This window comes from Spea bombifrons, chromosome 4, assembly GCF_027358695.1.
Source record: "Spea bombifrons isolate aSpeBom1 chromosome 4, aSpeBom1.2.pri, whole genome shotgun sequence".
In the NCBI taxonomy this organism is placed as follows: Eukaryota; Metazoa; Chordata; class Amphibia; order Anura; family Pelobatidae; genus Spea; species Spea bombifrons.
Genome location: NC_071090.1, coordinates 6,226,499 through 6,298,587, shown reverse-complemented (window position 1 = coordinate 6,298,587; position 72,089 = coordinate 6,226,499). Strand labels below are relative to the sequence as shown.

At 40.5% G+C, this 72,089-nt stretch overlaps 3 protein-coding genes across 5 annotated transcripts; 1 reads left to right on the top strand and 2 right to left on the bottom strand.

Moving 5' to 3' along the window:
- Positions 1-10,414: 10,414 nt before the first annotated feature.
- MTERF2 (mitochondrial transcription termination factor 2) lies at positions 10,415-13,168 on the bottom strand. Of its 2 annotated transcripts, none has more exons than XM_053465664.1 (2): positions 12,707-13,168; positions 10,415-12,351 (listed from the first exon to the last, which is right to left on the bottom strand). In XM_053465664.1, the coding sequence occupies exon 2, from the start codon at positions 12,277-12,279 to the stop codon at positions 11,089-11,091; it is 1,191 nt and encodes a 396-aa protein (XP_053321639.1). In that variant the 5' UTR covers positions 12,280-12,351; positions 12,707-13,168; the 3' UTR covers positions 10,415-11,088. The 2 variants fall into 2 exon arrangements, with proteins under 2 accessions (XP_053321639.1, XP_053321638.1); XM_053465663.1 differs by having other exon boundaries at positions 12,921-13,167.
- A 25,872-nt stretch (positions 13,169-39,040) lies between these two features.
- LOC128492905 (carbohydrate sulfotransferase 1-like) lies at positions 39,041-55,939 on the top strand. Its single transcript, XM_053465662.1, has 3 exons — positions 39,041-39,133; positions 53,885-54,073; positions 54,575-55,939. The coding sequence occupies exons 2-3, from the start codon at positions 53,923-53,925 to the stop codon at positions 55,681-55,683; spliced, it is 1,260 nt and encodes a 419-aa protein (XP_053321637.1). The 5' UTR covers positions 39,041-39,133; positions 53,885-53,922; the 3' UTR covers positions 55,684-55,939.
- Positions 55,940-58,453: 2,514 nt separating this feature from the next.
- Positions 58,454-67,083, bottom strand: TMEM263 (transmembrane protein 263). Of its 2 annotated transcripts, none has more exons than XM_053465691.1 (4): positions 66,961-67,083; positions 64,424-64,477; positions 63,251-63,319; positions 58,454-59,429 (listed from the first exon to the last, which is right to left on the bottom strand). In XM_053465691.1, exons 3-4 carry the CDS (start codon positions 63,312-63,314, stop codon positions 59,149-59,151), a joined length of 345 nt encoding a protein of 114 aa, XP_053321666.1. In that variant the 5' UTR covers positions 63,315-63,319; positions 64,424-64,477; positions 66,961-67,083; the 3' UTR covers positions 58,454-59,148. The 2 variants fall into 2 exon arrangements, with proteins under 2 accessions (XP_053321666.1, XP_053321664.1); XM_053465689.1 differs by having other exon boundaries at positions 64,424-64,480; positions 66,961-67,076.
- Positions 67,084-72,089: the final 5,006 nt, after the last annotated feature.

Genomic DNA, 72,089 nt, shown 5'->3' with positions numbered 1-72,089 from the left:
GGTTGTGATCAGGGATCTGCTCGTGGCAAGGGACTTGATGAAATGGCCCTAAAGTTCTGGGTATGGCTTATTCAGCTTACAGGGTAGTCGTTTCACATCTAAACTAGGGGGAAAGATGTTAAACTCCGTCTACTGTCCACCCAGTTCCAGCCCATTTGCTCTCACAATCATAGATAGTCATGCCCCCTAGGAACCTCAGAAACCGTACCTAGAAAGTTAGGTTTCCATGGAGATGACCTCTCCAATTCCATATGGTGCTGAGGTTGGAACCAGGTGGTATGTGTAGGCCTCAGGGGATTTGTTTAACCCCTTAATGACAAAGCCCGTACATGTACGTGCTCAAAATGCATTGTTTTCAAAGGGCTTAGGGACCGCCCATGGTCCTTAAGGGGTTAAAATGGCAGAAATGAAAAAGATAAGTGGGTAGAACTTCTAAGGTTAGCTCTTGCTTGGCCTACCTGTTGGAGACGGATCCACCACTGATTGGTACATCCACCCCATCTAACCAATCGATATTCAGGACTTAACCCTTTCATTGGCAGCAAAAATAATACCATTACGTCCATAGCTAGCCCACCCATTTTATCGGTATACCAACACATTCGATACGATGGCGGAAATGGTTTCCAATATGATACACAGGGGCCATTGCCAGAGAACAAATGTAGAAATATATTTATATTCGTATTTTTATTTCATTAATCGTACTTTTTTTTCCCTCTCTTTCAGTCCGGCGATTTTAGTTATATTTTTTTTGTCAGGTTAAATAAATGAACGGCTTTTGTTTGGATCCCCCGAGACTTTCTCTTGGTTTGCTAAACTTTAACTATGATTTCTTGTTTTCACTGCACTCTGCACTTTAGTTCTTCTGGGGCTTCCGAATGCCATTATTTTATCCGAGAGGAAGCAGAACACCTGAAGCAGATGATTAATGCAAAGGCAGGTTAGGGTTGCCTGTCTGCAGCTTCTCTTAGAAGATGTCACACGGCGGAGAGCGAGCAGCAGAAAATCTATTAGCCGGAATTTGTCAGGCTCTGAACATCCCGACGACGGGAGCTGAAAGTCAATTATACATTTTCAGAAGTTCAGGGTTTATTTGCTTTCACCGCTTGATACGCGCTAATTAGGCGAGTTGAAAAGTAAAAAAAAAAAACTGCAATTATAAAAAAAGATGAATTGCTTAATCTTAATATGTTTTATTATTAATGGAATGGCTGACAGCAGCTGAGCGGGGCTCTTCCGGAAGGAGATTCTGCTAAAGCCTTATGTGTAAGGTATAGCTATACGGCACCAGGTAAGGGTTAAACTGCGCTGCTTAATGTTTCACGTACTTATTGTTATCTCACTCATGGTGTGGATCTGTCACTTTTCCCAAATCCTACATTTCAACAGTTCTATACACTAGACACATGTATTGGGGTTTACAGATTAACCCCTTCATGACAAAGCACATACATGTCAGGGGCTCACAATGCATTGTTCTTAAAGGGTTTAAGGACAGCCCATTGTCTTTAAGGGGTTAAAACAAGCACTATTTATGTGATTCTCATGGGAGCAGCTATTTGTACTCCCTGTTCATGTGATTTGTATGCTTTTTCCTTCCCAATGAGTTATTTCTCCCCTATTTTAAAGCTGCTGGTTGTTGTTGATTGGGTCAGGCAGGCTTTGGGAAGAGTAGGGAGAGAACTTCTGGGCAGACATCTAGAATTTGACGGCGGATAAGGATCATCCGCATACATGGGGACTTTTAAATGTTTGTAAAACGGGATGGAGGAAAGGCAATGTATTGGTTAATTAACTACATTCTGAAGAGGGGGTGTTGAGGGGGGGTGCAGATGATGAAGCCTTGGGCAGGCGAAACGCGTCGACGGCCTCCATTCCGCTTGATGACTTTCTGCTACTTGTGAGAAGTTAAGGCTGATCTTTTGTGGGCTGCGTTGGTTGTGGCAAGACAGCATTCTTGAGTCTCTTTGTCGATTTCTAGGACTTAAGAGGGACTTCCGCTTCCCTGAGGGACGGCCAAGCACTTTTAGTGAGAATCGTGGTAGATCTCACATACATACTAAGTGAGCCTATGCACTATTGCCTATGCGTTTCGCATTTTAACGTCCTATGGCTGTAAGTCATATTAGTTGCAAAAAGTCACATTCATTTATAAATAATTTATAAATGAATGTTCCACACAGGTATTTACCTACGTATGATCCCTCTGTTATTTGAGAGGTTAATTCTCTCAACCTGGACGACTCTTGGCGATCAGAACATGGAGATCAAGTGAGTTTTCTTGCTTTTTCTGCTTCAAGTAACAAAAACTTACTTAGCCCCTAACTGCTAGGTGCCGTTCTGACAATATAAATATGCCAGCATAAAGAAAAAAAAAAAGCAGTGGGAGTTCACCTTTAAAAATGCAGTCTTCTGCGGGGTACGTCACGGCGGTGGCCATTTACAGTCTATGATTATTGAAACCTTTTAAAAGTGCTGTGATGCTGACGGCTGAAATACCACATGAAAGAATATGTCACAGGAAAAAAAAAGCAAAAGCATAAAGAAAGACTTAAAGTGGTCCCATGAAAGCAAAATTTACATTAAAAATGCCAACGTTGGCTTCAAAGCCATTTATTTTTTTGCCTTTCTAAATGTTTTTTTCTGAATATGCATGTAAGCACTGACGTACTTCAACTTGATTTTACACAACCTTTGTATTTTTATATCTTAACCCCTTAATGACAAAGCCCGTACATGTACGGGCTCAAAATTCATTCTTTTCAATGGGTTTAGGGACCGCCCATTGTCCTTAAGGGGTTAAATAAATAAGAAAATAGTTTTTTTTTGACATTTTCAAGTAGGAAAGTTGTTAAATAAGGCCAGCGTAATAAATAAATGTTCCTACTAACCTTTCGATTGAACCTTAAACTAGACAACCGCATGGAAAAACAAGGCATTTTGCAAGCTGTACTCTTATAAGTTCTCAAGGTCAAGTATGTTATAGTTATTTTGTCTTCTTCTATACTTTCTAACCTTAAATGTTACACATTGTGACTTTTAGGGCTGTAGAACCCTCATACCCAGCAAACATTCTGAGTCCCTAGAAAAGAGGGGCATCAGGGGAGAAAAGAGGGACAGAGGGGGTTTGGGTCATATTAAGAGACTACACCTTCTTAAGAAGGACACTTAGAGGGTGTGATCATACCTGGGAACTCTCCGGGTTTGACCCGGAGATTGCCGGGTGAGCAATGCTCCTCCGGTTCTCCGGGTCAAGACCCGAATCCTCTGGGTCGCGGAAGCGGGGTCTTGACACGCCCCGCTCCCCGCCCATTTTTTCCATTAAATGGGGGTGTTTCCCGCTGCCGACATCAGGAACGCCCCCCAACATCAGTTCCTAGGTATGGGTATGATGATCAAGAACCATTGATGATCAAGAACCATTGGCACAACAGATTTGTCTTCTATACTTGGCCACTACTATGGGACAATAGTCTACACCAGGTAATGGTCAGTCATCACTGGACCATAGACAATGTTCTTCCTGAAGACCTCAAGCACGTGTTAGGACCTGGAGATTTTTAATCTCTTGAATTTTTATTTGCCGTCCATCCCGCCATTTTCATGTTTGGTTATATTTAAATCCCCTATTTTAGTCCGGTATAGATGGATCTGTCTGATACACGGCACGCTCATTCTTCTCTCCAAGGAACTTGTTAAGGATCGCTGTTTCTTGGTGTTCTCCCAGCTGAGCTGTTCCGCTTTGCGTACTAAGGCTAGGGATGTACGCACGGAAAGCTACCTACCATCTGCAGAGGAAATAAATAAAATAGCGTGAATTATATTATCTCTTCTTCCTAGCCAGTTTAAACTGTTGGATGGTGGATAGAACAGTAATAAAATCAAGTTAAGGCGGTCGAGGTGTACAAAATCAAATAAAGTGATTCAAAAGCTTTCAGTTCCCCCCTTTTTTTTGAGATATTAAAGTGGAAATTAAAGCCGAATTAAAATCAATGAGGAGGGAAAGAAACAAAGATGGAACTAGTCAGTGTGCCGATTGTGGTTAATCTCATCGGCTTATGGAGTCCCGTATTGGCAAAAAAAGGTGAATATACTAAATAACAAATGCATGGTTTTTTTTAGAATTCAACATTTTTATAGCCCAGCTCTGTAATCCAGCAGGGTTTTACTGCATGGAAGTCGGTACAGAGACAACAATAAAAGGTGCGGTGTAAATGCTAATATATGTGCAAACTTTTATGCGCACACAACAACGTGATGAAATATTGAAGAAAATAAAAAATTAAAATGATGCTAATAACAAATACAAAGAGGTCTTCTGTCCACACCAACTTAGCTTTGAGCAAGCTATATGTAGCTCTGAGCAAAGCGAGTGAGTTTTAAGGGGGGGGCATATAAAGTTTATATTGGGCAGACTAGATGGGCCAAATGGTTCTTATCTGCTGTCTCTTGTTATGTTTATATATATATGCAGAAAAACTATGAATTATATTTTTTTAAGGCTGCATCTGTTTAAGATTTTATTAAGCGCTTATTTAACTTTTGTATTGTTTTTATTATTCTTTAGTTATTAGCGTTATAATTATGTATGTAACTCCTCCCCCAGCTGCCTCTACTAAATGCAGGAAGCATACCTCAGTATGCAGTGAAAGCGTGAAATCAACAGGAGCGGAAGCAGCCAATCACATGCAAGCTATCTGAACACTGAGATTTTGCCAGCGTACATGTGATTAGCTGTCGCTTCAATTAATTGTAATTAATTAGTATGTTCGCATATTAATGGTTCCTGGGTGGGGACTAGACTGTTCCGGTAAGGGTCATCTTAGCCATCATGCAAATTTTTTTCAATAAAGGTAAAAAAACAATATGCTTTTCTGCCTAGAAGAAACATTATGGAGGCCCCTAACGTGTACAATATATAAAAATAATTAGACATCTCTTTTTATATCACAGAGAAACAACAGGAAACTTTTCGGAAGCTTTTTTTTGGTGCTATGGCAACAGAACATACTAACCTATCAGTGCATTCTCCTTGTGTCATCGGTCTATGAAGGTGAAGAATCACATTTAAGGCCTGTGAAAATAACTATTTTTTTGAAACACACATTCCAGCTCGTAAGAGTTAATATTTCCAGTAAATAGAAGCGACTACAATGATATCCCCGTTGGATAGTAGAAAAAAAATCCAGATTACATTTAATTTATCTGTTTTTCAGAGTATTCCGGCGAACTTTTCAAATAAAGGATAAATAACTACAACACCCCCCCCCCCGAGTAACTAAATAAAATGATAAAGAAGTGTCACTTCAGAGGTGAGTGACATTCACTGATTACTGTATAACGGAACGCACCGAGGGGACTCGAAAACGCAGCAAAAAAAAAAAAAAAAAGGGAATGCGTTTTTGTGTCAAATTAATTAGATTCCGCACACAGTGCTCATATCCATATTTTGCCTGAAAAAAACTACAATAGCAGTGTGGTTAATCCCTTCACAATTAAAACAATATTATTATCACGCTCACCGCAGTGAGTTGGGGGTCTGACGCGGCGCTAACCGGTATCTTGAAAGCGTTTTGATCAAAATGATAATATATTGAATTCTTCAAATGAAAAAAGCGGTTAAAAATATAACTTTTTTTTTAACATTATTTAAAGCACTACTGGTTATAACCCTACCTAATGGAGCTGTCTCATCCTAGCCAGTTGATCCCAGTATAAAGTCTAGTAGCCCACAGTGAAACCATTTAATGGCTACAAATATAATATGTTTCGACAACAGTGTTAGGTAACCCTAATAGATCCCGATCTCAATATATTGCCTCTCTGAGGCTAAATGCTGTTCTCCAAACTAGAATAAAATAAAATTCGAGTAGCCTCGAGCGAGTGTGCGTGGCTTGTAGCGGTGGCCCCAGTGCACTCACGCTATGAGCTGTCAGCCTTCATACAGGGATCAACTGAATTTTTAGTAGTATTGTAAACAATATAATAAAAGTTAGATTTTTTATTTAGTTTATTAGGTTTTTTTCCCAGAGAAGAGAAAGACGTTGTTTCAGGGCTTTTTTTTGTTTTTATTGAGTAATTTAGCATTTTTAAAGATTACAGACTCACAGATTTGTATATTTTTGCACCATGAGGGGCGATCCGGTACTTTCTAACAATAAATATATGGACTTTGGGTCTATTCACCAAAGGGAGAGTTGGCAGTAGGGTTGTGTTTGAATTCCCTGACTTCAATATACATTATGAGGGGCCACCACTGACAGGTTTCACCTGCAAGATAGGCTGACCTGGCCCTGTATAATGCATGGGGGGATTTCACTTATTTAACTATGCATTATAGGGCAGCCAATCTCTTTCTGCAGAAGAGGTTCACTGGGGTTGGTCCTTCACAATGTAAGGTGAAGTCAAGAATTTGAAACCACAACTCTCCTGTCAACTCTCTCTTTAGTGAATAGACCCCAAAACCACATATTTATTGTTAGGAAGCACTACGAAGCCCTTCGTGGTCCTGGTTTAAAGAAACGGCCCTCAACTGTATTGCATACATTTTAGAGGTGGGTATAAGGCGGCTCATGACTGGTCCTAGACGGATTCCATGCTTGGCTCGTTCAGCTGTACCCTGGAAGAGCCAGAGCGATCCACCTCATAAGGAAAGTCCGCTATCATTTAACCCCTTAAAACAATGCATTTTGAAAACAATGCATTTTGAGCCCACCAGGTTCAATCCTGACAGAGGGTATATTTGGAGAAATAAAAGGCTGTATATATATATATATATATATATATATATATATATAAAGAAATATGTGTATTAAAATGATTGTTTTACAGAAGCACTCTCTCTCGCTCACACACACATATACACACCCGGAGTATTTCTTCCCTAGAACCCGACACTTACAAACAAATGTTCCCACGTAACGTTTTGTTATTCTAACGGAACAGTCCTTTTGTTATAAACAGTCGCAATGTAATAGCTTTTCCCCATTAATATTACATGTGTAAGTACGAGGGTGTCAATCATTCCCGAAAACGCTGACTTACATAGAACCCATTTTAATCAGGAGATCTTTTCCACGACCTGATATATTTTTTTTTTTTAACGTTGTGACTTACAACATAAGCGTTTGGAGACCATTTACCAATATTTCAACAAAGTTGGGCAAAACTCATTATAATAAATGAACTGTCACAATTTGTAATGGCAATAAACCGGAGATATCTGCTGACTGCGCGCTTCTTTCTTTCTTTTAAAACCACTGTACGGTTTTGTAGTAAACACTTAAACAGGCAATTTTTACTCATAGAAAACAAATAAAAATTGCATTCCCGTGGATTTCATTATATTTTACAAGTCAAGCCATTCATTTATTCCCCCCCCCCTATTTTTTATTGTTGGAAAGTCGTATAAATATAATATGACATCACAGTGATAAAACATATTTGGATCGTAATGGCGCTTGTGCATACAGTGTTTCATAATTAACCCCTTAATGACCAAGCCCGTACATGTACGGGCTCAAAATGCATGGTTTTCAATGGGTTTAGGGACCGCCCATTGTCCTTAAGGGGTTAAATGACTCCTCTTCAAGACGAGATGACAACAATGAAGATGAATAACAGGGACAGATGTGGAAGTGTGAATGGGACTTGTTTCTAATAAGATACTTTATCATGTGTTGAGTTCCTAATAAAGGCTTTGGGGACATTAGAACCGAAAAAGCACAGGACGAGATCCAGATACCAAAAACAGCGTGTACAAATTAATTAAAGAATTACTTTATTTAACGACTCGTGCTATACAAACTTTCGGGGATTTTAATTACGTTTTCTGGTAATGATAGCCATTACGGATGAAATAACACGAGCAGAGAGCAATATTATAAAGATTTTAATTATAATATAAAAAATATTGCAAAGTAGGGAGGTGGGGGCGTTAGTTCTAAAATGATCGATTGGGAATTCTAAAGAGTAATTGTCAATGGCGAAAAAAAAAAAATAAATTCTGTTTGTATAATTACTGTTATTTATTAAAACTCAAATGGGTCGTCTCTACTTTTAATTTCAGGATAATTACTTTTGGAAATATTTGGTTTAAAAATTAGGAAAACTTGTCCTCTCCCATACCAAAATGCCAGAATCTTAACAAAAATGGAGGCATAACTGAATGGGGAGGAATAAGATGGCTTCTCTCATGGTACACACACAAGGTGGTTTCTCATACACATATATTGCCTAATATATTATGTCAACATTTATTTAGTGTGCCAAATGATCAAATGAGTGTTTGATGGTTTGTGACATCACCGTATTTGCTCGATTGTAAGACAACCCTGATTATAAGATGACCCCCCCAAAATTTTAATATTGATTTAGGAAAAAAAAGAAAAAGCCTGAATATAAGGCTACCCTAGAAGAAAAAAAAGTTTTACTGGTAAATATTAATTCACATGTAAACATTTGCGGGATGTGTACAGACAACCACCTCTGCCGGGGCTTCTATGGTGGACCACGGAAGGTCACGTGATGCTAGAGAGGCTGCCAGAGAGGAGAATCCGGGTCCCCTGCAGCGCTGCGGGGGGATATGGATCTTAGTCTTGTAATCAGACCTCTATTTGAGGTCTGATTAGAGGACGACTTAGAATATAAGACGAGGGATATTTTTCAGAGCAAATAAAACTCGTCTTATAATCGAGCAAATACGGTAATTAACACAGCACTAGCAGATTCCGTCCTATTATTATAGGGGAGAGAAAATGAACAAAAGTCTTAAAATTGACAATAACATTAACACACATTGAGACTATTGGTTCAGAAGGACACGATGACCCTGTTCTTGTGAGCTTACAATCTATTGTAAGGAGGATGAGAAAAAAAAGAGACAGAAGGTGAGGATATGTTTGGACGATGATGATTTGTTTGGGAGATGTGGAGACTTAATTGTTTATTTTCAGAATTCAGGTGGTAAAATCATTTTTTATCATAAACTTATTTTAAGCAACACTATAAAACAATGAATATATTTAAAGAAGAGAGAAAAAAATAAATTAAAAAAACCGATAGATTGAAGAATGGGGGAGAGGTTTAAGTGCTAGAAAGGGACGGTTCCCTCTAGCAGAGGGGTCAAATTTAGGTAATTTGAAATTGATAATACAGAATTATCTAAATTGCACACCAAATTTTTACATTCAATTTCTTATCAAGAAAAAAGGAGATAAATACATGTCAGCTGGATTGTTTTTGCAAAGAGAGCCAGATCAGCATAGAAAATATTTTCTTGTTTAACCGACAAAATGAGTCATTTAAATTCTAATTGGTTCCGTTTATAAATTAGTTTACATCAATAAGCAAACAAGTGCACGATTAGTCATTATTACAGAGTAAAAGCTATAGAAGACAATAAGTATTAATGTACATTAGTATATTTCCTTAACGTGGAATTATACATATTTAATGATGGTGTCCTACCAATTCTCCTGGATATACCACTTTTGTAAGTAAACACATCTGAAACATCATTGCTAGGATTACAGAATGCAAGAACATATCTTTCATCATGTAACATTTTTCAGGGACTTCATTGTCATGTTAAGGTTTCTTAACCCCTTAAGGACAATGGGCGGTCCCTAAACTCATTGAAAGCAATGCATTTTGTCATTAAGGGGTTAAGAGTTTCTGCATTTTTATGTGATTAAATGGGGACAGAAGAAAATAACATGCTAGAGAACCCAATTCAAGATTTGTATAAGTGGAATAGCTATAACTTTGTGATATACACTTTAATACTAAAAGTATGTGGACACCTGACCATCAAACCTATGTGAGCTTGTTGGACATCCCATTCCAAAACCATGGGCAATAATATGGAGTTGCCCCCCCCACCACCCTTGCAGCTCCACTCTTCTGGGAAGACTTTCCCCAAGAATTTGGAGACTTTCTGTGGGAATTTCTGCCATTCAGCCAATAAAACTTTTGCGAGGTCAGGCATTGATGTTGGATGAGAAGGCCTGACTCGCAATCAGCGTTCTACATCATCCCAAAGGTGTTCAAAGGCAATAAGGTCAGGGCTCTGTGCAGGCCTTTCGAGTTTGCATCTCTGTATGGACCTTGGTTTGTGCACTGGGGAACAGTCATGTAGGAAAAGGAAAGGGCCTAGCCCAGTCTGACGCCACAAAGTTGGAAGCGTCCGACTGTCTTAAATGTGTTTGTAGGCTGTAGCATTAACCTTACCCTTCCCTGGAAGAAAGGGGCCCAAACCCTGAAAAACAGCCCCAGACCATTATCTCTCCACCAAACTTTTTAGTAGGCATAGGCATTCCGGTAGGTAAGCGTTGTCCTAGCATCTGAGTGGAGCACGGCTTTGTGGCTGAGCTGTTCTGAAGTGTTACAGGGCAGATATTTTACATATACATTTAGAAAGGTTACACTCCCGCAGGAAAAAGTTTTATTCTGAGAAAAGAAAGCAAGAAAATCACAGTTGAAATACAAAATGAGTTTTGGGTATTTCAATTGAAGAGACCGTGCAAATAGCTTTAAGCTACTTATATCGAATCAGCATGCATTATAATTAATTGAGATGTAAGTGTAAATCATAATAGTTTGCCTTCCGTGTCACATCTTAATCAATTATTTTTAAGGATGACTTCAGTGACCTAATAAGAGTCATGATTAATGGACGATGGCAACTGACAAAGAGTTAGCGTCTCCAATGTCATTGGATAAGGTTATTAAAAACTGTTACACAATGGCATAGGCTATACTATGAAATCCAAAGGCCTGCAAAATGTATACATTGCCTTCATCGCTAGGTGCGTCCTTAAAACTCCTCCCCCTTCCGCAACCATAGATTTACAAAAAATACACTTATTTTGGCAGATTTTGTAAACTCCAGAGTATTGTTCACTCTATACAGTTAGTAGGCTTTGATTATAGGCACTCCACAGTGTAAAGAACATAGCCATCACACCACTGGTCTAGCAGCGCGCCCCTTTTGACGTTGGGTATCTTAACGCGACCAGCTGATGTCATTTTTTGAATAAGTAACCAGATTGCTGAATTCAGCAATTAGAATCTGGACTTAACCAGTCATTCATCGACATGCAGTGGTGCAACCGGATTAAACAACGGACGCTCCTTTTTCACTTGCAGTCTCCCAAAGTTGACTTCAAAATCCTTTTTGGTCCCATTTAAAACATCCAAATGCTGGTTCTGTATTTCGTGACCCAATGACTTCATTTTTTTAATTCTAAATTCGATGATTTGAGTCGTAAGTTCCAGAACATTAGGACATTTTTTCACCTGGTCTACCGAAGCCCCTTCTCTAATCAGACACTTTAGGCGGTCTTCTAAAACAGATACGGAGTAATACAGAATACCGGGGCATTTTAGTATCATCTGCCGAAGTTCTTCATCGTCACAGTTGAAGACGCTTCGAGAAAACGTTGTACTTTCTTCCATGGTACTGCAGCTCAGATCAAATATCATTCCTTTTAGTTTGGACATCAGTTTCAAGATTTCCGTGTCGGAAAATCCTAAACTCTGGAGAAACTTAACGTTCTCTTTTATAGCGGAAGACGACTTAAACATGATAAACGGGTCCTGGCTTAACATTTTCATTAGCCAAGTTTTAAAGTTTGCTTCTGAACCACCCAGATTAAGGAAATTTTCTTTAACTCCATCAATAATTTGCTTATTATCTTCAATTGGATTACAAAAGATCTGTGGAGAGCTTGTTAGAAGTCTGCAGATAATTTTGTTGCTAAGTCCCAGATCTTTAAAGTAGGCGATATTGTCTCTTTGATTTTCTGGAGACTTATAAACAAAGAACGAATCTGGAAACTTTTCAATTATTTGGACTAGCTCGTCGTCGTTTGGACAAACCAAATGCCATATGTACCTTTGTTCTTTAACCTCGGCAGGGTCCTGAAGAAAAGCCTCAGGACAACGCTCGAGGATGTTGGCTACCAACGGCTCATTTGCCCCTAACCCTTTCAAGAAATCAGCAGTCTCTTGAACAAAGGCCACGTCTTTAGAAAGCACCCATCCTTTTAGCTGGCGAATCTTCTTAATATTAACAGACAAATTGTAAAGATTGCTAATTGTCCTTTTATTCTCTTCAGAAGAATTCTTCGTATCCGATCCTAAATTTGGAGATACATATTGCCTAGACCCAAAAATAGGATAATTTGGGGATAAAGCCTTTTGCTTGCAGGCGTAATATTTGATTCCTGGGCCACTTCGTATTCTCAGAACTCGAAGAACAATCTTGCTCATCATTTTTACTTTGTAGGACGTGATATATTTCAACGAAACAGCCCTGTAATATCCGCTTCAGTATGATGTAGACATCTAGAAAAAAACCACAATAGATTAGCACCTGTTCAATGTCAAAATACAACATTTTCAGGGAGTCATATCTTAAGAACTGTAATATACTGTCGACATTATGCTCTCCTTGCTGGTTATTCGCAGTAGCCTGAAACGCACACAAATCGTATAATTTTTTATTTTGAACCAGTCTTGGGACTTTCCAATTAAAGTCTCAGCAATGACACTGTATTGCGACAGTAGAGACATCCATTATTTTACAGTTCCGAGATCAGAGGCTCTCCCCACAGCCTGCCGAAGCAGGACAGGAGAACAGTACCTCAAAATGAGGACTGTCCCAGAAAGACCAGGACTGTTGGAATGTATGTAGACCTACCGAACGCCGATTATCTCCTCCAGCTGTTCTCATCGACCTTCATGTCCTGGAGGACCTTGGCTACTCACTGTGAAAACATATTACCTCTAATCTACTGGCAATTCTATGAGCAGATCCCATTGTCCCAAGGTCTTTTAAAGTGTATGGATGAAATACACACTAATAGTAACACTTTCCAAGACATAATGCCCACAATGACAGCTTAATAACTTACTGAGGTACAGGGTGTGTGACCAGGTACAGACATATATCACAGGAAACCCGCTCTGATTTTACGTGCAGCGCTTTTATAGAGCAGCCATACTTCTTTCTGGCAATGTCTATGCTGTTTGCCCTAAGCAAAGATGGCCGCCGAGAAGCTTAAATTTCCACCTGGGTCTAGCTTCCGGCTCCACCCCCTTCTCTGTGGAAAGCTAGAGCCTGCGACATTTAGCTCTGTCAACGCCAGGCTGTATTTTCAGTCTTTTCGCTTATATATTCATGGCAAACTAGTAATTAAAACGGTTACTGCAGAAAGCATTTTAATTATACACTTATATATGTGTGCATTTGCATAAGAATATAATTCTAAACAAAACAATTTAATATAGAAAAATCCATAAATACACAGCGTTAAAGTAAAATTGAATACAAACCTCGAATGGTTGAAATAATTAGCATAGAAAATTCTCCAGATGTAACAAAGAGGGAAATTAAGCTTCTGTCATATCAAATATACAAAAAAGCAATAGGCAGCACTAATAACTATATATCACATACTATATGTTTATATATATATGTATATAAATATTTACATTTATATATATATATATAAATATTTACATATATATATATATATAAATATTTATAAATAGATACATATAATAGATACAGTAATAGCATCATGAAAAGGAAGTAAAAACAATATATTTAATGCTAGCAAATTATATTCTTAATGCATAAGCCCCTATATAGATATATCTGTTTACAGTGCTTTATATATTGTAAACATGATCAAAAATAGCCACAGAAAAATAAAATATATCCTCTATATAATAAAAAAAATAGCTGCAAACGGGGACCAACCAATATTAATGTCTATGTATTTAGAACGGAAAGTCATAAAAGTCCCTGTGGGTGTAATGGTCAGGTGTCCCAATACTTTTGTCCATATGGCGTACATATATATACATATATATATAAATATATATATATAGTGACATTGAGACATTTTAGCGCTGTGTATTCCTTTTTTGTTTCAAATATGTTATAAATAATAATATAGTAAATATATATATATTAATTATATCTATCTAAATATGTATATATATATATATATATATATATATATATATATATATATATATATATTACACTGGCTGTTCTGCAGTTAATTTATCCACAAGACAAAAAAAAATTTTTGGATCATGGTGCAGTGGGTCTGCTGAAGCTGTGAGATCATGAATTATACATAGCAACATAATGGCCGTTAACAGCATTGCCTGAATGGTAAAATAGCAGTTGAGTCTTTGCATACAGGGACAGCGGTCCCAGTCGTGTAATATATTACTCTCATGGATCATGAATTATGCACAGCGGCAAAGCAGTGACAGCAGGAGTTATAAGTTGGTGTTGGGAAAGCAGTAGAACTTTACCATACTGGCCTTAATTACAATTTGGTAGGGGAGAGTCGCGAAAGTAAGGCAACAGAGAGAGACCATAAGGTCCTGACACCTCTATGTACTTCCAAAGATGTTAAATGGCCAAAAGGGGACACTTTTGTTTTAGGGGGTCTTGTTAAAAGTGTGATACTTTTTATGTGACTTAATTTTACACAATATGTATTATGAATAACTGTTTCTGTACACATAATTGTGACCCTTAAGGCTGCAGAACCCTGACGTAAAGTAGAGCTTAGCAGGTCTGTCATGTTATTATCTACTTTGAAAGGTAGCTATCATACCTGGGATCTTCTAGGCTCTGGCTCCTATGGGCAGCCTTCCAACTATCAGCTGCTGACTGGCATTGTGCACTGTTAGTTGTCTTCAATTATTCCAAAATCCTTCTCCTTGGTAGATACCATTTAAAGAATAAGTTGCATTATTATTATGTTACCCACAATGCATAACTTTCCATGCCATGTGTCGCGTGACAAGTTATTCTGTTAAAGTAAATGAACCATGTAAAGTTTGTTATGATTAAACATATTTACAGTGATGATTTAGGCATTCAGGAGTACTATAAATGGTATTTCTAGACTGCACTCAGTTATAAAAGTGTTAAAGTTAGCAGAGTAGGTGGAACTGCACCTTTAAAGAGAGACTAATATGGGGGGCACATGAAAGCTGATCCCATGGTACTTACCAGGGAATGTCTCATGGTAGGCCACCAGGAAATCTCCATCTTCTGGGGGCCATCGTTTCATGTAGGGATGGAATTAGCTGCATGCAGTCCCAGCCAGCCTTTAGTGGGAGGGAATTGGGTGCGTAATCCGGGAATGTTGGCATGGACTGGAATATGGGTCAGAAGTGGGTGTGGCCTGGAGAAACAAGAAACTGACCCAGAGACCTGGGATGGCAGAGCTTCACCCGGAGACTCCAGAGCAACCCCAGAAAGTTCCCAGGCATGATTATGCACCGCAGCCAGCGAAAGAAAAATGTTCTTGTAAATAAATGCACTTTAAACCATCCTAAAGGCCAATCGCAACCTTTCAGGTTTTATTTCAACATTGAAACCTCTGTGCCCCGTAGTTAAAGTATCAGGTCAGAGACTTCGCAGTAATTTATCACGCATTACCAAGAGCCAAGCTAGTAATTCAATATTGGAAACAAAATGATCAGCTACAAAGACAATTCATATGGTAAAGCCCTCAAGTGTAAGTCCAAATTAAAAGATTAGTTTGCTTCAAAGACAGCCTCTGATTTTATTTCAATTTTTCATTAAAGAGAAATCACACAAAAAAATAACAAAACTATTTCAAATAGAAGGTTTTGGAGCAAATTGGTTTGAAGAATTAGATCAAACTGGTCCGCAAAAGCAAAACGAGATTTAGTTTTTTAAGCGTACATATAGAGAAGAGTATGATACAGTATACACTGATGTCTTTATTATTATTTATTGATTTTTATAGTAAAAATGCTGCATGCCTTTAACCCCTTAAGGACAATGGGTGGTCCCTAAACCCATTGAAAACAATGCATTTTGAGCCTGTACATGTAAAGGGTTAATGAGAAAAAAATATGTTTTGTACAACATTTCTGCCAAATCGACAGTATTAATTTAGGGCACAGGTCCCAAAACCCGTCATGGCCCATCATAGATGCATTACCTGTGAAGAAAACACAGGGAGGCCTCCATCTTACCTTTAAAGCATTGATTTTTGGGATAGGCATGCCCTGCACTTAATGATAAGGGCTGGTTGGTCTCTAACATTGAGCAGGTTACGTTGTCGCTTGGGTTGCCCAAGTGTGAAGTGTTTGGCCCGTTACTATAGGCTTTTTTTCCACCAAGGTTTCTAGAGAAACGAATACTTTAGGCAGCCGTTTTGCCATGACTGGATCCTTTCTCTGTTCTTTTACATTTTTTCTATAGTGGTCCTTTTGGTGAATATGAGTTCTGCTTAGTATGTTGTCTACCAAATGTGTTTTGGAGCTGGGCTTTACCTGTCAGTTTAATCTTGCGTATTATAGGAATGTCTCTTGATCCTGGACAGTGATTGTCTCTAGGATTACTTTGGATAATCATTTGGATCCAAATAACATTTGGCACAGTGTGTGTCTCTCTAAAAAATCTCCACCATTGTCTATCCATTGAGAGATCTTCTTTCATTCTAAAACATGCGATGCTTGGTACGTATTATTACATTTCAATATGGGTCTCTTAACCCTGTAGAGAAGATGAACATTTACCTAGGAGCCACCATAGACCTACTTAGAGATGGAACATGCTACCCAATGGTTGTATTCATAACCCCTCATCCATGGTTATCCATACTACTTGGGTTAGACATGAAAGAGCACATTTAGCACCAGGGAGATTTTGGGACTTAAATCCAAAATTGCGATTCTTGATCCTTGATCTCATTTTTGGATTCAGGATAGCCATATGCCGACCCCATGCATGGTTACATTCCGTCACTGTATTAGCCTCTACCACGTCTGCTGGTACATCTTCCACTTGTCCGACCACCATTCCAGTAAAGTAAAGAAAATATATTATGGTAACTGCTATTTTTCAGAAGCTTCTTTTTCTGGGTCTAAACCGGGACTTACATCAATTCCAGAGTCCTTATTTTCTTCCAAACATTTCAAGACAAATAGCTACTGGGTCCCGGTCTATATCCGAAGCGGTGTTTGCCGTATATTTCTTTTCTATGCATGGAAAAGTGATTATTTCTGAACAAATAATCGATACTCTGTGTCTTTAGCCTTAAGGTTTTTGTTTTTATAAAATATAACTACCCCCGTCCTCTGGCTACGCACGGTTTCACCCAGGTACTTCATTTAGCTATAGCCCGTTTTTACAAGCGTATAATTCCTCCTAATGTACACGTAATGACACCATCATAAATTTACCAGGATGTCGGCATCCATCTAATATGCGGTTGTATCCTGGGTGAATAAATGATTCTGTATTTAATTTTCTCCTAGTTAATCTCTAGTTGTCAATATTGCTACACACCACAGATTGAAATATTGCTTCTTTCTTTTCTGCTTTCTCACTAATCTCTTTGGTAAGAAAACTCAGAAGTAAAGTTTGTAAGACTTGTTGCAAAAGCTTTTTAAAAAGAATTCTCTATTTTGCGTTCATAGGGTTGGGCAAAGTCTTCCAATTTCCATTGGTGGAAACTCATACTGGAATCATAGAATACATGTGTTTCATAGTCCTTATATAGCCTGTTTCTATCAAATTGATGTGTTGGACTTTGGGAGCTCTAATACTTGGTAAGTTCTTAGAAGTAACATAACATAGAATCAATATGAATCTATAACTACAGCGCCTTACATTCCGTTATTGTGATGTATAAGATCATCAAAGGGTTACACCTGGTGATAAATAATGTCAGATATCTTTAACAGAATGTGTTAATATGCAGCACTATATAGTATAAGCCATACCTGGGAACTCTCCGGGTTTGACCTGGAGACCTCTAAGTGAAGCTTCTCCTGTTCTCCGGGTCAACACTCGAATCCTTTTGAGCCGCCCATTACCCCTTTAAATGGGGGTGTTTCCCACAATGTCAGCGGGAACGCCCACTGACATCAGCGGGAACGCCCACTGACATCAGCGAGAACACCCACTGATGTCAGTGGGCCATCCTGGCCGCGTACTGCAAGGGTAGGCTCCAGGTAGCCAGAACTCAGAAGTTCTCAAGTATGCTATGAGTGGTCTTTTACATTAACCTTGAACCCTTCTTATTCTGATATATTATTAAAAGCCTTGCCTACCTAAAAATCTATGTCAAGCATCTACTCGAGAACTGCCTTCCCGTAGGGGATAGTTATATACATTTCTTTTGAATTTACAATGACAAAGTTTCACAGGATCTAAAAATCAAGATGGTATAAAACTTTACTATTAAGAATCAGGGGTTTCCATTGTTTAATCAGAATACGCACAATAACCAAAATCTGATCTGAACTGATAATAAGGAATCTTTTTTTTATAATATGCAGCTGCAATGTTCTAATCAAATATATTAGGCCATATATATATATATATATATATATATATATAAAAAAAAAATACTTTAGAACATGCTTTTAAAGGATGCAAAAGACAAGGTATAGTCAAGATAAGAGAGGATCTTGAACGTGATCAATCCCAAAAAAGATGAGAAATAGATTTTAAAGGGTTAATGCATATGAAAATACCAGTGCCCTCCAAATATAAAAATAGCAGACTTCTTCAAGATAGGCAGCATATTGCTATAAGAAAGAAATACCCTTATTACTTATTAGAACAGTGATGTGAAATTACAAGATAACAATTTCCGCTAAGTAGACCAATTAATTTAAAGTAGCACCTACTAATTGCTGGAAGACATTGACAAATAGACCCCCGGCGATTGCCCTTTGTTAGGTAGGATCATTAGTGTATCTGGGGCACATTTGTATGGGGTTTTTTTTTTTTTTTGGTCGTGTTCCAGGAGGAATATTCTTGTACCAATTCCCCCCTGGGAAGATGACCTGGAAACACAGAAAGATTTCATTACCCAGAGCACCCTTTAATTCACTATATGCTTGAGATCTAAATTTAAAACTATGTCCCTAATAAGTATTATCTAAGAAAACACCCAAGATAAATCAATCAATCATTCTTAGAGAATACTTTGATTTATTTCATTTTTATTTTGTCCAATCAGATCAGTATAGCCTACAGGGCAGGTAATTTCTAAAGGTTATCATAGTTTTGAAATGTCCAGGGAAGCCTGCAGTGTGTTGGTTAATTATAGCGCCACCTAGTGGCCATATGTACCTTCAGTAAATATGGGCATTGTTATGGGCTGGGCATAGGGATATGATGTCATATCCTGGTACTTCACCTTTTAAGGACATATGATCTCATGCGCTTCATAGTGTGTCCCTGAATGGCAGAAATAAAATGTGGTCACCCTACCATTGAGCAGTGGTGCTACAGGAAGCATAATGGACCAAAAAGGTGATTGGCTTCCAGTTATGCAGCAGAGGGGCTTCTGCACCCCTGGACCTGCCACCCTAGACCTAGTCAGCCAGGGCCAAAATATACCACTGGCTCCACACACTCTTGCGTATGTTCCCCAAAACTATTTTGTGGAATTCTTAAGAGTTCCTTTCTAACTGAGAGGTTGGTAGTTAAGAGGAACATTCTTCCAGCAGAAGTGGTCGAAGCCAATACAGCAAGGGACTCTAAACAAGCATGGGATAGACATATGGCTCCTGACTCTTAAGATGAGACCAAAGTTTGAGTCTTACATCAGGAAAAAACGGACAGACTAGATGAGCCGAATGGTTATACTAAAATACTTTTCGGTGGCGAGAGGCACCTCCAAGTTTTATGTGAGCGAGGACATAAATCTCCATCGTAGCCAATAACAGTATATTTTCATTATGCTGATGTGTGTGGTTTTCTCATTATTAGCAGACGATTATCAATGATTTAGTACATTCAGTGCTTTTGCAGCTTTTTTCTTTTTTTTTTTGGCTATTTCAGGTTAATTTGTCGGAAGGGTCATTGAACGGATATACGGAAACAACAGAAGAAAAGAATTTTCGGAAAAGTTCTCTGGTGCTTTATAAAAAAAAAAAAACATCAATGTTATTAAAAAAAAAAAGAAAATGACAAGATGTCGGTTCCAGAGTCCCGCATCACTTTGAGAAAAAGGAATTAAAAATAAAATCTTAATTTTCTTCCTGCAAGCCGATTAGTTGAGACGAGCATCCTATCTGCTTTTTTTACCAGCGTAATTTAATATTATTACATACAGCGGCAAAGGATTTTATCACAATAGCGACGGAACTGTGCTGACAGTGCTTTTGATTTTCTTTATTAAAAAATATGTTCCGTTAAACAAGACCAAGCAACACAACAAAGGCTTTTTTTTTTCTTCTTCTTCTTCAATTTTGACAATAACCTCAAAAGGCATATAAACGTCTTATATCAACTTTCCCAATATCAAAACTTTCGGTAAGTTTGCTTCTTTCCTTTCCCGGGAGAATTCTTTAGAGAACTCTTAACAATCCTTTAACTTTGCCTAAAGTAACCTACAGCAAAGAGCATGTCTTAGGTGAGAACATTACCAGAGCACAAATAAAGACAAGAACGGAACGCTAGCGGAAATTATTTAAATTGGTTTAAAATATGCAAGTAATTTTCGGATGCATCATGTCCAATTGTTGCCATTTCTGAGAACATGATAACCTAAAATGGTGACCAAAATGTACCTGATTTCAATTCCGGAAAAGCAAACAAAAAAGTGGGGAAAAATGGCAAATAAGGGGTAACCCTTGTAATTGCATCAAGTTTACAATTGAGGGTTAACCCCTTATTTGTTGGCTGCAATGTTCAAGTCCATGGTACGTAAGCTAAAATGAGAAATTAATTATAAAACTTGAGAGAAGTCTTGTGGACGCAAAATAAGACCTATTTTCTTTGAATTTGTATGAAATCAGAAATGCACAAACATGTATACAATCAACTTTGTATTGACTTAACCTGAATATAAGTCTATCTTCATAGTAAAGTGATCTATTTTGTATGAAATTGGGGTTTTTTTGGCCTTGATTTTTTGTGCAATACGTGAGGATCCAAATTGTACTTTTTTTAATCCACCCTTTGATGTGTCCCACATTTTGCAAACAAAAAAACAGTGATTTTCATACAAATTAGATCTAATACCAAACAAAATGGATCACTCATCTATACAGATAACCTTATTTTCCATGTTAAGTCCCTAAGAGCTCATCGTATGCACGATTGCGTGGGGTCACTTTACGGGTGGGCTTTTTTTTTAACCCTTTCTGCTGTTACCAGTGAAGAAGCGCTTGCGACAAAAGAATACACTTTTTGCTTCCGACGCAGATGATGAAGAGGAGGGTACCGCAACACCCACTGCCTGTTGTATCATCATCAGTCCTTGGCAGGAATGAATATCAAATGACTCATGGCTTTAGTTTCCGACTCCATTCATTCACATTTCCTTGTCAGGTTTTTTCCTTTCCAACTTCTTCACTGGAAATTTGACTGTCTACATTTTAAGTAAGATAGACCAGTCTTGTTTTGCCGCAATGCACAATAACAAAGATCGCATTTTTCACCACATTTTTCTGCTGACAAGATGTTAATCACTACAGTATTACTTCTCTCAAACCTTTGAACTATTTTTTTTTTTTACTAAAATATCTTTATGGTTAGGAATTGCATTTTCAAATTCATATCTAAAATTGTAAAACCACCAATATATATCATATCGTCATGGTGATCATACTCAGATCATCGCCAAGATTTTTCTTTGGCCGTGATAGAGTAAAATATTTTAACTTATCTGTCAATGGAATGTTCATTGAATATGCTAATGTAGGTCCAGTTCTTGTGTTTGGTATTGTTCGTATTATATTTTATATTATTATACATTTAAATAATGTACGAAGATATATAGACTGGGTTCAAAAGAACCCCCTCTTCTCGATATGCTAAACAACTATCAGCGGCAACTACAGAGACCTCTGGTTCAACGGAAATTAAAAAGTGATTATCTATGAGTTGATTTATAATAAGGTACTAATGAGACAGACTAATATAATAATGTATAGAACAATCCAAGTGACTTAAAATATAATGGGGTTTATTCACTAAATGATCAATTGAAGGTGAGTTGAGTCGAGTTGAAGCATTTTCACTAACTGCAATTTGAAGCGTCAACTTGGCACTCTTTGATAGGTCTTTGTACCCTATCCTCTGATGCTGGTCTCATTAATCAGCGGGGTAACGTTATGAATCTGACTCTATAGGTAAGCTGTTTTTTTTACTTTACAGAGAGGATTGTAGATAAATGGATCAGCCTCCCACCAGGATTGAATTTAAACATCCATGGGATAGGCATAAAGCTACCCTTAAAGACAACACCAAAGACGGATTCATGTTTGAGTCTCTACATCAGGAAAAATGGACAGACTGAAATCTTATCCGCCATCAAATTCTATTTTTTCTCTAAGCAAGGTGCCCTTTGAAAACGAGTGCTTACTCAAATTTCGATGGTGCATACTCAAAAGAACCTAGTAAATCCAAGTAAATTAATTATTCTATTCTTTACAGAATCCCTCCCTTGCCTTGGGATTGTAAATGGGTCACGGGGTACATTGCCTTTTTGGGCTACTCTAATTTGAAGAATATTGGACACTAAAATGTCCAATTGAAATAACTTGCAGTTCCCTACATGGCCACATGTGGTGTCTTGAGTAACACGTAGCCAGGACGTAACAGCTTGATCCTTTGTATGAATCTTCCACTGGCTTCCTACGGACATCCAATATATTTCGGACATTAAAGACATTGCATGCATTGTGATCGCCTTGAGAGTTTATGTTTCTTTGTCAGCTATATTGCTGTTACAGTCAAACTGTGCCCCAGGCAGAAATTTCAAAGCTGATTGCCTTTATCACTCACCACTGATAACCTTTAAATGAATGGACAGAGGATACACACTGTCCATGGTTGTATTAGTACCTCTGAGTATTGCTTTAGCATCCTGTGTTGTGTTCAATTAGAGAAAATGCAAGATTATGGGGGCATCACGTTTCCCGTTATCTTAAATAAACTACTTTTCCAGCAGGACGCAGTCGGGATTCTGTATAAAAAATAACGAAATTGGTGGCAAAGTGGTGAAGTGAAGAAATTACCATAGCAACTCAAGGAATGTTCCTGTGGCTTGTTCCAGTTTTACTAGTTGGCTTTTGATATGTTCTTCATATATGACCCCAATATTCCATTAGACCATTGCGCAAGCCCACGCAATCATCTGCTGGTGAATGCTTAATAGAAATTTAAGCCATAACAGTAACATTTCCAATAAATCAAAAGATCAGAAAAAAAGGTTATTTATTGGAGTGGAATAAAAAGAACATATAATAGCAATGCACCATCATGTCACATTAACACTACTGGCCACCAAACACATGGAGAGAATAATTTAAGTAACAAGCCTCTCTAAATCCATGTCACAAATTCATGTTAAATCAATGTGATCGTTGGACTGGAAATCCAATAGTAAACTGGGATACCCAACGGGTAAATTTGCTGGAAATGTATTTAAATTCACTGAACTCGGCTACACGTTAAATCTATAAAAGTTACAATTTTTTCCATTCCAAATCACAATGTTTGTTCATGTTACGTTCAGATTAATTGGAAACAGTCCCAAATAGACTCCTCATATTAAGTACATAATTAACTCATTTTCAGGAGTAGTTGGTGAGTGATTCACTAATTACGTACTTGATTATGCTCGTGTTTAATGAGTTTGCCTGTATCTGAAAAAGTCGGATGTACTGCATCCCAAATAGTGAGGGCAAGACTTCCTCCTCATTGCATTGTTTATTAATAATACATACAGACGCGGGTACATCATGGTTGTCATGTTAATGTTTTTTGTTCTCCTTCCTACATTCATTTTCCCCCACTAGCATACAATTGGCTTAAGTTTTTCTCTTTCTCATTGTCGTTTATTTTCCTCTCCATTAATTTTCCTTAGCTATTACCGTATTAGTCAAAGAGCCACATTAAGAAACCCTTGTGCACTGAATGGGTTAATAAAACATGGCTCCTGTCACGGTCAGGACTACTTGCCAAGCCGTGACTGTGTGGAGGGTGTGGGCATGAAGGGGTTAATAGCACCAGGCCTCTGGATTTACTAACTAGACCCCTTAACAGAGCATAAGTTACACCAAATTAACCCCCAAATCCTGCCTGTATCCCCCAGGTAGTCTGCCACCACTCACGATTTTGATACCGGATTCGTGAGAAATCCGAATTAGAACCTTTATCTCTATATATATATCAACCCACCCCGGGCAACCAACATATATATATATATCCTGTAAAACTTAATAACAATATGGTAACGTGTTATCCTCTCTTAGGGTTCGTGGATATCGATACTAGAGCCCAAAGACAGACTTGGATTATGAAAATTTTAATAACAAAAAGACAAAGATTACACAGTGCCAGAATTACAAAAAACAAGACATACAAAATAAAAGTAAAACAGCAAACAGTTCTTAAAACAATAGGACTTAAACACAGGACCCTCACTCACGAGTTTCTCCAATAAGTAGGCCTGTGGGAACTCCTTAAGTCCAGACGGTTCTTATGATGTTGTTCCGATCAGAGTATATCATGGAGTTCTGCCTTTCGGTCGCTGCATTGTCCCTTAATCACACTTTGTTTCAAGAAAACCCCCCTCTGACCACATGACCGATTATATGACACCATCCCCAAGAATCGGGTCCCATCTTTGATGTGCCAATAAGTTATGGTGGGGTAAAGGTGATGGAAACCCCTCCACTTAAGATAGGAATGGAATTCCTATAACTAAGGATCCTTATCTGTTAGGCCATGAATCACCACAGGGGTCCTTTGGGAAGATGACACCTCTAGCCAGAACAGATACAGAGGGCATTCACAAAGAAACACATTAAAATCAACCTCAGATTAACTCATTGAATGCTTAAACAAAGAAACTAACCACCTCTGCTGGGTTACCCTTCCATGCATCCACTACATTATATGAGTTAATCATGACACCTCCCCCTTTAAGATGGTGGACAGAGGAGGTCAGCACACGCTGATCTACTATGTCTGCCTAAATTCTAGTCTCCCCCTGACAAGACAAACAGTCAGCGTTCCCATAGAAGCGGACTTGTCACACCAGCCAGTAGAACAATACTGCTGTAGCACCGGACTCCATCTGAGCAACTTGCTAAGCTTCCCATCTACTCTATCCGCCTGAAGAGAAGAGTTGTGATAGATTATAACAGTGAAGTCACAACCATACAAGCATGGCTGTAACTCCTGCAAAGCACACACCATAGCTGAGCACTCTCTGCCAACCCTTGAATAAGCCTCTTCCTTTGGCGATAAGTTACTCAGATGTTTTAAGGCCTCATCCATTTGTTTCTCTGCCCCGCTTAGGATTGCTAAACGCTGCCCATTCCCAAGCAAGACAGCAAACGGGTGTCCATTGTCCTGGGCATCCGGTGTGGATCCCAGGCTCTTGGCTTCACCTACACCCACAGGGCGAGGGGTTTCTTGCTGGCTGGTCAATGCAGCTGTCTTTTCATCAACCCATTCTATATTATCCTCTGTAGCTGTTACCCCAGCATCTTGCTGGTATGCCACTACAGCTACAGGGGAAATATTCTGCCCCTCACAGTGCCCACTCAGTGAACACACAAAAGGGATATCAAGGTGTGAATCTTCCTCCCCCTCCTCCTTATCTCCAGACTTTACAGCTTTAGGGGTCTTCTTAACCTCCAGCACTTTAAGAGTTAAAGAAAGCCTTTCCTCTGGAGCATTAAAGTTGAGTTTTGGCTGTTGACACACAGAAACATCACATTTCATATATCCCTTGTTTTCCCTTTGAGAAAATTCAGTAACGTGAATATCCGCAGACACCCCAACATCATGAATACTTTTTCCTCCACCCAGATCTAAGTACTCGGGTGCTGTAGACACAGTTGGGCACACATCCCCGGTCCCCTTTAGTTTTCCAGGGATACTACCTTCAGGGCATACAACTTCTGAAGACACGTTGACAGAAGTATCCCCAGCATGCCCGAATCCCTTGGCTACCTGATCACCCATAGTCACACTATGCTTTTCCGTATCAGGGGGCATTGAACCAGAAGAGCCACTACAGACTCCCTGTTCCTGAAACTCTGCCCCTCCAAAGGTTAAACCACACTTTTCCCCTAGAGCTTGCTCGCTAGGTCTGGTCCCTTGAGGCACATCCCCCTCCATCTCTTCAGGAGACAGGATCCTGGGTGCTGGTTCAGACAGGCATACCTCTACCTTCTGGGCTCCCTCCCAGCTACCCACTACTCCCAAAGTTTCAGACAGTACCTTAGGTTGGACAGGGCTCTCTACCAGCCCTTCAGGTTTGCAGGTTTCCTCAACTGGTGCATACTGGCAAACAAGTCGACCCAGATCCTTGCCCAGCAAAACGTTAACAGGAATATCCTCGGATATCCCCACCTCCCGCAAACCCTTGCCCACACCCCAATCAAGGTACACACGTGCCACTGGCACTGCAGGGCGCACCCCGCCAATTCCATGGATGGACATGGTCTTCCCAGGGATATGATCCTCCAATTTTACCATCTCAGGCCGCACCAGAGTGCAAGCAGCCCCCGTATCCCTGAGTCCCATAGTCACACAGTCACCTACAGTCACTCTTTGTAGGTTCTCATCTTCATTCCCCTGAACCCTGGAAACAAACAAGACAGCTGGGTGTTCCCCAACTGCTACACACTGCAAATTGTCTCCTTGTGCCTCCTTTGGTCTAGCCACAAATAAAACAGGTGCAGCTCCCCCAGCTGTACCTCCATTTCCATTTGTCTGTGGAGATGGTCTCTTAGAAGGGCAGGTGGCACTCAAGTGCCCAATCTGGTTACACCGATAACACCGGCGGGTATCCCCCTGGCCCGATGTGGCCCCTGCTCTGTTGGCTAGAAAAACTGTTGGTGATAATCTCCCGGCTGGCTTAGGAGTTGGTGGCTGGTAGGCTGCTCTTTTCCAAGTAGATGGTCCTTGTGATGCTTGTACCCGCTTGGTTGTTGGAGTACGGTTGTTGGCATAATCGTTAGCAAGATCTGCCGCCTCTGCCGTGGTCTTAGGTTTTCTGTCCAGAATCCACTCTCGGGCCTCTGGACTTCGTGTCCTCAGGAACTGCTCCAAAATAATCAGATCCTCCAGGGCCTCATATGTAGTAACTTGTAGGCCTCCAGTCCATTGCCGGAAAACAGTCCGAAGCTGTCCCGCATACTCGGTACAACTGTCTGATGTAGCTTGCTGCATCTCTCTAAACTTTTTCCTGTAGAATTCAGGGGTGAGGTTAAAACTTTTTAACAAGGCAGATTTTATGGCCTCATAGTCCTGGTCAACCTCCATTGGTAGGGAAGCAAACACATCCAGGGCTTTCCCCTTCAGACGTGGGGTTAAATACTTTCCCCACTCTTCCTTGGGCAGCTGGTACTGCCGGCACACTTTCTCAAATCCTCTCAAAAACACATCCAAGTCAGTGTCCTTTTCCAGCATTGGAAAGTGTTCCAGGCGAGGTCGGTTAGCATATCCATCCCCGTTAACAATGCTTTGGGAAGACGGACTATATTGCTTTAACCGTAGAAGTTCCAGCTGATACCTCCGCTCAGCTTCTCGTTCAGCAGCTGCCCGCTCCGCAGCTCTCTCAGCAGCCTCCCTCTCTCTCTCCCTCTCTCTCTCTCTTTCCGCAGCCTACCTCTCTCTCTCTCTTTCCGCAGCCTCCCTCTCTCTCTCCTTGTATTGCAGAATCAGGTTGAACTTTAGCTGAGGATCCACGCTCCCCAGATCTTTTAGTGCCATTTGTAACTCAGAGTCCATTACACTCAAGGCGTTAACTTTATCAGGAAAACACCCTTGATCCACAGGCTCTTCCAAAATCAAATCTGCTCCAATGGCCTGCTCTGCACAGAGTTTATCATGTTCCAGGAGATCCAAAATCAGCTGCTCTTTGCTTTTGCCAAAAATTTGTATATTCCTTTCTTGACAAACCAGCTCCAGAGATTCTTTTGGCTGTCGTCGATATGCCTCCATAATGCAGTATGGTAGAGAAAAATAAAAAGGAGAGGAACGAACTGTTTTGCACTGTATGTCTGTAATTAGGCACTGAGTAATGTCTTTGGGAAATTACACAAAACCCATGTAATTTCTTCTAGTACTAAAATCACCAAACCGGGCAATACAAATAGCACTAAAAAACTCTAGATATCCCACCTAGCTGCCGCCAAGTTTGTCACGGTCAGGACTACTTGCCAAGCCGTGACTGTGTGGAGGGTGTGGGCATGAAGGGGTTAATAGCACCAGGCCTCTGGATTTACTAACTAGACCCCTTAACAGAGCATAAGTTACACCAAATTAACCCCCAAATCCTGCCTGTATCCCCCAGGTAGTCTGCCACCACTCACGATTTTGATACCGGATTCGTGAGAAATCCGAATTAGAACCTTTATCTCTATATATATATCAACCCACCCCGGGCAACCAACATATATATATATATCCTGTAAAACTTAATAACAATATGGTAACGTGTTATCCTCTCTTAGGGTTCGTGGATATCGATACTAGAGCCCAAAGACAGACTTGGATTATGAAAATTTTAATAACAAAAAGACAAAGATTACACAGTGCCAGAATTACAAAAAACAAGACATACAAAATAAAAGTAAAACAGCAAACAGTTCTTAAAACAATAGGACTTAAACACAGGACCCTCACTCACGAGTTTCTCCAATAAGTAGGCCTGTGGGAACTCCTTAAGTCCAGACGGTTCTTATGATGTTGTTCCGATCAGAGTATATCATGGAGTTCTGCCTTTCGGTCGCTGCATTGTCCCTTAATCACACTTTGTTTCAAGAAAACCCCCCTCTGACCACATGACCGATTATATGACACCATCCCCAAGAATCGGGTCCCATCTTTGATGTGCCAATAAGTTATGGTGGGGTAAAGGTGATGGAAACCCCTCCACTTAAGATAGGAATGGAATTCCTATAACTAAGGATCCTTATCTGTTAGGCCATGAATCACCACAGGGGTCCTTTGGGAAGATGACACCTCTAGCCAGAACAGATACAGAGGGCATTCACAAAGAAACACATTAAAATCAACCTCAGATTAACTCATTGAATGCTTAAACAAAGAAACTAACCACCTCTGCTGGGTTACCCTTCCATGCATCCACTACATTATATGAGTTAATCATGACAGCTCCTATTCTTGTGCTTCTAAACTTAAAACATAGTGCGGGTCGTGGTGATAACATATCATTAACTTACTGTTGATATAATTGTTTTTGAGATATTTTCGGTTATTGAAGTCTGCTGCTCCATAGACTGTCATTGGTCAGAGTGTCCGACTGGGTGATCAGTACTGAGTCATTCTATTGTTTACCATAGCTGGTATGATAATGAGGCTACAGAGCTCATCTTCCTGAAATTTTAAACTTAATTCCTCCAAAACGATTACACTGATAAACAAAAAGTACAAGTTAAAAGTAGTTTTATAAATTAAAAACCTTGACTTCAACACTTTTTTTACACAATTTTAAAATATCCAGTGAATTTTATATTAAATATATATTTATTTTATATAAAGTAAATTATATATATAACAATATATAAATATGTATATAAATATTGTTTATCAGAAATTGTACTTTTTGTTAAACATTTTAAGTAAATTAATTCAAATTCACATTTTGTGCAAATAGTATATTAGTAAGCTGTCATTGCAGTATAATAGATTAGACTTGGACTGCTTAGGAAAAGTCATTAAAAATTCACCAATTAGCCACATTGATAAAATATTTATTTTAAGTTACAACACAGGGACTATGTCGGCAATTGCCAATTTTTCTTTTTGATTCCTTCATTCTGTCTCTCGTGCTTTGCCGGCTGTCCGTTGAGGATTTGATTTTCTTTTTCACTTAATGGCCTAAAGCTCAGAAAGCTCAAAAGAATTACAGATAAGCTGGGAAATTGAACACAGAAAGAAGAGAGCTCGAAAAATGAAAAAGAAAGGGCCGCCATTTTGATTTTACTGGATGTGAGGCGTTCTCGCACAGGAAATCCATGTATTTGCAATGACTGATCACAGCCGCTTTGAAATTTATTGAACTGAACTTGCAATTCATCTACGGAATGTTAAATTGATGGACAGCACTGAAAGCCATTAAGTGTTTGTTTTCAAGGTTATTATTCGTGTAATGATTAGGCCTCTTCCATGCCTCAGGGGGCCTAAGGCAATTTTTTATGTTAAGTATATATTAATGGTCAAAAAATCTTATATATGACTTTTCTTTTTTAATAAAACGTTTCATTCAATTACTTATTTTTCATTCGGAACCATTTTTTTTGTTTTGTTTAGAACTATTAGCGTCATGATGGGAACTCTCCAGGTATGGTCTGGAGAACTCCAGGAGAAGCGCCGCTTGGGCGGTCTTGACACGCCCAACTCCCCGCCCATTTACCCTTTAAATGGGAGTGTTTTTCCGAGATGTCAGTGGGCGGGAACGCCTACTGATGTCAACAGGAAGGCCCCTGGATTCAGAGGGACCGCCCACCAACATCAACAGGACCGCCCAGTGACTTCCGTCTGTACTATGCAGTGATGTATCCTGGCCTCTTAGGTGATCTTCCCCCCCCAGTGTGCTGATGCCCAATGGGCTGGTTAAAGGGGGATCCCCAACCGGCCCACTTACACTATGGAGGCTCTGCCAGCTCAGCACGGACTCCATAGGCTGCAGTAGAAGGTGCTAGCGTATGAGATCATATTTTACCTCTGTCTCTCGGCTCAGTCGGGGCAGCTGGGGCAGTTCCCTGGGTCGGGCCTAGGCCAGCACCAAAGGCAAATACATCGCTAGTACTACGAAGAGACTTATGAGGGATAGCGGGAAGCAAGAAGTGATCAACAGCATGATAAATAAAGCTGATTTCCACTCAAACACTTAAAATATAGATTATGCGAACCTTAATTTTCCCCATAAGTAAAGTTTGTGTGATTGTTTTTCTTAAGCACCCCCTTGAGAAAAATATTTTATACCCCATAAACCAAACCAGCCTTTTGCTTTAGAGACTGCGTGATTTATTTATGCGCATATAAACATCTTAAACGTTAAATTCACGTTTTAAAAAGCAGAGAAGTGGATGAAAAAAAGTAATTATCAATAATATATGAGAATATCGCTCCACGCCGTCTAATCTATACAAGGAAATAGTCTTTGTCCGTTTAATAGGATCACAAATTAAGCCGACTGGGAACAAGTGTCAATAAATGGTGTGAATGGTCAGAACTGATTAATTTCCTAATGATTCCGTAGTGTAATAAGAGTGTTCTTTTTTAAATCAATTGCAAATGTCATTTAAAGGCACAATATCATCAAAAAAATATTTACTCTGCATCGAAATGTTTGGAGTAGATAGAAGAATAGTTTGTTGGACTAAAATGATTGTTTTATTGATATAAAGTAATTGTTTTGTTAATAATGATTATTAATAATTAATAATAATTGTTAATACTCATTATTTATGAAATATTTTTTTTCTACACGATATAAAATATTCTTGTTCTGATCTCTGTTAGAGGAAATCTGCTATTTGCAGCAGAAAGGGTTATACGAAAATGGAGAAATTTCAACATGGACAAGTTGTGCCTTTTGCACGTTCTATAGAAACGTGCAAATAACGCTGAGGACTTTTGTTTATCAGACAATGCTTGAAAAAAATGCCTCGGAGCAATCTATAGGCATTATGTTGTTTTTTGTTTAGGGCCCCTAAACGTGTAGAGGTGACCCTGAACGCAGAATAATGGTTTAGGTGGAAAAGAAAAATATATGATGTTACTAAAGGTCCGTGTCCATTGTCACCATTTCGTAAAGCTTACAGATGACCCAAGGGCATCCTTTAAGGTAAGATGAAAGGCAACCGATGTACAAATTGAAAAGCATCCTTTATCACCTTTTTTCTTGTTGGGTAACCTTGGGAGGCTCCAGGAACTGTAGGTTATTAACGTCTTCAGGGCAGCTTTTGCTCTCCAGGTCATGGTTTGGGTTGTGAGGAACCCATGCATGTTTGGGTTGTGAGGAACCCATCCTACCCATGCACCTCCTGGCTTGGCACATTTTTTGCCCCTTTCTCCGACTATTCATGGTTAGTCTTCCCCTATAACAGTGAGCCGCTCTTCCTGGTGCTTGGTTCCTTCCCAACTTCTCTATGTAGAGACTGAGGAGGCTCCCAGGCAATCTTGTTCCAAGTTATGCATACAAAACATTATGTTTATCCGTCTTTTTTATGTAACCATTGAAAATGTACAAAACAACCACTTTTTGGTCTTCGTCTTTCCTCGCGTAATTCTGTTTTAAAATGTATGAGAGGACCCAAGCCCCTTAAATACGCCTTTTCGTATGAAACCTGTGCCAAACTTATCTTAAATGCGTTGAAATTGGTTAATTTCCAACTGGGTTCTGCGTATTCCACTCATTACGTTCTGATATTCTGTTTAGCATTTTACATTTGTTTGGCTGCGTTTTTATGAATTCGTTCGGTCTGCAGGGTCTCAGCGTGAGAGAAAAGACAATATTGAAAAAGAAGGCATAGTGATGAAGACAGAAACAACATCAATATTTACCGCGCTGCAAAGAACGTTAAAGCAGAATAAACAGGACATTACGTTAGAAACCATATATTTCACTGACGATTATATGTTCTATAGATTGCTCTGGTGGTAAATTAGGCTCCCAGGTGGGTAGCCACTCAATGGACTGATTTAGAGATCCCTCGTAACCAACCCATTGACCGGTGGGATATGACCTCCTGCCCAAAGACAATAGACAGCTTGAGTCAGAGAAGCCCGCCATGCAAGGTCCGAAGTCTGAAGGGGTTGAAGAACACTTCCCTGGGTCAGGACCTCACAAGTGGGAGTGGCTTTGTATGGGGCGGGGTTAAGCACTTATGTGGGTGGAGACTGGCCCTCAGACACATTAAATTTATTTGGCGTGGGAGGGGAATAGGGCTTGGGGTGGGCATTCCGAAGCAATGCTTCCACGACCCATAGAGATTGACCACCCCGACCTGGAAAGGTGGAGCTTCATCTGAAGGAGATACCCGGAACGTTCCGAGTTACACATGTTATGAGTATATTACACATACATATCCTGACTCCTCTTAAACTATTATTTTTCTTGTTTTTTTTTTTTTTTAAATATTATTATTGAAGCTGATTTATTGTTAAAGTTTATTTTTTTTTATATATTTTATTTTTTTTCTAGAAACCAGAACTGGCTTTTTTATGTTTTCTAATTTCTTACCCGATCAATAACCTGAAATTTTTAATTTCCTTACGTTGGGGCTCTTCTGATTTAAAACACTCGCACAATAATTTAATACATTTACCACCGGCGGAAGAAATGCAAATAAAGCCGTTCGGGGCAAAATGGACAATTAACAATATGAGATATAACTCGGAACAAAGGAGCGAGCTTCGGCATTGTGGGAAATACACTCAAAATATTTTTCAAAGACCAGAGACAAAACTAATTTTCTTAATCTAATTGAAACCCTTTTTATATCGTTAATTCCCTGGGAGTGTGTGGGATCCGATGAGTTATAAGCTTCAGAAATCTTTACGTTCACATGGGCCTCGGGCAAAACAAGAACAGCGGTCAATAATTCACTCTGTAGTAGAGCTCGTAGCTGGATATTAACATTTAAGTCATAAACATTTATTAATAAAACCCAATCTAATAATACCGAACGTTCTTTATTTAGACACATGTAGCAATAACTACAACGCAAAACATTCTTAACCCCTTAAGGACAATGGGCGGCCCCTAAACCCATTGAAAACAATGCATTTTTGTCATTAAGGGGTTAAATTAGGAAGTGCCTTGCAATGGTCATAGAGGTTTTCTGTGAAATATTGGTTTTTGTCAATTTTTTCTTTACTGATCGGCTTTCTTCTAAGCTTTTTTTTTTATCTTTATTTTTAATTGAATCTTTAATGGTTAATCTGTTGTTTTCGTAATAACTTCACACTGGGCTCCTGAGGCAGAATTCCCTCATTACAATTGATTTACTACTAGGGGTGATTCTATTTGAATATCGTTTTCTACCATCCACAGCGCTTTGCAGAGGATCACGTTTCTGGAAATCATTTTTATAAAGTCTTATAAAATATATATTGTAAAGTAATTATTTGACATGAATTAAAGGAAACTCATACTCATTTTTTTCCCTTAACGGTACGGGTGAAGAAAAATGTGACTGAGCCATTCTATCCTAGAAGATTGGGCTCAGATAACTGAGCAAGAGCTCATACAAATGGCTAATATGGCGCTGCCTGAAAACATATTCTACATAAAAACTTAAAAAAACAAAACAGATTTTAATCTGATACTAGTAATAGAAAAGCTTTTCACTAACGCATTGTCCGGGTAGTGTGCCACAGCGCGGGATTGAGAAAGGGCTGGCTTCAGAGTTTACTGAAAAGAGCAGCAATGTAAAGAATGACATCATTAATCTATGAAACTCTAGGATGGATCATATGAGGGCTTACATTGGAAAATTCCATTGCCAAGCCATGCATTGAGAGGCGCTAAGCTTTGGCTTTAGCTTTAAGGTGAACATTTTTTAGATTTTGTTCATCAAACCGACATTACAATTGAAACATGTTCTTCAAGCAGATCGTGTGTATCCATATATCATCAACCAGCTGTTGCCGATTCTGGCTTCTAGCTGCTCTCTGACCGTTGCATTCCGAGATCTCTCCTCCATCTCTAAGCTGCTAGGGACCAAATTAATGCTAAATGGAGATGCCACATGATACCAGGCTTCGGGTCCTCGATGAGTCCACATTGAAGTCATCAGAAACCTTCTTGAGTAATAAAGAATTCACATAGTTCTCATTTATTCTGAGTTGACCCAAGTTCTCACGAGATTAGTTTTATCAAATCAACTATTGATCCCAATATTAACTATTAGCTTGTTATACCTAATAATGCTAATGTGGTATATTCATTTTTCATTTAATACATCAATACATCTTTTGTGAAAGAGTTAATTCACGATGATCTGTAGAATTGGTAGAATTTTGTATACTTTCGGAATGCGATTTTTGCTACGTTGTCTAACGGTGTTTGCGTATCTTATATGCCAATTAGGTAGGAGCTATAAATGTTCTCATTACGTGTGATACACAACCAATTACTCTGGGTATGTGAAGAGCAAAAGGCAGTTGTCTGAGTCCCTCGTGAGTCATTAAGTCACATTGCAATTGAGCGGAATATGTGAGCAGCCTCTAGGCGCAGAGCGACCGCAAAATGGGACTAAAGCAACAAATTCTGGAATTTCGAGCGTTTCTGGATACAGGTCAGAACGGGATCATTTCTACGAGGCTCCAAAAACAATAGAGGACGCTTCTCGTCTTAACCCTTTAAGGGTTTGATATAGCTCTATCTAACATCCGGGAAGCGGAACCTAAAATTTATTTTCCCCAAAATGCAAAATTTAAGCTATATTTTTGTTAATTATCTACAAAGCATGCGTTTGAGGATTTTTGTGACAAGAATAAGCTTTCAGAGTACAAGTAAACAGAAATAATGAACTTGTTGGAGATGTTGGATCGTATGACCGTGCATGAGAGTCTGAAAGCTCCAGCAAGTGTGGGGGGGTCTCCATACCATCTGTTTCACTGTAGCAGATTACATCTGATGTACGCTTCTTTGAACAGAGTTGCGCTGAAGCATTACAAAGACATAATATTAAAGGAAAAGGCTTGTCAAAAATATTACTTTGCAAGTGAAAAACGACTTCTAACGGGAATACGGGCATACGCGATGCAGTCATAGAAACGCAGTTTGTCTCGCTTATCCCTGAAAAAAAACAAACATGGAGATATGTCACTTTAATACTAAATGATCCCATTACTAGACAACAGTAAGAGTCTTTATCTCAGGTTTTGTCATAGGGCAATTAACAAAAAAAGCAGCTTAGGCTACTGAAGGGCCATAATGCATAATTAAAATTTCTCGATTTAGCCTACAAAAAATCCCAATATTTGGCCATTTTTATTTTTTTTTAGGAAAATGGATCTAGCCGTCTTGGCCCAAGAAAAGATAAAGTATTTCGGTGAAGGTGATACGGTTTATTGGGCCAACATACAAGAAGATATCACATAAGCTTTCAAGAGCTCAGCAGTGTCTTCTTCAGGTGTCACCTAAAGACTATTTTAGGACGTCATGCGCATAATCATTTCTATCTCTTTGTAGCATGTTAGCTGCTTCAAATGTCTTCGGACGGATCATACCAACATTTTCCCAGATATAATCACATTATAGAGCTTTTTAGCTAGGTTGTAACGTTTGTGAGCGAGATATAGTAAGTTTAGGAAATGTATTGGGGTTAGAGTGTATGTATGTATGTAATGTGTAAAATGAGTGGACGTGGCACTGCTGGCATTTCCTTTCACATTTTAATGTAATTTTAAAACAATATAATAAGCAAATACATCGTAGTCTTAGCCTGCTTGTTATTCACAGAGGGAGTGATTCATCAGGCTGTGTTATTTGAAATAGGCTAATTCCAGCTGTAACTTTTACGTACGTGGATGAGGCTGGCAGCCACAGACAGAATATCGTTATTAATAAATAACCCGGTATGATGAATCACTTCCCTGTGTGATCAATCAAATTATTTGACCGGCCAAGACTTTCCAAATTTACAATAACTAAAGCTAAATTGTGTTATTTCTTAACAATAAAAATTCACCTTGAACAAACATAGGGTTATTTCTGAAAAGATGTCTTTAACTTCCCAAGGACTATTAATCCTGGCAGATCGATAAATGAGTTACAAGAGAATTTATGCAGGATTCCATTATGAGATTATTCATTCAGAAGGTCTTCATCATGTTTCCAAAGTTTCCAGGTTACTTAAATGCACAAGACCTCATGGGTTCCCTGTTGTTGCAGATGCTGAACATATATGTAGTAACTATGTACTCAACGACTGATGTGTTGGCTTCACTTTGCATTTCCGTAAAACCCTCTCCTGCAAAATCACCGCCGAAAACTACCAGCAGAGAATTCTTTAAAAAAAGGAATTACAAGTGGTGTGGACACTGAGCCCCAGCCTGAGCATGGAACTTTAAGTAATATCTACATGCCGAGGAAGTCTTTGGTGATCCTACTATCTACATGCCGAGGAAGTCTTTGGTGACCCTACTATGTACATGCCGAGGAAGTCTTTGGTGATCCTACTATCTACATGCTGAAGAAGTCTTTGGTGATCCTACTGTCTACATGCTGAGGAAGTCTTTGGTGATCCTACTATCTTCATGCTGAAGAAGTCTTTGGTGATCCTACTGTCTACATGCTGGGGAAGTCTTTGGTGATCCTACTATCCACATGCCGAGGAAGTCTTTGGTGATCCTACTATCTACATGCTGAGGAAGTCTTTGGTGATCCTACTATCTTCATGCTGAAGAAGTCTTTGGTGATCCTACTGTCTACATGCTGAGGAAGTCTTTGGTGATCCTACTGTCTACATACTGAGGACATCTTTGGTGATCCTACTGTCTACATCCTGAGGAAGTCTTTGGTGATCCTACTGTCTACATGCTGAGGAAGTCTTTGGTGATCCTACTATCTCCATGCTGAAGGAGTCTTTGGTGATCCTACTATCTACATGCTGAGGAAGTCTTTGGTGATCCTACTATCTACATGCGTAGAAAGTCTTTGGTGATCCTACTATCTCCTTGATGAAGAAGTCTTTGGTGATCCTACTATCTACATGCCAAGGAAATCTTTGGTGATCCTACTCTCTACATGCTGAGGAAATCATTGATGATCCTACTATCTACATGCTCAGAAAGTCCTTGGTGATCATTCATAAGACCGTATCATAATTAACCTGTTCACCGAAGGGTAGACGTTGATGGGGTGAAACCTTTTCATTGATTTATTACACAAAGGAGCCTCTGCTTAGGCCTTATAGCAAAATTTTCTCAACCTTGACTCCTTCCGTTATTCCAGTTTGGTAATCCGATGTCATATTAAGACAGAAATTGCTTAGCCGGTACACATCAGTCTAAAACCTTCAATTGATTACATGCAATCTTTTGTAGTTTTGTTAGAATAGGCATCTTATTTCTAGTACTGTGAGCTCTGCCCTTCAGCCAACCCATGTTCATATGACGTTCAAATGGTCCATCAAACGTTTGAAATTAGGTATGTGCCACTTCAGAATTCTCTTACGGGAGGAAAGTTTGCTTTCTATACACCATTACCCTGTTGGTAATTATTATTTTCCTTCTATTTGCTAAATTATTTAGCAGGTATTTCTGTAGCCTAGGCAAGAAGTCACATATGAGTGATTCTCCGTGTCACCTTTTACATGGATGATCTTCTAATAGTTCATATGGTCTCGTCTTAGATTCAGGAGCTGCATGCCTATCCCATGCATGTTTAAATTCTCTTACTGTATTAGCCTCTACCACTTCTGCTTGGAGGCTGTTTGATTTATCTACCACCCTGTAAAGCCCGTGGGCAAATCATAAATTCCAACTACCCTGAATACCCAGCCATGTTATTATTAACAGAAACCCTAAAGAAGGACAACTCAACTCAGAAACATTTCACCCACTTTAGAATTTTAAGTTCTAGAACACAAATCTTGTTCTACTTTGTTAACCCCTTTATGTATTTAAATGTTTCTATCGCATCCCCTCTCTCTCTTCCCATAGGGCTATGATTAAGCATCCGCGGACGTGGAACATGTAAGATGTTTTCTGTTTTTCCCCTTTTTTGTGACGTTTCGAGATTAAACGGTGCAGATTATTTACGGCTGCAGCCTCCCTTTATTTCTACTAACGGAGGGTAGAGCGAGAAGGCTCACGTTTGTGCTCCGGCTTTTCTTTTTCCTACACATACGGAGACGCCTGCTCTTTGGATGCAGCAATGGGGACTCGGATGATGCATCCGACCCCCCCCCCTTTTAAATGGACCAATCGAGGCGCCCTGTGATTGGCTGATCGCAGGGCTTCCTGGAACTGAGCACTATTTAAATAGCAGTAATTTCCCAGTGAGTAAGATGCAGACCTGTAGCAGGAGGTGTGAGAGGGGCTGCAGGCGGATGCCAGGCATTTCTTACAGCATTCTGCAAGGTAAGAGCTCCGAGCGATTTATTTGCATTCTGTATCTGTACACAATGGCACAATCCCCATCACCAACATCAGAGATAGGAAAGCTTCTCTTCACTCAGTACGCATCATGCGTGTGTCACACCGCATACATGGCACACGCCAGGCTTAGAACTAACATGTACTTTGAATGAAGAATTTGGGGGCAAAAATAACATTTTCTTTAATGCTGGGGGAACTTATTAACATCATGCATGTCATTGATATAATATTTTCGTTATCACAGCATCACTGATATCACTGTGCATCATACCAGGCGTTTTATTACCAATGCAAATAATGTAATAATCTTATAATGTGTTGGTGACCCAGCTCATGGTTACTTTAGGGTTAATTTAATCTCACTGAACACCTCATTGTGTTATTGGAACTCCATGGGTTAAACATCTATATTGTTATTATTATTATTATTACTATTATTGTTATTAATATTATTTTATACAGACACACACACATGCATAGTACTAAAAAGTTTAACCCTTTAAAACCCTGGAAGATGAGCTCCTTATATTATAGTAATTATATTGATGTTTTCCTGGCGGGTTTCACTGAAATTCTGTTAAAAGTTTATTTTAAATTTTTCTTTATCAGATCACTCTTTTTTATTAGCGTGCCAAGGTCTCAGGTTTTTTTTTAAATATCTTAACTTTCTTCAGTGCTTTTTAATGACATTAGAAAACCTTATATAATCTGGGGTTTCATTTTCTGGGCCCCCCCCCCATTTTTTTAATGACAGTATAAATATTTTATATAATCTAAATTGAGATTTTTATTTTTTCCCACTTTGATCACCTGGCTGATGGTCACTTTAGACTTACTTTAACCTTATGGGTACCACAGCTTCACTGTTCATTGTAATACTGGAACACCATGGGTTAAACATTTATATTATGTTTTTTATATATATATATATATATATATATATATATGTACACACATGCATGGTACTAAAAAACTTAACCCTTCCAAACCCTTTCTGATACCTTTCCATCAGAACCCTATTAAAAGTTTATTTAAAGAAAATGTTATTAGATAACTCTGCAAAGGTCAGAGGTTCAGTGCTTTTTAATAATAAAAACATTATATAATCTGGGTTGTGATGTTTTTCCCCATTTTTTAAATAACATAATAGAATTATTATATAATCTGATTGCAATTTTCATTTTTTTTTCTCATCGTGGTACCACACCTCCCGCATTTAAGGTGCTACATTGCCTTTTTGGGGGTTTCCTGATAAAAATCAGCACATAAATGTGGAGAATCAGCAGGAAAGGTATAACATTTTCAATAAAAGGTTAGAAATTCTAGGCAAAAAAAATTTAATTATTTAATTTTCTTTTGAGTTGGGTGTGTGGGCTTTAGCATGCCCACAATGCACTCGGCACTACTCGTCAGTGGCACGTGAGTGGTTAATTTGTGCTCTCAAATATGCGCATGTACTCACTGACATACTTGTAATTATATCTGTATGTAAACAACTGGAAAATGTCCCCTAAAATGAAATTATAATAAAATATTAGCATGTAAAAGGTATAAAATTTAACCCTTTCTAAAATGTAATTATTCAAGACAGCTCTATCCATCCTGAAATGCCCATAAATTCCATGCCTCTAACTGTCCCGCTTTGTGCGGGACGGACTCAATTTTGCCCTCCTGTCCCGCTGAGCTCTTCCTCTCTCTTACTTTTCGGGACGGAGGGGGAGCTCAGTGGGACAGCGGGATTCAGGACCGCAATCTCGCTGTCCTGATTTCAACCTCTAGTGTCTGGGACAACGGAGACCGCATACTGCGCACAAGCGGAATTGTGCACACACATCATATAGCGAGTGACCTCCCAAGTTTCGCCCGTGGTGTGCCGATTTGCCGAGTGTGCCTATTGTGTCTACCTCCCTGACTCCCAACCCTAAGCCTCAAGTTGGGTAACACCATTAACAAAGGTTAACACAATAGCCTAGACGAGTAAGTAGGTCTCGCCAATGGAGGAAGCTCTACAAATCCATTGTTATTCTATGATATCTGATTTTCAATTTGGAAAGATCCTAGTTCAAGGAGTAGTAGCAAGACAAGAAACCAACCTTGCCCAACTCCAACCTTGGCTTATTGAGCCATCCATACACTAAGGCAGAGTGACCGTAGAGGTACATGTGAGGACCAAAACACCTAAAAGGAGTAGCCTGAGTCAACTTAGCTCCAGCCGTCACTTTTCTACTCTTGGCAAGCAATGCATCCAGGCGTGCCCAGCTGTAGAGTAACTCAAAACAATTCACACCTGGGCTGTAACTTCTGCAGGGCAAGAGGGACAGCTGCCCCAGTTGAGCTGCCTGGCAATGCTGCTCCCGGAAGCAGATATGCGATATCAGCATACCTGGAAACTCTCTGGGTTTGGCCCGGAGAACTCAGGGAGAAGCATCGCTTCTCCAGTTCTCCGGGTCCACACTCGAATCCTCCGGGTCGCACGATCGGGGTCCTGGCACGGCTCACTCACTCCCCATTTCCATCTCTCACTCCATCTCTCCCACTGACCACTGCAGACCTGGAACACCCCACAGGAGGTGCAGTTTTAGAGATGCTCTGACCCGGTCGTCTCGCCATCACAATTTGTCCCTTGTCAAAGTTGCTTAGATCCGTACTCCATTTTTTCCTCCTTCTAACCCATCAACTTTGAGGACAAAATGTCCACATGCTGCCTATTACATCCCACCCAGTGACGGGCGCCATGATAACAAGATCAGTGTTATTAGCTTCACCTGTCAGTGGTCATAATGTTATGGCTGATCGGTGGATGTAGCTAGAAATTGAAAATTTCTGGGTTAATCTCTTCCCCTCTTTTTATATTGAAGGGAATTAAAGTCAGAGTTTGTTCCATTTCACTACAAAATAACAACTGTGACATATAGAACTTCTGGAACCCCGTAGGCTTCCTGCACAAGTAGAGGAATTGTCTTCACTTGATGAATAAATCAATAGGGTTTTGAAAGCTGTTTTTTTTTTTTTTTTCGATAGAAAAACTATTATGTTGTCTGAAAGGTATCACTAATGACATCACATTTGCTTTTGTGAGTTTAGCAATCAATAGGCTGTACTTTGTCTTCTTTTAATTTCTAAACCAAATGAGTTTGTTGATGGGATTAGGTAATTTTAGGTGTAAATAATAGAAACCGGCGGTTTGTTTTATACACCATAATAGCTTACATTGTTGCATTTATTTATTATTTATTTACTCGGTGATAGGTTTTTTTACGTGTTTTAATTGAAGCGTAGTCATTGTGTAACCTGATAAGACATAGGGGTTTATTTACTAAACTGTGAGTTCAAGTGGGATACTTCATCTCAACAACCCTAGATCAAGTTTTCCTTAAAGACAGCGGCATAACACAAGCCTCCCAAGCGTCCCTTTTCAGGTGAGACAGTCCCTCCCACACCCCAGCCGATTCCACTCCCTACCATTTTAGCCCCCTCTCTTTGCCACCCATTCTTGCATGGCTAACCGTGCCCCTCGTGTGTTTGCTGGGTATGAGTGTAAACCAGGGTACTACATCCCTTAACGCTAAACGACTCAGCACAGCCTCTATAGACTGCATTAAAGGCTCTGTGTGCCTTTAAGGCACAGTGCCAGGATATGATGTCATATCCTGGCACTCTGCAACTTAAAGGGACAGTGCTCATGTAATGCAATGAAGATGTCGGCCGTGCAGGGGGCGCTGTCCTACGTCGGACCTAGGGCAGCACTAAAAGGAAAATACATCCCTGACATTAATGTGTATAGAAACAGCAGGAAATGGGTTTATAAATTAAATTGCATTCATGAAATACAATATCCTTTTTTCAAAGTAACTTGGTTACATAAATAGCTATCAGTAGATCGCACAATTTGGGAAGAGGTCTGCTATAATGAAATTGGAAAAGCTGAAATATATCAAGATTACATTTAAAGTGGTTTTTATTATGTTTGACCAATATAAAGACTCTTTGTGAATAAGATGACATGTTTTTAGGGGACACGTTCATGCCATGTTCATGTGTTTTTTCTTCTAGACTTGCTCCACTCTGGCAGCCATAAGGGTCAATAGTATGTTGTGTATCTTGACATGATTGGGTTCGTGTTAGTGATCCAAGCATGCTCTTTACATGTAGCATTGACCGGCTAGGGCTAGGGCAGAGGGTACATTTTGCATCAAAACAGGTTGCCTATGGGCCTCTGGGGCCATGAGGCTCCCTGTAGGACCACTGTTTACTAGGCCGGTTAAAAGGGAGACACTGACCTCCCCAACCAACCCACTGACGCAATGGAGTGGAGGACTGTGCCAAGGCGGAACAGCCTCTATAGTCCACTTCCACCCCATACCCCTAGTCCTTAAAAGAGGGAGTGGGATATGATGGGGCGCTGTCCTGGGTTAGGCCTAAGGCAGCACTAAAGATAAATACACCTCTGCTTACTGACTTACTTACTGACTCGCCGGAAGCATTGCCACTAATAACAGAAATACACCAACCAAATCAAACAACCATGAGAAGAATTTGAGTGGAAATGTCATATTACACTACAGCCCCGTGGAATTGTGTCCTTTGTGGTAGGAAAGGTTAGAAAGGTTCATATATTATCAGTATTATTGATGGCTTCCCCTGTGAAATGACATTCACGCGGTTCATTAATTCTTGCGGTCTAAGATAATGCCTCATTATGGAGTGAAGGGCAGATATAGTTCTTCTGCAACTGAAATAGACTTTTGGTATTGGGTCAAACATGGCCTCCATATCCCTACCGATGTAAAGGATGAACGGGCTTGTTTTTCTCCTTAAAGCTGGATAGCACATGGTATAGCGAGCAATATCTATGTATCAACATTTTAGCTGAAATAGGCGTTTCTCTTGTGGTTTTGTTCACTCTTCAGATCATTTCTTCCTCCGGAGGTCATCCTGCGGTAGACTAGAAATCGATCTATAGATATATAAATAGATATATCAGGATTTCTATACTGTGTTTATGCTATATTGATTAAATTAAAACTTTGCTTTAGCGACTTACCTAACTAAAGGCATCCTTCTGCTATCCCTCATCATCGTCTAGGCACAATTTCATTAGAAAAGATCCAGAATTTAAAATGCATGAGGGATTTGCCACGCAGGCCTTTACATGGGTGATATACAAGCTATATGGGCTATGGCATAAGAAACTTAAAGCTCCATGTTGTTCTAGCATGTGTAATACACATCCAAAGCCTAGAATACAAGAGACTTTATAGGACACAAACCATTGTGATGTCAGGGTGTAATGTATTACAACATGGCGGCCATTGTAGAGGTGCAGGTAAGACAGATTCTAGAATGGGGGAAGCCTAGCCAGACCTGACTTGGCTCACCAAGTTTTCACACTATCGATTCAACCTCTGGTGACAGGTTCCTACAAGCTTTCTTCCAGTTCCCAGCGATGGAGCAGGAGGAAGATCTGGCTCATTCTTCTCTACCCCTGACAAGCTGAGCCTAAGCAAGCATCATATTGGAGCCCAACACACTGATGGAACACGGCATCATCATTGCCCCTGCATGTGCATGCAGCCCTTTCCGGGGGTCACAAACTGGGTGATCTGGCTTGCTGCACAGTACTAGCCAAGTGGGCTCATCTGCTGCATGACAATAGTCTTTGGTAGATTAAGAATCAACACCCATGAATGAGCTTCCATCTTGGCCAACAGTGTTGAGCCAAGCGTTGGTCTTGAGCCCATGCAAACTCGCCCAACTATACCATAAAATATAAACATATTCTTATAACTGCATTTGGGGGGGAAAAGGGGCAAATATTACTGGCAATACAATACATATACAGATTGATTTTTGGATTGTTGTAGGCTGCTACCTCCTTAGTAGGATATAAGGCTTACGAGTAACACACTTTACTAAGGCAGTTTTAATTAATCTCTATATATGTCAACCTACTTTTTTGTTTGCCAAATGTTTTTTTTGTGTTAATTCTGCAGTAAATAGCTGGAAATATAAATATATTATCAATTTCTAGCCCTGTGGCAGCTGGTCTCGAGAGAGAGAGAAAAAATGAACGTCAAGAGTTAATGAAGACATCATGGATAATTTCACATTTACATTGCAAAGTCTTTTTTTAATATATAATATAGCTCATTACCAGTTCATGGAAGTTTGATCCAGATGGGGTTTAAAACCTTCTAATCCACTGGGGAAAAAAATCAGATAATAATCAATACATCACATAACATCTGATCGGTTCCCCCAGATGCTATTAAAATTATTTTTATTGTTTTTTAATTTTTTTTTTTTTATTTTTTTTAATTTTGAACTCGGTGGTGGAATTAATTATGTTTCACATGCAAGTTGCAGACAGAAATGATAATTAATACCGTCAAGCGTTGACGGCAAAATTTCATTTTACTACGATTCAAAGAATGTTAAATACGCAAAGAAAATTGGATTGTATTTTTAATTATATGCACTGTAGTGGAAAATAATAAAAAAATATATACCAATATAGGTTTTAAAATTACCCTGCCACACGCTGAAATTGAGAACAATATTATTGATGTGTTAAGACGGTTTTCTGAAAATTGAATATTTTAATGCATTTTTTATATAGACCACCCAGAAAATCTGATATATTTTCGTAGATAACCCAGTTATATTGTATTTGCATTTGAAACTCTCAGACGACGAAGAGACTATCGTATCCAGACTTGTTTAATCAGAATTAGAATGTTTTAATATATTTGTCCTTTGAAAGGAAGAGATTATTTCCGCATTCCTTCAATATGGATCCATTGGGATATTTTTTAAAGAAAACGGCTTTTTTAAAATGAATTTATATAAATATTGGAATAACTGAAGTCTCTTTAGCTGTCATGTACCCTGTTGTAGATCTGTGTGGGCAAACTCTTGGCCTACTTTGACTAGGAGGAATACATGCTTATGGCCTCTACCTGGGAATTTACTGGGTTTGCCCCTTTTAGGTGTAATACGGGGTAATGTAATGGGATGGGGTGATGGAAGTAGGCGTGCATGTGCCCAGTCGTGGCGGGGATGTCCATGTGGTTGGCATCGGGCGGCTACATACAAGGTTAGGCTGGGTTGCCTTTGCCCATCCCCCATAGAATACCATGCACAGAATAAGCACTCATTGGTCACCACTCCCCACAGAGTATCCCGTCTGATTGGCTACCCTTGAACAAAGACTCTTTCCTCATTGGCTGCCTTTTACCCACCACCGCTATTCACTGGCTGTGTTGCGCAATGCCTCATTGTTGTTATTTCAGCTGGTTCTTGGTGGTCTTTACAAACGGGATTACTATTCTAATACAGGAGCTGAGCTTTCCCAGGACCCTGGAAGAGGGGTATACGGCAATGGCGGGCATGGTTTAACCCTTGCAACCCTGTTTCCCATCACAGCTTACCATACCCACATATGTGGCTAGCCTCGCCTCCTAGATGGAGCTGGAGAGGAAGAGCTCCAGGAGAGCCAACCTAGGACATTCCTACCCATGGACCCAAATGGAAGGCCATAATCACGGGAGCGGTGAGGGTGCATATTGGTGCATGTTGAGAGCCGCAGCACTCATGACTTCATGAAGTGCAATTATTAGAACAATGCATGGATTTTTTTAAAAAATATATTGCAAAAAAATGTTGACAACAATTGAAAAAGCAAATCATTTAAAAAAAATATGTATTGTTTTTCTCGTTAGTTTAGGTTTGGGTAGTTCTCAAAGACGTTCTTGTCGCTCTCTTGCCTGGGCTGTCAGTTTAATGTACTGCAAAGAACGCAAAAGGCTTTAAGTCTTTGCCAGGAGAAAGTGCGTCCATGATTTAAGTCAGTAATGCATGAAATATACTCCATTTAGGCAGGTCGGGCACGTAGACGCCATTACATTGAGTGCATTTGTTTTAAGAAGACGTTTGTATGTGTCTGTAGATCCCTCGCAGACCCCCCGCTAGGGAAGAAGCTAAAGCTACCATCCCATTTTTGCTGGTTTGACTTGACAGACTAATATATCAGTCTTTATGTTTTTTTAAGGCTATATTCCATTAACCCTTGCGACAGCTCGAAAAGGGATTAAATATATCTGGCAATTTTCAGAATGCAAAAAATAGGATTCTCAGAGACGCGTCCTCAGAAAGGAGTTAGTCTGTGCGTGTCCACCGATCCAAGGAAAGATTGACCAAAGTGCATTCCTTTCAACCAAATTTAAGAGGAAAAGTTAGCCGGGGGGAAAAAAAACAGTTTGAAAACTCCATTCCCATTCATGAAAGAGACCTATCACCTAAACTGTAGAGCTGGGGGCAGATTCAGTCTCTGATCCTTCCCCAGTCTGGTGTGATTTTGGTAGTGGGGTAGTTCTCACAGCCTGCTCCCCATCAAAAAACCCAATTTACACCCAACTCTCTGTTTCAGGAAGCGACAACCTGCTCTATCCCATTAACCAGTTGGGATAACCAATGAAAACCAGTCATCGTTTATGATGACATAACTCCTAAGTGTCCCTGTTTTGGATTGGCGGTCTCTCTTTGGGGATCCAGATACCCGTGCCCCTATTTTATCTCCCGACGTCCCCTCTTTTCTAGTAGCTCAGAATGTTTGCTGGGTATGAGGGTATCACGGGGTTCTACGGCCCTTAAAGTTATAGTAATGTGCATAGAAACAGCAGGAAATGGCTTTACACATTAAGAAAATGTTTAGCCCCCCTTTGGCCAGTTCATAGGTTGGAAGGTTTGTGATGTCCTACCAGGAAGGACACTATTACCTGCAATTATCTCTTGTCTGCTGTTATAACGTATCGTAAGTGATATCATGGAGCCGCCAATCTCATAACGTGGAGAAAGGTTTGGGGGTGAAGGATATTGGGGACTTCGTTCAACACACCTCAAAACAACCTGGACTGATGGCGGATCAGACCCCTTCGGCCCGTCTAGTCTGGCCATTTTTCCAGCTGTAAAGAGTCAAACCTTAATCAGTCGTTGGTCTCGTCTTAGATTCAGGAGCCATATGCCTGTCCCATGCATGTTTAATACCCTCGCTGTATTACCCTCTACCACTTTTCTGGCTCTATCTGGGTATCACATCTGATTACCAACATTCCGGGCAATTCTTCGATAACGGAGTGGGGGTAACTGGCCCTTGCTTCTACCCTTTCACTGCCTCTTTTCTTTAGCCAGGCTCCTGTACGCAGCTACAAACATTCATCGTTTTCCACCGCTTTCTGCGCATGTTGTAACTATATGCACGGATTTAATAAAAAATGCATTTTATTTTCATAGTCCCTTGTTAGTTATCGCTCACTGTGCGAAGAACACAATTTAATATCATTCCTTGCTCCCGGCCGCACAAAGTTCTCCCGGTCTATGCTGTTGTGACCTACTTTTATTCTGTTACCAAATTAAATTTGGTGAATTTAATAGGAAAACAAACTTGAAGCCTGCGCGTAATACGCAGCTCTGCAAATTGTTAGTGTCGATGATGAAAAATAAGTAAAGTCATTTCCTAGCAACCCACGGTTTGTGAACATGTTTTTTTCTTCTTTTAGTGATATAAGATCTGTTTACTAACCATTTTCTTTACTTAGTTGAAAACTTTCCCTGGCAGTATGGTGGTGGCATGATATAGCATTAATCCACCTGTGGCATTACGTGGCATAATTTCACCTCATTCTAAATTCACGGTAACCTCTGGTCTACCATCTTTGCTGAGCATTCAGTATCCAGAATGGTTGCCCAGACAGATCAGTGGTCAAGGCAGCTACCCAACTTTGCTTGCCTTGGGCAAACTAGGTTGAGTTATATGGAAGTGTCATGGATTGTGGATCATACCATTTTGTTATTTTGGTCACAACCACACCCCTCCCAAATTTGGCCAACTGTCACTGTCCACTCCCACCTATTCTCTGCCCACCTCCTTCCCTTTAAGAGCAAATTGGGACTAGCCCCACCCCTATCTTTTCAGTGCAGCCACACCCACAGGAGAGGGCGGTGCTTCAGGTAGCCAGCCCCTGGAAGGTTCCATGTATGACCGGTGGCAGGGTCCAAACCACAGAAAGAAACCCCAGGATTGGATAATCTAGTACATTAGAACCGAATGTTCCTGTGTGAATAGCACCTAAATCCAATTTATCAACATTGACAAGTAAGACCCAACCAAATAACTTCTGCAGACTTCTCGGTGCTTTGTCTCTAAAGTGTGCAGACATTGATCTGAACGCATGTGACACTTTCCATATGAAAAGTGGTGGTGCGTAGCTTTTTTTGACTGCTTTCAGGTTTTTTTTATGTTCTAAGTGCAGACATTGTACTGTGAAGTGTGTCATTTACTGATCAACTTTTTAGACCGGCTAATGGTCATCAATAAGCTAATCAATAAGCTAATGGTCTTATTGTTGAATACGGGAAATCAAACGTTGAAACTGCCGACAGATTATCCATTCCTATTTCTGCATTAGAAAGTTTAGCTTATCTGACTATATATACACTCACTGGCCACTTTATTAGGTACATGTTGCTAGTACCGGGTTGGACCCCCTTTTGCCTTCAGAACCGCCTTCATTCTTCGTAACATACTTTCTACAAGGTGCTGGAGACATTCCTCAGAGATTTTGGTCCGTATGGACATGATTGCATTCAGCAGTTGTGCATTATCCTGCTGGAAGTAGCCATCAGAAGATGGGTACACTGTGGTCATAAAGGGATGGACATGGTCAGCAACAACACTCAGGTAGGCTAGGTTATTTGAGTTACTGTTGCCTTTCTATCATCTCGAACCAGTCATTCTCCTCTGACCTCTGACATCAACGAGGCATTTTCATCACACAACTGTCACTCACTGGATAGTTTCTCTTTTTGAATTTCAGCAAGTTGTCTTGACCACGTCTACATGCCTAAACGCATTGAGTTGCTGCCATGTGATTGGCTGATTAGCTATTGTTGTTAACAAGCAATTGAACAGGTGCACCTAATAAAGTGGACAGTGAGTGTAAATGCGTATTTACTCTTACATCTTTTTCCGAACGCGTGGTTTCTTTGAGAAGACATACGTTACTATTAATGGCTGTTTCATTACCTATAGCTCTATAGGTAAAATCATACCAGTTGCGAACTGGTGAAAACATGGCACTTGGCCGCCTAATGACAACGGCTAGATATGAAATCCTGTAAAGACGTAATGTGGGGCCGGTGTGGGGCCCGCAAACTTCAGCACCAAATCTGCCTCTGGATGGGGCAGATCAGATATCTGCACAGCGTGCCAGTTGGCCAATCCGGGCCTGAATCATACTGTCAATTCCTAACACCATAAACAACATTGACACGTATAACCATATAATCTGGGAACCAATTACATCTTTGTATAAATAGACAGCCATGAAAAAACAAATTGTACCAAAGTACAAAAAAAAATAGTCAGTTCTCAAGCCTGACCGAAATTCTCGACAAATGTGCAGTGCAACAAAACAAGAAAATGTTCCATTATAACGCAACACTGAGGGGTTCTGTGCAGAAGAAAGACGGTTATGTATGGTATTTAAACTCAAGGACATAAGAGATGTTCTGCTGAGTGAAGATAGCTGTTTTTCTTATTAATATGTTCCTAATCTTTTTGGGGGCCAAGAATACCGTCTTACGTATTTCGATAAAAACCAAGGAAAACAGATGGTTGCATTGTAATAAGGCTCGCTTTGGCTTTTACAGATGGCGAGAGTCCCACAGAAGTCCCTTGGCTCTGAGGGTAATTTGGATAAATGATCAGATGAGTAAGAGGCAAGTAAATATTTAACAGAGGACAAATCACCAGAGGTACCAAAGTGATTATGCCGACTAGCTTCGTAGTGGAACCAAATCTAATGGGTTTTCACAAATTAAATGGAATAAGTAATATAAAATGTATAATCAGGTATATAACCCCCCCTTTATAATTATGTCTTACAAGAGCAAGTTAATTAAAAATGTGTAACACCCCCCACATACACACACACACCTAGTTATGGCGGTGGCCTAGTAAAGATCTGACAAAAAATATGGAGAGTCATATATAATCTTTTAAGTACCTCAGAGATCTCTTCTTGAGAAGTATGATACCTCTGAGGTCCTTCAGGTTGACTCCGTCTGAACAAGAGTCCCTTGAGATCCTGGAAGCTTATATTTATCTGTGCTGGCCTAAGGTATCAGCTTTAATAAAAGACTCCATCTTCTGTTGGACCAATACAGCTACTTTCAGTGTCCCTATCAACACAGAGCAGATGATTCCATCATAAAGAAGATCAGAACGGGGACATTGTGGACTTGCAGATCATTTTTTGAGGGCTGTCAGCAGGAGAGATTTGGAAGAGTCAAGGGACCTGTGGAGGAAACCCAGAGGAAGGACGAGTGCCCTGGAAAGACAAAGACCGATAGGATAGGTAGTCAATGGAAAGCACTCCAACGGAGAACGTAGCCAGTTGAGAAAATTCAAAAAGTCATTTTTTTAGTGGAAGAAGAAATATACAACAGTTGAGAAGAATTGGATGCCAATGAATGCTACTGATTGGAAAGCTTTCAGAGAAAGGACTTTAACGAAGAAGGATAAGTAAAGGAAGGTCAGGAAGCCCGTAGAGGACATTCATTAACAGAACCAGTGACCGGCAGAGAACAAGCCTAGAACAGATTAATATTCAAGGGATGGGCCGGTGAGGTTTTAACCCCTTAATGACAAAGCCTGTACATGTACGGGCTCACAATACATTGTTTTTAATGGGTTGAAGGACAACCCATTGTCCTTAAGGGAAAGACAAGAAATGCAGGTCTTGTGATTGGACAATAGGCCTATACCTAAGGGTGAAATCTGGGAGGTATAACATATTCTATACAGCATTTTATATGCGCAATTAAATGGTTCCTTCATGGTGGTGACGATTTGAAAGCATACACTTTTATCCTGGGGTAAAATGCTAAGCTGCACAATATCTTTTCCTTCCATTCAATACTATATATATATATATATATATATATATATATATATATATATATATATATATATATATATATAGTAAATACAGTTTAATTGTGCTAATTACATTCTGTTTTGACAATTTCCTAGGAAATTTCTGTTTTGTCACGTTTGTTAATGTAGTCACCAAACTGGTATAAAAATGTTGAACACAAAGCGCTCTTCACCTAATTGCTAGTCGCTGTCAGTCAGCCGTGGTCCATTCTCCAGGGAATAGAGTGGAATCCTCAAACAGATTTCATGAATGGATTTAGTTCATGAAATAAAAAAAAATAAAAAAAAAAGATTGTATCGCCAGCAACTTGACAACTCATTTCAGAGACACGCAATGGATATGTCTCTAGTGGGCGGCCGAGTTGGGTCTCCTTTTATATTTCTTGGGATTTCTATTGTGCGTCGTAATAACCAAGACGGTCAGCCTGATTCACACAAAAGCAGAGAATTGTACTCTGTGAAGAGTTCTTATATTATTTAGCAGTATTTTTTTTTCAAGGAATAATCTAGTTTATATACCGGTAGCTTTTTGAGGAGAGAATTCAGAGGACGGCAACTAAAAAGCTGAAAGGTTTACAGGATATAAATTATCAGGAAAGGCTAAACGACCCCAATATGTCCGGCTTGGTGGGGGGAAGAGAGAAGTGATAGAAACATTTAAATACATAAAGGGACTTACAGCTCTGTATTTACCTTGCCCAAATCATACCTGGGAACTTGTGGGCTCCGGCTGCCCGGAGCCTACACTTCGTTGACATGGCCAGGACTGCCAACTGGCGTCAGTGGACGGTCCTCTTGACGTCGGAGGGCGCTCCTGCATTTAAAGGGGAAAGAGTGGAGGATTTGGGTGCTGACCCGGAGAACCGGAGAAGCAGCACCTCTCCTGAGTTCTCTGGGCCAAACCAGAAGAGTTTCCAGATGTGGCCCTAGGCCTGACCAAGATTAGGGCCCTCGGCTGTCCCCTGTAACCAGCCCATACAGCGGCAACACAAAAAGGGGCATGATCTCCCAGGAGGGCACTGCCATCCCCTTGGACCTGCCAACCTAGCCCTAGTCAGCCTAGACCAGGATGCATCACTGGCAACTTAACCACGTACAGGAGGGAAGTTTATTTCAGAGGAAGAGAAACGTTAGAATACACGGTCTAAGACTACAAGACTATATTCTTAGATAAATGTAGGGAAGTTTTACTCTACTGACAGGGCGGTAGATAAGTGGAACAACCTCCCAGTGGAAGTGGTAGGTGCCAATATAGTAAAGGAAGTTGAAATATGCACGGGATAGGAATACGGCTCCTGAATCTATAAAAAAAGCAAGGACTGATTAAGGTCTGAGTCTGAGTTTGGAAAAACAGGCAGACTAGATGCGCTAACTGGTTTTTATGCGCCATCATGTTTCTATGAATAATCTAGATTCATAACGTGAAAAAATAAAGTGACACAAAACAGATAAAAACAGATATCAGGACAATTTAAGACTGATTTGAACCTGATTATGCTAAAAGCATCTACAGTACCCATATAAAAAGTTGAGTAATCAGCAAGAACAGTTCATGGGTTACTATGGCAACTGCATCAATTTTATTTCCAATATCACTTTTTTTGTTTCTTGTATTTCTTTCAGTATAAGATTACTATCATAAAAAAAAACACATTACAGGCCGTATGAATTTATATCACCAGTTAAACGTCTGCCATCATATCTGTAGTAATGTTTTCTTAATGTACTTTTCGCAGGCAGACCGGACATATCTCTGAAGCGATGTAAATACTGAATGATGGAGTGTACCTGGAAGGCAGTCCTGTTGCTAGTGTTTGCTTCTCTGGGAATCCAGTACACTGCCATTAAATCACTGAGAATGGCTTACAAGGCTCCCTGCATGGGTATGGGAGTACAAAACCAATGTCTGCAAAGAGATATCAAAAGTAAGTCATTGTGGTTGGTAGGGGAGTAACTACGGCCCTTTGCGGCCCCAACAATGCAAGAGGGAGCCTAACAAGCACACCATATATTTAATATGCCACAGTGGGTTCTGCTTTAACAGGCAAAAGGCTGTTTAACAAGGCTCCGGCCTAACTGGTTTTAGCGCTCGCAATGAGCACCGTTACAATAAACAGGGTTTAAATGTCCAAACATCTGATTAATAGAACTAGGCTGGAGTCTCTACAGCTTCCCCAGCTATAGATTATACACTTTGTGGTTAGGAAAGCAGGGCCGCAAAAGTTCTGCTTTGTTTTGAGCGACTCAAAAAATGTTTAAAAAAAGTTTCCAAAAAATATGAAAATTAAACATAATATGTGTAAAGGTTGGTAAATGTATGTATAATTATGAACATGAGCTTGCAATGTGAGCATAAATGACCCTCTATATACTTTATATATATATATTTGATACATTATGTTAACATTTTTTTGTGCGCTTTGTAGATAATGCTTCAAGATTATTGTGTGAAGGAACCAATAACCTACACGCTTCACTACAGCAACATAACAGAAAACACATCATTATCCTTTCAATGACCAGAAGCGGCTCCTCGTTTTTGGGGCAGTTTTTCAATCAGAACCCTGACATATTCTATTTGTATGAACCTCTTTACCACGTGCAAAGGACCTTCGCCAACTCAAGCTCCCGTGTCCAAGTAGACAGGAGAGCCTTTGTCGGGGCCTACAGAGACCTCCTACAGAATTTATACGACTGCGATTTCTACTTCCTTGAGAATTATATCTGGCCGGCACCTAAAGATCACGAAACCTCCGTATTTTTTAGGAGAGGCGCAAGCAACGCCTTGTGTTCGCCCCCTTTATGCGATCAGCTTCAGAAAATAGAAGAACACGTATGTTCGAGGAAGTGCCCGCCGCTAAATTTCACAGCGGTGTCCAAATCATGCCGGACATATAAACATATGGCGATAAAAACCGTAAGAATTCCTGAGGTCAACGATCTGAAAACCCTCGCGGAGGACCCCAGATTAAACCTTAAAATAATTCATTTAGTGAGGGATCCGAGAGGGATCTTAGCTTCACGGATTAGCACCTTTGTAGACCTCTATCGGTCGTGGAAAATCTGGAACTCTTCAGGAAGAAGACCATACAGCCTTGACCTTACACAAATCACGACGATGTGCACGGATCTCGCTTCCTCCGTACAGACTGGCTTCATGAGGCCATCATGGCTGAAAGGGAAGTATATGCTTGTACGCTACGAAGATATAGCCAACGATCCCGTGAAAAAGGCCAAAGAAATGTATGACTTCGTAGGCCTGGAATGGAGAAAGGATGTCCAACGATGGATTGAGCAGAACACCAACGGGAGCGTCACTCCGACAGCAAACTTCAAATTTTCTACCAGTAGAAACTCGGCGGAGACGTCGGAAAACTGGAGGCTGCACTTACGCCTCGACATAGTCCGAAAATTACAAGATTTATGCAATGGAACGTTTTCTCTTCTTGGATATAAAATGGTAGATTCCGTAGCGACACTGAAAAACTCGTCTACTAGTCTTGTGGAACCGAGAACATTTTTAGCATTTACATAGGGAACCCGCAGAACTACTCGCGTCAGCTACAACTTCGAGAACCAAAAGTGATTAATGTGAGACGTTACTAAAAATTGAAATGGGAATCTAACCGCAAAACGACAACTTGTCATGGCGCCGTCCTGGCGCGTCTCGAGGAAATTAATTTTTGAGTGATGTTGAATCTATAGCACAATCTGGGGGGAAAAAGAAAGTTTCATCGTTTTAATATGAATAACAAATTAGATTTTTTATGAATAAATCATATTTCTTATTACTCTGCTTTGTTATATTAGAGGTACGCTTCTTGCTTTCGCATAGGGCGGCCATTTTGAAGAACTGCGTTCCACACTACGACGGAGGTAGGTTGAATTGATGCGTGGCTTTATAATAGAACAAATAATCACAGAAAGCAAGCCGGTCCTGTTATAGCAAATACCTTGGGCATTCCTATTGAGGCAAAAATGATATAATGTTCAGAATTTAGAGTTTTCAAGGATTTTTTGCCTTATTTATACAGTACGCAGACTCACACAGTAAAAAACACTTAAAAAAATATATTTCAATAGAACATTGTGATTAGTGTGTGCCTTTGATGGAAGCCAATTAGGTCAGTGAGAATCCAACGCAGATGCTTTGGTTGATTATATGGTGGTGCCACCTATGGGTGGACAGCAGAAAAAGTGCTGCCAGATACCAAAAACGACCAAGTTCTTACAGAGAAGCATGACCAAATATTTTTTTCTTCAAACATTAAATGAAGCGTTGTATAGGGTAGCAAGGAGTAGCTCTGTGGAAAAGCGAGGCTTGCATCAGGCCGTTACGATAAATGTCCTAGATCTACCGTTGCAGGTAGTCAGTGGCACATTTAGTAGGGGGGCTGCCCTAGGACCGGTGGGAGCAGCTGTGGTCAAAAGCTCTGTCGAAAACAGCATGTATGGGCAAATAAAGCAGCGCACATAACCAGGGGTATAGTTTATGCTTTTGTGTGCCTTAGACATTTCCATATTGGCATACATGTCCTTTCAGGCCCAGAATGGCCATTGGGCACAACGGGGAGATGCCACCGGCCGGATACGCATGGCAGTATAACACATACACTACGTTTGGTGGCCACAGGCCTTAAAGTGCCAGGGCCAACAAGTCACCCCTGGTCTAGCGCTGTGTATTTTTAATTTGTATGCTAGGAATATCGTACAGAATTATTGCTCCGATAGTTGAGGTAAGTGCTGCTCTTGATGACCTTTGTCAGCGTTCACACACAGCATTATTACCTCTAATAAAAATGACGGATTCTGTTTGCTTAAGTTCTTACTCAACACGGGCACTGAGAAGACGCGTCATGCCCTCTACTGGCAGCTCTTGGTGGGATTAATCGCTTTAACCGCTGGTTTATGAATTGGAATCACTGGTGAACCCAACAATATAGACTTCCACATAACTTTGCAGAATGGAAACAGGCAAAAGCCATATAGGAGAAAATGGATTCTTTCAAGGTTTAGACATCCATTGGTCAGGGTAATTCATTTTACATTATTATTACCTTTTATTTATACAGCACCAACAGGTTCTCTTCAAGACAAGTGGCCAGGACACACCACAATGCCTACCAGATGACACATACACACATAAAACGAATAGAATAAAAATAAAAAAGCATGTTCCGTTATATTTCAGTCCCTATTCTGAAAGGTCTTAATGCATTTTTAAGCTCAGTTATGCAGTCGTAGATTCTATAAGCCGGCAGCGACGGACGTGAAATACAAGAGAAGATTCCCAGCCGTTTCTGTCCATTTATGGTCAATTCTGCTGAAGACCGGTGGGGGACATTCCAAAGAGAAAGCACCTGGAATGAAAGTAAGTGGTCACAGCTTTTAAGCAAAGGACTGACTGCTGATAGAGCTGGATTATTTTGGCATTTTCTAACAAGATCTTCTAAAAAGGCACTTGAAGGTCCCAAAAAACATCCCAAAAATTCAACGGAGCAACAGGAATGTGCCGTCTTAGTGTGTGCCATTCCAGTGAAGGAATTGTATCAAGTACTGCTCGTGTGAGAGTCATATTGAAGTCAAGCGGTCTCTATCACAGCTTTTATTAAAACCATCATAATAGCGTGTGGTTTTTGGTTTGGAAATTAAAAATGTGCATTTTAACCTACAGACATTATTACATGGGTTTATTTAGAGTAATGTACTAAAGAAAGAGAACATAAAAAAAAAAAAAAACAGATAGTGTACAGACGCAACATATTAACCTATTTAGGCACAATGTTTATTTGCAAAGCTCGCCACAATTCACAGTTCAAGTGGTCGAAAGATGTCCACACAGATATGAAAAAGAGTATCGGAAACATAAAAATAAAGAAATTCAGCGGATAACCATGGGCTGTCGTTAGCCGAGCGACGTTACACGTTATAAGACTAAAAGTCACAGAAAAGAATGATACTATCTGAAGGCTGAAAGCATTTTTCAAAGTATAAAACAAAAACAAAACAAAAACGCTTAATGCTTTCTCTTTAGAATAAGATTCCAGACAGTTATTAGGAGTGTCGGACAAATAATTTCATGTCACCGGGCAGCAGATCTCTAGAATAAAGCTTAATAGTACTATAAACATTTGTGTAGTGTTCCTGAGGAATGCAATTACACTTCTATAAGGCACTAATTTGTGTTGTAAAATGTGAAAATTTATAATAAAAAAAAAATAAAAAAAAAAATAAAAAAAAAAAGAATGGAAGAAAAAAATAAAAAAAAATAAAAAAAATAAAAAAAAAAAACAAAAAAAAAAAACTTATAGGCAATACCTCACCCGTTGCAAGTACCATATTTTATTTCATTATAAAGATAAATACGGATATTTTTGTTGTGGGGGTGGAAAAGAAAAAAGGAAATAAAGTTTTTATTTTTTTTGGACAGCTATAAAAATACAGTTCAAGTGAAATTTTTAAAAATACAGCTATTTTTTCTTAAACTCTGAAGCACGATATGTCGGAGAGTTTAATTTCTTTTTTTTGAAATGGTATCAGCGCTGTGCTGACGTGACCTACATTAGAGGTGAAAAATTACAATAAATGTGCAGCAGGCCCAAGCTAAGCAGGACCGCCTTGCATTGAGATTTTCTTCAAAAAGCATAAACACACACAAAAAAAAACATAAAAAAAACACACATAATAAATGTATATACCAGGTTTTCTAACAGACAAACCGCTTTGTCAATTTCAACTTTTTAAGTAACCAAATGTCAGACTACTATTTTTTTTTTTAACCTTAATACACGTGATTTGGTTTGGAGTATTAAAACGTAACATTTGAATGATGTCTGAGTTCGCGGCGCATCTGCTGTGATTCCTTGTGCTTACGCAAGCAGCCGCAACAACACTTATTAAAGTCTCGTATGCTTTGTAGCTGCTGCTCAACTCCTTCCGCAGAAACCAAACCACAGCAGGAATTAGTTCTCGTTCTCCAAAAAACAATGAAGTTCTTGGCTCAGTCGGACTTGTCTTTCTTTTTGCTGGACACCTTACTGGAGACAACAGAACCCACCGCGGCGACGCCGCCGGTCACCGCGGACACGCCGCCTTTGACGATGCCGACTCCTATACTGGGCACCGACGTGACGGCTGTTTTGGTCACTTCAAGGCTTTTTCCGCCGATCCAGGCCACGCCGCCTATGGTCGCCCCGACAGCTCCTTTGGTCATGCTGAAAATACCCCCCGTCACACGGGAGATCATGCCGGGCTGTTGCTGGGGGTGGTCTTTGACGGTACCTAGCGAGACACAAAGGGCTGACAGTTAATTATCGGCGTCTGCATTTTCGTTACAACTGAATTCACATACATAACTCAAACGCAAGTTAAGAATATGTGAAGCGCAGCATATGATCCAGTGGGTGGCACAACAAGTTATCTACCTTTTGCTATTAAAAACTCATGTATAGATAATAAAGAATAATTCCATGAAGTCTTCTTCCCGATCTCTTATGGACGCCAGTAGAGAGAGCCTCAAGAAGCCCATCTGTCACCCATAAGTATAGTTTTTTATCTATATTGCGGAGGCATAAGATGAATCTTTTTATTAACAGCTTCACATTAGTTAAGATATCCGTCTAGTACATGTAGTGCCGCAATATTTATCTTCTCTTCAAAGAGCCACCTTGGTATTTTTTTTTTCTCTTTTCTGATAAAAGGAGCTAAAAAAAAAAAAAAACAACACTCCTGTCACACGGCAACTTCAATTTGTTAATCGTACAGACACATTCTATAAATAACTCTGCGAGAAGCTGGAAAATATTTTCCCGAGGTATGACACAAGCGGCGAGCTGGCCAAGCCTCCAATAATTCAGCGTGTAACACAAGCGGGGGTACGGGACCAGACGTGGAAATGTTCTTGCGTGTGCCGCGGGTAAAACACTCACCAAACTCCAAAGCGTTTCCCAACACCTTTGGAGGGTTCCCAACGTCTCGGCCGAAGTCCAGAACGTCTCGGGCCGAAGTTGCGTATAAGCGACAGAGCGTTCTACTTGCTTAATCACGTACAATATTCCAGCATGTTTGATTATAGGCCAAAAGTTACTGTAACTGTCTGTAAACTCCTCGTTGAAACATCACAAGAATCGACTCCCTGATAATGAAGGCAGTCACTCGTTGCCCTGGTCTCTTCCGCCCTGTGTTTAGCCCCTCCAAGACTCTCCGACGCTTGTTACCCTCTAACCACAAACGCATTTTATATCCTACAACTACTACACCTATGTTCTATAGAAAGCTGAATACATCGGCTTTAGTCTTGCTGACTAGGTCTGTCAAACTCTGTGCCGAGGCTTCTAGAAGGAGGACAACCAAGCAGAAGCACCCAAGAGAACCCTGCCGGCACAGGCAATCGTCCCATGGGCCTGATCTCCTGGGGTGGACAAGAAGCATGGTGCTTAAGGTCACTAACTGGTTGGATGCAAAGTTGTCCCTATCATTTATACGTTTTTCTTTTTCCATACTTAAGACACCTTTGTAGGCATGTACCATGCAAACAGGACCTCAGCCATAACTGGGTCAAGAAAGGGCGTTCAAATCGTTCGAGCCATTAAAGAGCCATCACCAGGCTTTCTCCTAGAGGTTGCTTGAGGCAACTTACTAACTTCAGCCCTTCTTTCCCTACAGACACGCAGCACCTATCCATCTACATTAACCCAAATACTTCTGCGCCTGTTCCCAAACCACGGTATCTATATGAAACGTGTCCTACTTTAAATTCATAGCATCGGCTAGACCTATTTGGACAGTACAGGTGACTTTTTGATCCGCACCTTCACGTTCCAGGAACGTGGATGATATATGGTTGGCTATTACATCAGACCCTTCTGGAGTTTTCTAGCCATCTAATTTTCCAGAAGTAAGCGGGCATTGGTAGATAGTGTTCCCCTATGAAGTTGCTGATAGTTTTTGATTGGCTGAGGCAGTCTTTGTAAGGGTGGGGTAAGACACAACAAAAAACAAATTCAAGAAGCCAGGCAGCCTTGGCTCCTATGGATTTTTTTTTTACCTGGCTTCTAAAGTTTTGTGGCCCTAAAAAAATAAATAAATAAGATAGAAGAAGAATGGAGAAACAGGTAATACAATAACTCCAGATGAGCCATTGTGATACACAGAGCTCGGCTTGTCTCTTATAGGGAAATATCTCCAAAAGAGACGCAATAAATTCATTATTGCTTAAAAGCAACGGCATTTCCCTTTGATTCTGTTCTGATGATGCTTTAATGGTAGGTTGTTTTTTTTTTTTTTTGTAAAACATTTCTATATTCAAGTAGAAAAAAATTAAACCGTCGGATCATCAAAGTCATTAGTCTCGAGTCACACCTGCTGTTCCTCCCCAAGTCTTTTTCAGCTTCTGCGTTTGATCGTTTGCCTTAAGCACCCCCGACGACTTTCATTCACCGCTCGCACGTCGCATCTCAGATCCGCCACCATTTAAACGTCTGTCTACATCTGCCACATCAATAACGCAGACTTCATAACGCTTACTCAGGTTTAACGATCCCTCGTAACGCAGGTAAAACGTGCGAGATGATTTTCAAGGTCATCTCCTGACATCATGAAGGTTGGCCAACCTCCATAATCCATGGAGAAGCTAACGAGCCGTAACCTTCAACTATCACGCCAGTGAATAAATCCCTGTATTAATAATAATAATAATAATAATAATAATATTTTATACCAAATATAACCAGCTAACCAATCAGAGACGCAATTAAAAATAAAAGGTCTGTGATCCTAAAATGTATAATGTCCACCGGTAGTATTTAAATACCTGTGTAATAAATTAGATAGATACATATCTATCTATACAAAGATTAACCCCTGAATGACAAAGCCCGTACATGTACGGGCTCAAAATGCATTGTTTTCAATGGGTTTAGGGACCGCCCATTGTCCTTAAGGGGTTAAAAACTACAAGAATTATTCCATCAAGAAAATCCTTGCTTTTTTCATGTAAAAGAAAATTTGCTTGGAGGCAAAGACCAAAAATATATAAAAAATGTACTGGAAATTAAAGAGTAAATAGACCATGATCCAGTTCTACCGATTTCTCTAATTTAAATTTTCCTTCTCATCCGCTGTTGTCCTAAATGATCTAAAATCAGGATTTATTCTCCTTGTTATAAAAAAAAATAATTATCCAAGGTTTATTTTGTATAAATAATTCCGCATCTTATTCAGGTAAGAGAGTTATTTATTTGTTAACAAATGGAAATAATTGTAGTTTAACATGCTTTTTATATCACTGGTGGTTGTGCGTGGGATGCTGGAGCGCCCCTTTCAGTAACGCTCTTTAATACCGATTCATGTGTTTGCGCACGACGCTGCCATGTTTACTTTTGGAAGAAAGAAACCAGGATTTGAATGTGCAAATATATCGTGAAAAAAAAAAAAAAGCTCCAAAATATGCATGAAATATAATACTAAACATCAGAGCCACGTTGCGTGGCCAATCCAACCGAGATAGACCCAGAATGGAATTTGCCTGCCATCGGCCCATTATCACCTGATATGAAGACAGCTGGCGGGGGCTGCTATGCTGGTACGGGGCAGACAGCAGCTCTGGGGGGGGGGGTTGGATAGGATACATCCGGACATCGGTGTAAGATCCGGCCAGGTTTTAGGGTTTTATCTGCTTAACATGTAATCAATGGGCATCACGGGGGGCATCGCAATGGGCAATAGGGGTACAAAGTGGCAATGGAATCCCCCCGATAAATGGCGCTCTTTTAAAACACTAAGCCAGAAAGCTCTTAACCCATAAAGGACTGGGGTTGTATACTTCTTAAAGGGACACTCCAGCCATCCTGTGCATTTAATATTTCTATGTGGTCCCCATTGGGAAAGCACGGGGGAGGGGATTCTGCTGAATACCCCATATGCATTTGCTTCTTGCCCCGACCCCAGCGATCTGGCTTGCAGGAGGTGCGAACGCGTCTCCTGCTACGAGATACACACAGCAGGCTCTACGAGCTTTTTGGGGGTTAATGAGACCCTGGTACACAGAAAGGGAAGATTAACTCTTGAATATATATTTCGTTAAAAATCAAAAAGAAAGTTACCGTCTGGCGCCTCATCTTGCATATATGACGGAACATCTTCTTCGGTTTTGTCGGTCTGATTCATTGTGCCTGGAATACAAAAAACGAACGAAGATTATATGTGAATAAAGGGAAGTCAAACAGCACGGTGTAAGGACACGCGTGTGTACTGGTGCCGCCAAGCACATGATACACGGATGTAATAACAGGCAAGGGCAGAACACGTGGCCCCTGGGGACTCTATCCTATAATCATCTGCTGTACAGACTGCTAAAAAAGGGCCACCAGTGCGGGACATGGCAAAAGTCAACATAGCTGCCAACTGTCCCAGAGATTCACTATCCCAGCACTGCGTATGTGGGGGATGTGCTGCCTGTGAGGGGTCATCCCTAATGCCACCCACAACATACGGACAAATTTATTTTTCTAATTGGTGGAAAATACATTACGTTAGACATCCGAGATATATTTTAGCAGAACAACATATATAGTCCCAAAAGTATATAACGGTATAGAGAGACATAAGCTTTCAAGGCCTCAGAGGTGCCTTCTACGGATGATGATGTCATATGTGACCCAATAAAACGAATGGTGACAGCGTGGTGAGTACGGATGAGTCCTTGTTGCCAGTGCCCATCATTCCAAACCACGCAACAAGAAACAATAATCATGCAAATACAGTCAGGATGGATGGATGACCCCGGCGAGGACAGGAGGCGGAAGCGACACAGATCCGCTTTCATCCGCGCATTACGCTTCGTGACGATGACATCACTAGACCTGCTTTAAAGGTCCGAGACGCAGACCCCCCGTATCAAACGTCGCTCTTGCGAAGGGAACATGGGCCAGATGCGGACCCGACTTCTCTGAATAAATCCACAAGCCCGTTATATCCTCAGCGTAATAAAAGCTCAGGACGGATACCCGGTCCTTGACATCACAGAGCTCTGAATAAGCAGTTTGTAATTGGCAGTCGTCTCATAACAGTAATTTAGGATGAAAAAGTCCATCAAGGTCAATATGATTGCTGTCCAGAGGGCAAAACCCCCCACAAAACCCTTCCTGCTCCAAAATGCCAAGTTCTATAATGCCTGCATGAGCCAAATGTACAGATGTATATATATATATATATATATATATATATATATATATATATATATACATTCATACGTTCCATATAAGTGACAGGGTTACCTGTATATAAAGCGGAGTGTGTCCCGGTATCTGGGTTCTCGATGACTGGTGTTTCTTCTGCCATTGAAAACAAATAAATGAATAAATAAAAAGGTTAATTTTATATAATATATACATATATACACACACATATATATATATATATATATATATATATATATATATATATATATAATGATGCAAGTTTTATGTTTCGTTATGGGATCAAGGACTCCCCTTTCTTAATTACATAGAGCAGCCGTGCTCTTTTAATAACTGTTCCCAAAGCATTACCACCAAAAACAGCCATCACTTTACAGAGATGATAGTAGATAAAGGGCACAGCCTCCCAGCAGAAGAGGTAGAGGCTAGTACAGTAAGGGGATTTAAACATGCATGGGATAGGGCATACGGCTCCTGAATCTAAGACGAGACCAACGACTGAGTAAGGACTTTACATCAGGGGGAAAAAAAAGGGGCAGACTAGACAGGCGAACAGGTCGCACCTGCCGGCAGATTCTGTTCCACTAGACATGGCTACTGTGTTACTCTCTGCTGCTGGGAGGCTGTTCCACTTATCTACCACCAATAAAAGGAGTGTAAATTAAAAAAAAAAAAGTTAATCACCAGCAGTAACATTTTAGGAGCGATGGCTACTTCTATCCTGGGGTTTGTCCAGCCTCGTATTACCGGGATAAGGTCTCGTTAGACTAGTTCTGCCCTCGGGCATCGCGCAAGAATAAAAGGGAGTTTAGAGGAATAAAAGCCAGCCTACTGTATTTAAGACGGAGTGCAAGCTTACGCGTCTAGAAAGGACTAGATAGCTCACAGCAGATGTTAAGCTTAAAATATGCAGATTCCTCCTAAACTTCGTGAACAGAACACGTTATATTACATTATTCATTGACTATTAATACAGCTTTACCAGATGGTAAAGTAGCTACATTTGTAGCATAAAGATACAAAACCTTGAATGTATCAAAATACAGAATAAAAATATTTATGAATAATAATAATAATAATAATAAAGCGGGTCATTCATGAAAAAAATGATTGTAAAAAAAAACAAAACAAAAAAAATATATGAATTATAATATATCATAAAAATATATACGTTATAAACGCTACACCAAAAGATTTATAAAGGAATTCCAAATAACAGAAAAAGCCAACCATTAATAATCTGCCAGCCACAAAAAAAAAAAAAATTCCTCTAAATTAAAATATTTATAAAAGTTACCTAAGAGCAAATTCTGAATAATCTTACAGTCAAAAACTGTAATTAAAAAAAGTAATAATTCAAGTTAAAATATTTAATAATTCCAAGTAACAATAATAAAAATTATTGAAAAGCCAAAATGTATTGCAAAAATAATGAAATTATATCCTCCAAGTCAGAATGTTTATGAAAGAATTCCAAAAAAAAAAGGAGCACGTCATGAATAATTTTGCAGCCAAACAAATTCCAAATAGGTATAATATATATATAATTCTATTAATAATAATAAAAATAATATTAATAATAATAATGTATAGATTTGTATGATTTGCACTTTGATCAGTGAATGTTTTGATCCTGCTGGGAAGTGACTTGGAGCTGCTGCAGGGAGGAGGCCCGAGTCAGAGCAGAAGCACAAGGAAGGCTTTTCTCCAGTCCTATGACGTGGCAGAGCTTTAACCTGACCCCTCCTCCTCCTCCTCACCATCATCATCATCATCTAGTTCTGCCACGCTTTACCCCAAACCTTGCAACCACATCCCAAGGGGACGGATACAAAATTACACCCAGATCCAAATATAGCTCACAGCACAGCAAACCAGTAAGAACTGGGACACATCATATGCTGCCATGCCAGTGCCACACAGGTGGGGGAGGAGACAAGCAATGGGTTAACCTCTTAACTGCTGCCATCAAGAAGTCACAGGCATAGAACATTCATTTTCATTAAGAAAGAAAACAAGATGGGGGGGCAAAAAAAGGGTGCAAAGATTGCAATGAGACTTCCGAAATCCCAGATATACCCCCCCTCCCGTGCAAAAAAACAACATTTAACCCCTTCCTGACAATGATGACTCACTTACAACTAAATAGTAACAATGATCGCATCTTAACCGGCAGCCAGCAGCAGAAAGAAGCAAGAAGAAAAAGAAGAAGAAAGTGAAGAAGGAAAAGAGTCCAGTCTAATGTACGTTAACCCTGTAAGAGCCAATTGTGGTTAAGTTAACCCTATAAAAGTCTAAATGGTTAAGTTAACCCTGTAAGGGTCAAAAATGGTTACGTTAACCCTGTAAGGGTCAAAAATGGTTAGGTTAACCCTGTAAGAAGCAAATATGGTTACGTTAACCCAATAAGAGCCAAAGTTGCATGGCAGTCAAGTTATTGTATGTATATGTAGAGTAGGCATTGCAATAACGGCAGGTATGGAAGTGCTGTACGGTATAGATGTGCCTGGATGTATGTAGCCCTGCATGCATGCTATATATGTATATATGACGTATGCATAATGATGATGATGTATACCACCGCGCAGCATGCCTGCATTGTGTCCTGGCTATACCCACCGGCAGCAGGTCGCCCCAGCCCGTGTTCAGTCGGCTGGCCGCGGTCCCCGCTCAGTGACAGCCTGCGCTCCCGGATGCTGGATCCCTCCGCCTGTCTCGGTTCCCAGCCTGGGTCTGTGCGGCCGCTGCGGACGTGGCGGCTGACGCTGCCTCCAGACCAGCCAATGGGAGCACGCCTCCACACCAGCCAACCACAGCACCGCTCTGCCCGTGACGTGGAGGCGCCCAGATGTTCTAGAAACACCGTTAGGTCGGTGGCAGCCGCTGATGCTGGGGCAACTCCTATCATGCTCAGATCCAAAAACGTTTAGGTGTTTATTCATAGTTAGTCAAAGTTATATTATACGTTTAGGATTATGGTCAGCAACCTTCCACTCACATCATGCTCAGCCTGCCACAGGCCTGGTCATTTTAACCTATGGGCTATGCTCATATAGCCAACTCCCATCACGCTCAGGTCATTTTAATTGCAATTCCCATTGTGTTCATGCAGTGAAGTGGCTGGTCAACCACTCTAGCCTGCTGCACCCTCTGGCTGAGTATGATGGGGGTTGCAGCCCACAGCAGTCAGAGGGGCAAGTTCTATGTTCAGTGCTGCATAGTAATGGGAAGGTAAACGTTGCCGATGAGAGTGCAGCCTTGTATCTAGAAGTAAAAAATGTGCTTGCTGAGCATGATGGGATTTGATTTAGGGAGTCTTGGAGTGTATACAGTGCGGCGTTGGCAGTCAGTTGTGGTAATGTATAAGGGATTAATCAGTTTAAAGGGAACGTGTATACAAAGAGCTTACACAGATCCCGAGCAGAGGGATCAGGAAAGCCTCGGCTCCGGGTGCAGGAAGCAGACATCGGCTTGTGGAATGCGCCTCGTGCCCCGGTGTAGTGTTTTCACTGGGTCAGATTTATTATTACCCCCCAACGCGGTCGGACAGAGGCACCTTTGTTGTCGGCGACCAGATTGGGGGTAGGGATTTGTCAAGACGTTTTTAGGTAACTTTATGACTTATTATTGATGGAAAAAAGAACTTTTCAGCCGCCTCGTCGACCGTCTTCCTGCTGTAAAGACTCAGACCTTAATGAGTCGTCGGTCTCGTCTTAGATCCTGGAGCCGTATGCCTGTCCCATGCGTCCTTACTGTATTAACCTCTACCACTTCTGCTGGAAGGCTTCTCCACTCATCTACCACCCTCTCCATGGCTGCTATCAGAGTTCTTGGAGCCCAGTATGCCCCTCCCATTATACGCCTTAAGATCCTCTCATTGGCACACTTTACGAGAACTGGGGTCAGCCTAGGGTAAGTGGCATCTGGGGGCAGTAGATCGTCAAGACCCCCTACATCTAATATACATACTAACACGCAAACGCTCTTTAACACCCACTCTACCACCGTACACACACGCACACACCAGTAACCCCAGGCTCACCCCTGACACTCCGACACCACACAACGACACACAAACTCACGATCGCATCATACACCGAGACCCGCACACACATGCTAACGCCAGATACTAACACACATACACACATGCTAACACCCTAAACTTACACACTCTAACACCGTACCATAACCCTTTTCCGGAAAGGGGACCTGCTGCTTACCTCTGTGTTGCTCAGCAGCGTCTCTTGATCCGTCGAGGCCACACAGGAACCCAGTGGAGTCTCGTGAATGTACATCACATCACATGACTCCGCTCCGTTCCTGTTCGAGCAACGCAGTGGGAAACAGTGGCCCCCACGGAGGTCTGCGAGCGGCACCAGAAGATCTGCAGTGCAGCTAAGGGTGGGGGAATAAATGAATGAATATATGTGTGTGTGATAGCATGGATGCGTGTGTAGGGGGTACAGGGAAAGTGATGTGCATGTACTGGCTGCCAGAGCATGATAGGAGTGTGATTGCTAACAATTGCTAGCAGCTAAGATCAATCACACTCATATCATGCCCAGGCAGCCAGTTCAAAAACTTTATGTTATATCTTTTTTTTCAAATTTCGGGCCCCAAAGTTAAGATGCGTTTTATACATGGGAGCGTCTTATACATGGGGAAATACGGTACATTAGCACACATGCTAACATCACGCTCTCTGATGCAGTCCAGGTCGGAGGGCCCTTTCTAAAAAAAATTTGAACAGGTACCGAGAGAGGAACAAGTCCTGTAGTTACGCTACTGATAGCACGTGTCCCGAAACATCCCTGGGACCACCCACCAAGGTCAGCAGGACCGCCCATTGACATCCGGGGGACCTCCTACCCACATCCCGCAAGGGGGGGCCTGATAGCTCAAGCCAGAAAGTTCTCGGGTATGATGATATGTTAATATGTATGAGGGATGTATGTTTACCATGTGCCCCATTTTTATACAGTGTTAGTGGCATCTCATATCCGCACAAAGCTTAATTAAAAAATGACATGTACATCTGTGACGGATAGAGGAGGCGTGATGGGAGTAGGAGTGCTGGTGCCAGGCATGGGAAGAAGCATCCCAGCTGCATATAGTTAATGAAGGCTAAACCAGGCTGCCGATCCCCATAGGATAACACAGACAAAGTAGGTGCTTCTCCTATTGGTCACCCTTCTCCCTGGAGAGGGGAGGTAATTCTCCCATGAGCCTCCTTATCCTCACCCCAAGGGTCTGCTGTTATCGCATTGGTTGTTTTCAGTGTAAGTCCCTCTGTTTATTGGTTAGTGTGTTCCACGCCCTTATTTAAATCTTTGTTTCCTCATCCCCCTATTGTTCTGGTGCGTATAAAAGACCCTGACCCTGGTTTTGTCCCTGATAGGGGTTTGAATGTTCCCGTGAATCTGCCTGGCGTGCTTCACTGCTTGGATGGTTTAATGACTCCCCTTTGACTCCCACCCCCTGCAGGACTGCGGATTTGGACTGATAGGGCTAATCAATGGGCCTTTCGAGATTTGTACGAAGCCCAAAAAACGAGGCCAGACCCCCCATGAGTCAGATGAAAACGAAGCAAGGAGTAGCCTACTCTCCACCTCCCTCCACGCCTACTCTCCACCTCCCTCACTCTCCCTGTCCCTCTATAAAACCACTGCCCCAGAGGAGGGACAACTCCAGGTAGCCTACGCTGGGATGTTCCCTGATGACTTTTATTTTCTTTTTTTGCAACCTAAGTGTGGTTCAAGCCAAGAGAAGATGAACAGACGGAGCACTTTGTGAATGAGAAGTCCTGACTGTCCACGTGTCTTCGTTTTCATGGAACATAAAAAAAAAAAGGACCTTGGTCCTTAGATTCAGGATAGCCCTATGCTACGTCACTGTATGAAGCTCTACCACTACTGCAGTGTGGCTGTTCCATTTATCCACCATCCTCTCGGTAAAGGATTGTAGTTATTTCAATGTCATTTGTTCTGCTCATGGTAAAAAAAAAAAAAAGTCTTTGAAAAGTTAGACAGGCGTATGTTAGCGCAGTGACATTTCTGAAACAAAGGAAGGAACATAAGCCATGCGTGACAGCACTCGAGGATTTCTTTGTCTGCTACAAGCCAGGTGCATCGTAGGACATGAAACACGTGCTCTGAACATCCCAAAGGACGTTGGGTACAAACAATATGTACGAGAAACGGGGAGGAGATGTGAACTTTGTTAATAAACTCCATCCTCCGCCATTGCGCTGCATTTTATTTATATCTTCCTGGGGATTCCGTAGCTCGATTGCTATAGGGGAGAGGGACAGCTGGTTGAGAGAGTTTCACCAGACTTCTGGTCCTATAGGGTGATCTATAAGCTCATCGGTGCCAAGGACACAATGAAAGAGATTCCAGAGCTCCCTGGTGCCACAGCAGAGACTGTTTGGACGAATGTGGCATCGAGCAGACAACAAATAGTCACATGGACATGGTATGGATGACAACGAATGGAGGCCTCCCCCTATGGACATTTATGCATGCCATTTGCCCCGGGGGGTTACAGACGCTTGTTCTCTTCACTATTCATTATGAAGGACCATTGGTGGTGAGTTTATGAGGGCTGAGCTGACCCTGCATAATGCGTAATTAAATTTGTGATGAGACTTTACTGTTTTTCTATGCAGTATCCAGGGCCAGCCAAGCACTCCCTTCAACAGAAGCTCACATGGGTTGGCCCTTCATAATGTATAGTAATGTCATGAGTTGAGACCTCAAACCTGCAAACTCTCCCTTTGAAGACTCTGTGAAGACGAAGTTCCTCTCCTACCACTGAGTTCTGTATGGATTCTTCCCAGGAGGTCATATGGAGGGTGCCATTGAAGAAGCTTTGTGCCTCTGGTGTTGAGGTTTCTTTGTGCTTTGCGAGAACAGTCGGAGATCCTCAGCTTGCCCAAATCCTACTCCAACATATATAGCCTTGAGTAGTGTTACTCCCATGTCCTCACTCTCCTGAACTCTTCTCCCCTTGGTCATTTCTCCTAACCCGATCCACCTCGGTCCCTTCCGGTGTTCACCTTCAGCACTGCCTCGATATACTTGGCTAAGCTGCTGATGTTTGTGTTCTGCGCTGAGCCGCAGTTTGCCTTGGATGTAATGTATGTTCTGTTCTTGAACAAACTCAACATAGTATGGAGGGGTGGGGAGGGGGAACTTGGCTATAATTGCTCCAGGCCAAAGGTGCCAACCCTACCCTGGTAATCCACTCCGATTCCTGGAATTCCAGGCAAGACCAGGATAGTTCCCAGGTATGGTTAAGCTCTTCTGTCCAGCAAAACGTTCCAGGGGTCCCAGGCTCCTTTCGGGCCACAGTTGAGGCTTTGATCTTCTCATTTACCAGATGTCTGCAGCCAGGTAAGACAATGGAAAGAATCCAAGGTACACGTCACTGACGTTATGGCATTTCAGTCACCCTCCTGGATTCATTGTAAACATCAGATCATCTTACCAGGTACAACATGTCTCAACAAGCAACGTATACTCCCAAAGAATGTCTTCAAAAACCTCCAGCCGACCACAGTGATCAGTGCTGGTTTACAGATAAAAACCCACGAGAGAAAGAGATGAAAGGATTAATATTTGAACGTAGGTTGGAATTTATGACCCAGTGCCGGTTTGGATTAAAAGTAGTTGACATGATCTGAAGTCACGGGAAATGCTAATGGCGCTGTGCATTTTCTGAGCAGGATACGCTTCTTATGTGG

Excerpts from the sequence above, each read along its gene's own strand:
- LOC128492905 (XM_053465662.1), top strand. The coding sequence starts at position 53,923 with ATGATGGAGTGTACCTGGAAGGCAGTCCTGTTGCTAGTGTTTGCTTCT. Across the intron at positions 54,074-54,574 it reads TCTGCAAAGAGATATCAAAA|ATAATGCTTCAAGATTATTG; the intron begins GTAAGTCATTGT and ends TGCGCTTTGTAG.
- MTERF2 (XM_053465664.1), bottom strand. The coding sequence starts at position 12,279 with ATGATGAGCAAGATTGTTCTTCGAGTTCTGAGAATACGAAGTGGCCCA.
- TMEM263 (XM_053465691.1), bottom strand. The coding sequence starts at position 63,314 with ATGAATCAGACCGACAAAACCGAAGAAGATGTTCCGTCATATATGCAA. Across the intron at positions 59,430-63,250 it reads GCAAGATGAGGCGCCAGACG|GTACCGTCAAAGACCACCCC; the intron begins GTAACTTTCTTT and ends GTGTCTCGCTAG.